Source organism: Glycine soja, chromosome 8, assembly GCF_004193775.1.
Source record: "Glycine soja cultivar W05 chromosome 8, ASM419377v2, whole genome shotgun sequence".
NCBI lineage: Eukaryota > Viridiplantae > Streptophyta > Magnoliopsida > Fabales > Fabaceae > Glycine > Glycine soja.
In genome coordinates, this window is record NC_041009.1 from 33964687 (window position 1) to 34036775 (window position 72089).

General features: G+C 38.7%; 2 non-coding genes across 2 annotated transcripts; one reads left to right on the plus strand and one right to left on the minus strand.

Annotated features, from left to right (window-relative positions):
- Positions 1–3711: 3711 nt before the first annotated feature.
- Positions 3712–3818, minus strand: LOC114424859. The gene has a single exon (XR_003669149.1). It is a non-coding gene; the product is annotated as a small nucleolar RNA R71 (small nucleolar RNA).
- A 25674-nt stretch (positions 3819–29492) lies between these two features.
- On the plus strand, positions 29493–29599 carry LOC114424797. The gene has a single exon (XR_003669097.1). It is a non-coding gene; the product is annotated as a small nucleolar RNA R71 (small nucleolar RNA).
- The last annotated feature ends 42490 nt before the right edge of the window (positions 29600–72089 follow it).

Below are 72089 nucleotides of genomic sequence, written 5' to 3' on the forward strand. Positions count from 1 at the left end.
GAGGTAAAAAAAAATAATATAATAATCAAAAATATCTTTTAGTAAAATAAATCAAAAAAATCAATCGGACGTTTTTCTTTGGGATTTCTCTTTCTTAATCGAATCAACTAATAACCAAAGTGAAACTAAGGCTAAAATCAATTCATAAACCAAACTTTTTGTCATCGTCTAAAAAAGCCATTTTCAAAGGTCCAATGCCTTTAAATGGTCTTTTCCGCTTTTATTGGTTAAGGGTAGATTTCTAAAAAAGCCTAAAATCAATATGTAACTTTGTTACCTCTTTTAAAAAATAAAGAAATCATTAATGGTCCAATGCCTTAATGTTTTTCTCACTTTTCAAAAGAATCGAAAGGTTGTCTAATGGTCCAATGCCTTAAATGACCTTTCATTCAACAAAAACATATCTTGCAAAAAAGGATAAAAAATAACGTAACCAAAACGCTTTGTTAACAAAAGAACTACGTAGGTCTAATTTTCTCATTGCAATTGAGGAATACGTAAGAGCAAAAGGAAACGCCCTTGTCGACCACAAAAAGATACAAATATAAAAAGGCATAAAAAAGACACAAGAACGTAAAAAGGGAAAAGAATGTAAATTGAAGTCATATTTGCACATTTGATTAAAGGCTGCCGTCCCTTATGACGGACGTGTGGGGTGCTAATACCTTCCCCGTATGTAAAAACAACTCCCGAACCTTTCACTTGAAGTTCGTAGATCACGTCTTTTCCAGTTTTCAAACGTTTTCCTCAAATAAACATTGGTGGCGACTCCGCGCGTATTTCTTTCTTGGAACACGCTCTCGCTAGTCACGCGTCGCCCTCCCGCCAAAGGGTAGGTTGCGACAACAATAATAGTAGACACATTACCAGTGTTTTACTATGAAAAATGGTGGGGTACGCACCTTCAAGCTTTGCGGATTTGGTCTTCGCTGGGGAAAGGATCGAAGCAGGTTTGAAAAAAGGCAAATTTAATCATCCTGCTTGGACGAATGAGAAAACTGGGGCAAATGAAGAGGGTGAGAATGAAGGAGAAACCCATGATGTGATTGCCGTTCCTACATGGAAACTTCCTACCAGCCAAACAATGTCATTACTCAGCCAATATCAGCCCTTCTCATTACCCACCACCCAGTCATCCACAAAGGCCATCCCTAAATCAACCACAAAACCCACCTACCACAAAACCAATTGATGTGCCATCATTTTCTTCTATTTTCTAAAACCTTTTTGCACCATTTTAATTATTGATTGGTCTTAATTGTCAATTAATCAGGCAGTTTTATTATTTAGGCTCATTTAGCTAATTTGATGTTTTTAATCTAATTTCAGGAATTAATGAAACATTGGGCTTAATCTGGATTTTGGTTATGGACTTGAAGAGGGAAAATAAAGCAGCGCTTACCTTAGTTAATTTCTAATTAGGAAATTATGCAATTTTATTTTATGTTGTTCAGTGTTTATTTCGTTTTGGGCCAGAGTATTGTAATAGGGCCCAGTGACTTTGAGTGACTCTTTTTAAATAGCAGCCTTGGGATTCGTGCAAGGCTATTCTATTATGCTATTTTATTATTCAGAGCTTTTGTTTTAGGTTTTTCACGTTCTTCTGTTCTAAGGCTACTGTTTTCGTTCTTAATGCAATTTTCCGTTTTCTGCTTCTAATTACAATTTCGTTATTGCTTCTTCTTGTACTTTCATTTACATTTCTATTTCATTTACATTTCTGTTTCATTTACATTTCTGTTCATTTACGTTTCTGTTCATTTACGTTTCTGCTTCATGTTTCATTTGCGTTTTCTGTTTGAATCTATGGAAGGCTAGTTTTTTTGGTGTTGTTTCCTTTTGAGGATGAAGCCCAACTCTCTTTGAGGTTTCATTTGTAATGTGGTTTCCTGGCAGTTTTCCCTTCACCAGTTATCCCAAATTCGTGAACATTAATCAGTGCACGCTTCGTGTTCGATTAATTGCCTCTGAGCCTAACTTGCGTTCATGCTTAATGAACGAAGGGGTAACTGGTGTATGTGGTGCCTAATCACGTATTGACAACCCTAAGTTGATTTTCGCTTAGTAAATTGAAATAGGGTTGGATTAAGTGGTTGACTGTTAGGGACGAATTCTCCATAACCCAGGATAAGAGAATGACTTCTGAATCAGAGGAAACAACCCGTTTTTAATATTAGTAGTCTCATATTCCAGTTTACTTGTTCTGCTCTTTAATCATGAAACAAACAACCCCCCCAATCATTTCTGTTACTGCGCAAGTATATTATGAACATTTGGTTTGTCATTGCTCATTGGGAAACGACCTAGGATCACTTGCTAGTTACTGCATTTTCATGTTTATTTGATTCGGGTACGGCCTCGATCAAATTTGGCACCGTTGCCGGGGAGCAGTGTCCAAAGGTTCATAATAGCTAGCTAGTGTTTTGTTTTTAATCCTTTCGTGTTTTATGTTTAATTGTTAGTATTATGTTAGTATGTGTGTTAGTGTTGTTTAGTGTCCTGGTTTTTTGTTTAGTGTGTGTTCTGTTTTAGTTTTCCCATTAAGTGTTTCCCCTGTTTCAGTCTTGGGTGTTTTGCTGTGAATAGTGTTTTGCGACGGACTTAGCGACCACTTTTGTGGTAACTTATTTTAACCTATATTTTGTGGGAAAAATAGCTAGAGCCTTTAGTTTGGTCAGATTTGAAAGTTCGAAAAAAGTAGCAAATTTTGTGTTTGTCGAAACTTCAAACGGCCATAACTTTTGCTCTGGTTATCAGAATCGCAATTATTATATATGTATTTGGGGTAGAAAAAACTTTCCTATGCCGTGGCAGCCCGCCATAAGCCGGCTGAGGTCTCCATCGTCCAAAAATAGTGATTCTGTCAAAAGATTTTTATTTTTATTTTTCAAGTTTTATTCACTTATTTTTCTTAACCTACCATTTTTAGCTTCCATAGTTAGACTTTGAATTTTTGCCTGAAATTTTTTTGTGCTCTCTTCTCATCATTTGATAAGGTTGCTCACAAAATTTCAAGTCATTTGGATATCATTTGAGGGTAGCTGTAGTTCAAACCTGCACCTTTATTTACATGACAAGGCAATTAGTTGTGCATGCTGAATGTAGTGTATGACTAGAGGCAATCCATCAGACTTACAACCCTTTGACCCTGAGATAGATAGGAAATTTCATAGATTAGTTAGGCATCATTTTATACCTTTTGATCATCCTGAGCATTCCATTACTGGTGAATCTGTGCATTCTGTTATTGGTGATTTTGAACATCCTGATTTGGAGCATTATAATTTTGAGCATTCTGATTCTGAGCATTCTGATTTTGCACATTTTGAGAACATGGCACAACCTCCACCCCGTAAGAGGAATCTAAGGGAAATGGCTGCACCTAATTTCACCTACGAAAGCTTGTTCATCCAATACCCTGATGAGGATGTCCCATATGTTCTTAAAAATGGACTAATTCCTTTGCTTCCAAAGTTTCATGGCCTTGCAGGTGAAGACCCGCACAAACATTTGAAGGAATTTCATATTTTCTGCTCCACCATGAAACCCCCAGATGTCTAAGAGGATCACATATTTCTGAAGGCTTTTCCTCAATCATTAGAGGGAGTGGCAAAGGACTGGCTGTATTACCTTGCTCCAAGGTCCATCACGAGCTGGGATGACCTTAAGAGAGTATTCATAGAAAATTTTTTCCCTGCTTCCAGGACCACAACCATCAGGAAAGATATCTCAAGTATTAGACAACTCAGTGGAGAGAGCCTGTATGAGTACTGGGAGCGATTTAAAAAACTATGTGCCAGTTGCCCTCACCATCAGATTTCGAAGCAGCTTCTTCTTCAATATTTTTATGAAGGACTCAGTAATATGGAGAGAAGTATGATAGATGCTGCCAGTGGTGGAGCCCTTGGAGACATGACTCCTGCTGAAGCCAGAAATTTAATTGAGAAGATGGCTTCCAACTCCCAGCAGTTTAGCACCAGAAATGATGCCATAGTCATTAGAGGAGTGCATGAGGTAGCTACAAACTCAACTGCATCATCTGAGACTAAGAAGCTTGAAGGAAAACTGGATGCATTGGTTAACTTGGTAACCTAGCTGGCCTTGAATCAGAAATTTGTACCTATCGCAAGGGTTTGTGGTTTGTGCTCCTCTGCTGACCACCATACAGACCTTTTCCCTTTCATGCAACAACCTGGAGCAATTGAGCAGCCTGAAGCTTATGCTTTAAATATTTACAATTGACCTCCTCAACCTCAGCAGCAAAATCAACCACAACAGAACAATTATGACCTCTCCAGCAACAGATACAACCCTGGATGGAGGAATCACCCTAATCTCAGATGGTCCAGCCCTCAGCAACAACAATAGTAGCCTGCTCCTTCCTTCCAAAATGCTGCTGGCCCAAGCAGACAATACATTCCTCCACCAATCCAACAACAGCAACAACCCCAGAAACAACCAATAGTTGAGGCCCCTACACAACCTTCCCTCGAAGAACTTGTGAGGCAAATGACTATGCAAAACATGCAGTTTCAACAAGAGACCAGAGCTTCCATTCAGAGCTTGACTAATCAGATGGGACAATTAGCTACACAATTGAATCAACAACAGTCCCAGAATAACAAGCTACCTTCTCAATCTGTCCAAAATCCCAAAAATGTCAGTGCCATTTCATTGTGGTTGGGAAAGCAGTGTCAAGGACCTCAACCCGTAGCACCTTCCTCATCTGCAAATGAACCTGCCAAACTTCACTTTACTCCAGAAAAAGGTGATGACAAAAATTTACCTAACAATTGCTGTGCAGGTGAATCTTCTTCCACAGGTAATTCTGATTTGCAGAAGCAACACATTCCCCTTCTTCCATTCCCTCCAAGAGCAGTTTCCAACAAAAAAATGGAAGAGGCAGAGAAATAGATCTTGGAAACGTTTAGAAAAGTAGAGGTAAACATACCTCTGTTGGATGCAATAAAGCAAATTCCAAGATATGCTAAATTCTTGAAGGAGCTGTGCACTAATAAGCGGAAGCTTAAAGGAAGTGAACGGATTAGCATGGGCAGAAATGTCTATGCATTGATTGGTAAATCTGTTCCTCAAATTCCTGAAAAATGCAAAGATCCAGGTACATTCAGCATACCTTGTATTATAGGGAATAGTAAGTTTGACAATGCCATGCTAGATTTAGGAGCTTTTGTTAGTGTTATGCCTCTGTCTATTTTTAATTCTCCATCTCTAGGTCCCTTGCAGTCAACTGATGTGGTAATTCATTTAGCTAATATAAGTGTTGCCTACCCTGTTGGTTTCATAGAAGATGTCTTAGTTAGAGTTGGTGAACTGAGTTTCCCTGTTGATTTTTATATTTTGAATATGGAAGATGGATTTTCTCAAGGATCAGTTCCCATCATTCTAGGTAGACCCTTTATGAAAACTGCTAGAACTAAGATAGATGTTTATGTAGGCACACTATCCATGGAGTTTGGTGATATAACTGTTCATTTTAATATTTTGGATGCTATGAAATACCCATCTGAAGATCTTTCTGTATTTCGTGCTGAAATAATTGACCATGTTGTTGATGAATACATGACTGATCTTTATTCTAATCTGCATGCCTCTCACTCTTCATGCATTGAGTCTGAAATTGTACTTGATCATATGTCTGAATTTGATGCTGAGAGTGAATCTGAGAGTGATATTGATTGCATGTCTGGTGGTGGTGTTTTACCTCTCGAGATTGATTTTATAGAGTCAGATAGGACTAACCATGTTTCAGGAAGTACACATACCTCTGACTTTCTTTATGAGGTAAAGGCTGAGAAACCATCTCCTTCTACCACTGTCTAGCCAACCACACCAGAATTGAAGCCTCTGCCATCAAATTTAAAATACGCTTACTTGGATGATAGCAAGAGTTTTCCAGTGATTATATCTGCCTCCCTTGCTGATGAGCAAGAGGAGAAGTTGTTGTCAGTTCTCAAGAAGAATAAGAAGGCTATAGGCTGGACCCTGGCAGACATTCCTGGTATTAGCCCATCCACATGTATGCATCGAATAAATTTAGAGGATGGAGCTAAACCAGTAAGACAGCCACAGAGAAGACTCAACCCGGTGATTCTTGATGTAGTGAAGAAGGAGATAACCAAGCTTTTGCAAGTTGGAATCATTTATCCTATCTCCGACAGCCAATGGGTGAGTCCCGTCCAGGTAGTCCCGAAGAAGACCGGCCTCACTATGATAAAAAATGAGAAGGAGGAGCTGATTCCTACTCGGGTGCAGAACAGTTGGAGAGTCTGCATTGACTATAGGAGACTGAACCAGGTTACCAAAAAGGACCATTTTCCCCTGCCATTCATTGACCAGATGCTTGAACGCCTGGCAGGTAAATCCCACTACTGTTTCCTTGATGGTTTTTCTGGTTATATGCAAATTACTATTGCTCTTGAGGATCAGGAAAAGACCACATTCACCTGCCCCTTCGACACTTTTGCCTATAGGAGGATGCCTTTCGACCACCTTCCAGCGGTGCATGATTAGTATTTTTAGTGATTTTTTAGAAAATTGCATAGAGGTGTTTATGGATGATTTCACTGTATATGGATCCTCTTTTGATTGTTGTTTGAATAGTTTGGAAAAAGTTTTGAATAGATGCATTGAAACCAACCTTGTTCTAAATTTTGAAAAATGTCATTTTATGGTTAAGCAAGGTATAGTTTTAGTCCACATTATTTCCAATAGGGTATTGAAGTAGATCCTGCAAAAATTTCTGTTATTTCACAATTGCCTTACTCCTCTTGTGTGCGAGAGGTGCGATCTTTTCTTGGTCATGCAGGATTCTACAGGCGCTTTATAAGGGATTTTAGCAAAGTAGCCCTTCCACTGTCCAACTTGTTGCAAAAGGAGGTGGAGTTTGACTTTAATGACAGATGCAAAGAGGCTTTTGATTGCCTCAAAAGAGCGTTGACTACCACCCCCATCATCCAGGCACCCGATTGGACAACCCCTTTTGAGCTTATGTGTGATGCATCAAATTATGCATTGGGGGCTGTCCTTGCTTAGAAAATTGATAAATTGCCCAGGGTGATATATTATGCTTCTAGAACTTTAGATGCTACCCAAGCGAATTATACTACTACTGAGAAAGAACTTCTAGCCATAGTTTTTGCTCTTGAAAACTTTCGATCTTATTTGCTTAGTACCCGCATTATTGTTTACACTGACCATGCAGCTCTAAAGTACTTGTTGAAGAAGGCTGATTCTAAGCCTAGGTTGATCCGATGGATGCTCTGGCTCCAAGAGTTTGACTTGGAGATCCGTGATAGGAGCGGAGCACAAAATCTAGTTGCTGATCATTTGAGTCGGATCAAACGTGTATCAGATGCGGATTCACCCATTCGGGATAATTTCCCAGATGATCATTTGTATATACTGTATAGTATTTCTGACTCTCTTTCTACTCCCAGGTTTGCTAACATTGTCAATTATTTAGTTGCCTCTGTTTTTCCTCCCTTAGCATCTAAGGCCCAAAGAGATAAAATTAAAAGTGATGCTAAGCATTTTATTTGGGATGACCCCTACTTGTGGAAATTGTGCAGTGATCAGGTAATTAGACGATGCATTCCAGATCATGAGACTGACTCAGTCCTGCATTTCTTTCATTCTTCCGCCCCGGGAGGTCATCTGGGTGTTCAAAGGACAGCTCACAAAGTGCTTGATTGTGGTTTTTATTGGCCCACCATCTTTAAAGGTGTGTGGAAGATCTGGAGCACTTGTGAACAGTGTCAGAGAGCAGGAAATACACTTACATGGCGACAACAAATGCCTCAGCAACCTATGCTATTATGTGAGGTGTTTGAAGTCTGGGGTATAGATTTCATGGGCCCTTTTCTTGTCTCTTTTGGTTATGTTTACATTCTCCTTGCAGTTGACTATGTTTCAAAATGGGTGGAAGCCAAGCCCACTAGAACTAATGATGCTAAAGTTGTTGCAGACTTTGTTAGCTCTAATCTGTTTTGCAGGTTTAGAGTACCTAAAGCAATTGTTAGTGATCAAGGAACCCATTTTTGCAACAGGACAATGCATGCCCTGCTTAAAAAGTATGGGGTGGTACACAGGGTATCCACACCATACCACCCCCAGACCAATGGACAGGCAGAAATTTCTAATCGGGAAATCAAGAGAATTTTAGAGAAGATTGTGCAGCCAAGCAGGAAAGATTGGAGTACCAGGCTTGATGATGCTCTCTGGGCACATCGGACTGCCTACAAAGCACCCATAGGAATGTCTCCTTATCGGGTTGTCTTTGGAAAGGCATGTCATCTTCCAGTGGAAATTGAGCACAAAGCTTACTGGGCAGTGAAGACTTGAAACTTCTCTATGGATCAAGCTGGTGAGGAAAGAAAGTTGCAACTGAGTGAGTTAGATGAAATCCGCCTAGAAGCCTACGAGAATGCCAAGTTCTACAAAGAAAAGACCAAGAAGTTCCATGATAGCATCATAGTTAAGAAGGACTTCATGGTTGGGCAAAAAGTGTTATTGTATAATTCTAGGCTTAGACTCATGAGTGGTAAGTTGAGGTCTAAGTGGATTGGTCCTTTTGTTGTTACTAATGTTTTTCCTTATGGTACAGTTGAGATCAAAAGCGACTTCACAAACAAGAGCTTCAAGGTCAACGGACATCGACTTAAGCCATTCCTCACGAACCCTTCTTTAGTGGACGTAGTGGTGGAAGAGACTTCCTTACTCCACCCTACTCTTCCTCCACCATGACTTAGGGAGTTTTTCTTTTCCTATCTCCTTCTTTGCTTTTATTACACTTGTCCGATTCTATTTGATGATTTAATTGTTTTTAATCTTTTAATTGTGCTACATTGAGGACAATGTGTTGTTTAAGTATGGGGGGGGGGGGGGGAGTGTTCTTTGGTTTTGCTAGTTTTGTTGGTTTTGTTAATTTGTTAGTTGTGTTAATTTGTTAATGTTGTTAGTTTCTTCGGATTTTTAGTTTAATATTTTGGGTAAATGTTGTGTGCATGTATGACTTTGCATGTTTTTCTTTGAATTATAGGATATGTTCAAGAAATGGGTAATTGTTTTGAAAATAAAAGTTCTTGACATTTTGTGACTTGAAATCCTTGATTCTCCTCTACATGTCATGATAGTTTTGAAAGCTCAATTTGAAAGTGATGAGTTTACCTTTGTGAGAATTTGAGCCATCCATCATCATAATCATTTGGTGTGTTTTGCCCCATTGATTGCTTGCACAATAGCCTTGGCTTGATTCTTGTTGATGCTTCCTAATTCACATGCATATTTGGAAATGATTGAGGCAATTTTGTTCTTATAAGCTTCTAGCCAAATGGACTTACCTTGAATTAATTCTTTTGATAGCCCTTTTGAGCCTTGTTTCCCTTTCCTTGTTTTGAAGCTCACTACAAGCCTTAAATGAAAAAAACCATGATATCACCATATCCTTAAGGAATTTTGGAGCTTTGGAATTGTTTTGGGAATAAGTGTGGCGGGTTTTTGTTTCATTGGATAACTTGTTTTGGGCCATACTTGATGTACATTGTATATTGGTTAAATGTTGGACATGCTGAATGAAATGTTGTTTCTCAAAGGCTATAAATAAAAAAAATTCGAAAAAAGAAAAAGAAAAACAATAAAGTTGAGTGAATAAGATCTTAAATGGCACAAGAATGATGAAACTCTTGGTTCTACTCTTTATGTTTAAATTTTATCTTTACTTCTTTTTATTTTCTTATTTTTTCTTAATATGCACTTATTCCCCATTGCTCCTCTATTCCTTTGGGATTTAGCCACTTATTCCATATTTTTCCATACCTTGTCCTTGGCCCCGTTACAACCTTAAAAGACCTTTTGATCCTCATGTGCTTGTGTTTATGGGTTGATTGTCAATTTTAGAATCTTGCCAAGTTTATGTGGTGTTTGCTTTCATGGGTGCTTTGAGGGTAAATAGTAGCCTAGACACTTCAGAGATAGAGTGTATATCTTGTGAGGCTTTATCACTTTTCATTCTTGAGCTAATTAACTATTTTGCCATGATTGGGTTGCTTGGATGATTTTCATGAATGTCTTGACTTTTTGGATCTCCTTATGTTAGATGTTACCCATTCCTTTCATTCCTTGATGTTCATTGAGAAATATGTGAATGTTTTTGTTTGTCTCTCTTTGATATCCTTGGATTTTGTTCTTTGTTTCATTTTGCCCAGGAGTGCAAAAGGCTAAGTATGGGGGGTTTTGATGTGCCATCATTTTCTTCTATTTTCTAAACCCTTTTTGCACCATTTTAATTACTGATTGGTCTTAATTGTCAATTAATCAAGCAGTTTTATTATCTGGGCTCATTTAGCTAATTTGATGTTTTTAATCTAATTTCAGGAATTAATGAAACATTGGGCTTAATCCGGATTTTGGTTATGGACTTGAAGAGGGCAAATAAAGCAGCGCTTACCTTAGTTAATTTCTAATTAGGAAATTTCGCAATTTTATTTTATGTTGTTCAGTGTTTATTTCGTTTTGGGCCAGAGTATTGTAATAGGGCCCAGTGACTTTGAGTGACTCTTTTTAAATAGTAGCCTTGGGATTCGTGCAAGGCTATTCTGTTATGCTATTTTATTATTCAGAGCTTTTGTTTTAGGTTTTTCACGTTCCTCTGTTCTAAGGCTACTGTTTTCGTTCTTAATGCAATTTTCCGTTTTTTGCTTCTAATTACAATTTTGTTCTTGCTTCTTCTTCTACTTTCATTTACGTTTCTATTTCATTTACATTTCTGTTCATTTACTTTTCTGTTCATTTACATTTCTGCTTCATGTTTCATTTGCATTTTCTGTTTGAATCTATGGAAGGCTAGTTTTTCTGGTGTTGTTTCCTTTTGAGGACGAAGCCCAACTCTCTTTGAGGTTTCGTTTGTAATGTGGTTTCCTGGCAGTTTTCCCTTCACCAGTTATCCCAAATTCGTGAACATTAATCAGTGCACGCTTCGTGTTCGATTAATTGCCTCTGAGCCTAACTTGCGTTCATGCTTAATGGACGAAGGGGTAACTGGTGTATGTGGTGCCTAATCACGTATTGACAACCCTAAGTTGATTTTCGCTTAGTAAATTGAAATAGGGTTGGATTAAGTGGTTGACTGTTAGGGACGAATTCTCCATAACCCAGGATAAGAGAATGGCTTCTGAATCAGAGGAAACAACCCGTTTTTAATATTAGTAGTCTCATATTCCAGTTTACTTGTTCTGCTCTTTAATCACGAAACAAACAAACCCCCCCCCAATCGTTTCTGTTACTGTGCAAGTATATTATGAACATTTGGTTTGTCATTGCTCGTTGGGAAACGACCTAGGATCACTTGCTAGTTACTGCATTTTCATGTTTATTTGATTCGGGTATGGCCTCGATCACCAATGCTAAACACCACCTTTAGCACGAACCAAAACACCAACAAAGGAAGGAATTTTGCAGCAAAAAGCCTATAGAATTCACCCCAATTCTGGTGTCCTATGCTAACTTGCTCCCTTATCTACTTGGTAAATGGTAGCCATGTTGGATCGAGTGGCCTCAGAAAAATTAAGCAGGGGAGGTTGAATTAATTATTCCTAAACCTTTACAAATTAAAAAATTACTCTTTTATGGCTTTTACTAAATTGTTAAGAGAATGAGGAGTAGAAGAGAAACTTAAGAAAAAGTAAAAGTGGAAATTAAATGCACAGCGGAAAGTAAAAGAGTAGGGAAGAAGGAAACAAATACACAAGAGTTTTTACACTGGTTCGGCAACAACCCGTGCCTACCTCCAGTCCCCAAGCGACCTGCGGTCCTTGAGATTTCTTTCAACCTTGTAAAAATCCTTTTACAAGCAAAGATCCTCAAGGGATGTACCTTCCCTTGTTCTCTTTGAAACCCTAGTGGATGTACCCTCCACTAGAACTGATCCACAAGAGATGTACCCTCTCTTGTTCTCAGTCAAACCCAAGTAGATGTACCCTCTACTTCTACCACAAAGGATGTACTCTCCAATGTGTTGAAACAAAGATCTCAGGCTGTTAAATCTTTGATACTTTGTGAATGGGGATACAAAAGAATTCTCAGGCGGTTAAACCTTTGAACCCTTTTGTATTAGGGAATGGGAAGAATCAAAAGAATTCTCAGACTGTGTCGTGTTGAATTCTTTGACATGGGAGAAGGGAGACACAACAAAATTCAGGCGGTTAGTCATTTGTTCTTTTGGAAAAGGGAGAAGAGAGACACAAAAAGAATTCAGACGGTTAGTCCTTGGCGAATTCTTTTTGGCAAAGGGAGAAGAGAATGAAAAGGATGAATAGCACAAGTTTTCAAGGTTTGGAAAACCATAAAACTTCAAAAAGCTTTTGGTACAAAGAAGAAGAACAAGTTCAAAGAGATTTAAAGAGATTCAAGGCTTGTAAAGGATTGTATAAGATTGATTGAAAATGCAAAACAAAGCCTTGCTTTTATAGACTCTTCATGTCTGGTCAAGAAGGCCATTCATAAGAGTTATAACTTTTAGAAAAACTTAAAACCCATTTGAAAAAGTCAAAACCTTTTTGAAGAGTTGCATCTTTAGATTTTTCAAAAACAAACACTGGTAATCGATTACCAAATTAGTGTAATTGATTACACAAGGCTTTTAAGTGAAAGGATGTGACTCTTCACATTTGAATTTGAATTTCAACGTTCAAGGACACTGGTAATCGATTACCAAAACATTGTAATCGATTACAGCCTTTTGAAAATATTTGGAATGTTGTAAATTCAGTTTGAAAACTTTTTCAAACTCATTTTGCTACTGGTAATCGATTACAACAATATGGTAATCGATTACCAGAGAGTAAAAATTCTTTGGTAAAGGTTTTGTCAAAAACTCATGTGCTATTCAAAGTTTTGGAAAAAAAAACTTTTTAATACTTATCTTGATTGAGTCTTTTCTTCATTCTTGAATCTTGAGTCTTGAATCTTGATCTTGATTCTTGAGATCTTGAATCTTGAATCTTGATTCTTGATTGTAGGCTTTCTTCTTGAGTCTTGAATTCTTCTTGATTCTTGAACTCTTGACTTGTTCTTGATTCACTTGAGATGTTCTTTGATTCACATGAGTTGTTCTTTGATCTTTTGAGCTTTTTGTTTATCACCTTTGTCATCATCTTTTGTTGTCATCATTGTTATCATCAAAACACCTTTGAATCACTTTTGATTCATCATGAAGCTTTGCTTCCACAATCTCCCCCTTTTTGATGATAACAACTTTTGAAATCAAGAAACACACACACATTTTTTCCTAGTCGATCACTCTTATAAATGCTCCCCCTTTGTTTTTGAATTTATGCTTATCTTAAAATTAAATTGATTACTCATGTGAGTTCTTGATTTATCCCTATTTCTCTCCCCCTTTGGCATCAACAAAAAGCCAAAGTGCGTATCAAACTTAAAGATGCAAATATATCTTAAACATTCATACAACATTCATAAAAAATATGAACCACATCATGAAGTAAAAACCATGAAGCAACAATCATAAATAGATTAACTTATAAAATCCACATAGTCAAATAACATACTTGTTCAACCAACCCATGCAAATAAGGAAATAATAAATTGTTCAAATACCATAGTAATATAGCCAAAATACAAGGCTGAAAATCAAAGTAGTAATAATATTAAAATATAATTCTAAGATGATGGAGGCGGCGGTGGTGGAAGATCGAAGCTTGACCGGATGTAAGATACATCTTCTTCAACCTTTGTCATCCTTGACTCCATTTCATTGAAGTGCATATCCACTTGCAATTCTAAAGTATCAAACCTCTCACCAACAAAGGTTTGAAGACCATCAAACCTTTCCAAAATCTTCGAAAGAAGAGATGAATCTGCTCCCTCATGTCCTTCTTCACCAATATTTCTAGCACCCTTCTTTACCCATGAGCCATCATGCTCCTTAATATAACCAAAGGATGCTATGACTGAAGCGCCTATAAGGAATGATCTCTTGATTGGAACATAAGGTTCAAAATCAAGAGGGATGTAGAAATGTTGAAGGAAGAGGGTAACAAGGTGAGGATAAGGAAATGGGGCATTCAATCGCAATGCCTTATGCATTCGATATCTAACAAGATGTGCCCAATCAATTTGTAAACCTTTATGAAAGGCCCACATGACAATGAGATCTTCTTCATAAACCTAGGCAAGGTTTGAAGATCTAGGAAGAAAAATGCAAACTATAAGGTAATGGAGGATGCGGCTTTCAAAAGCCAATGAACCGGCAAGAAGTCTTCCGGTCATATCCGCTTGGTTGGTGCAAACCAACCGGCGGGCATCATGCACAGAGAAATCGAATTTCCATTCATTAATCAGTGCACCCTCAAAAGGCACACCTTCACTAGGCAATTTGGTTAAATCATAAAATAGGGATTGGTCAATGACCATCTTGATCCCATAAACTTCAGAGTTTAGAGTACCTTCATGGATTTCTAAATTAGAATAAAAAGCTTTGACTAATTCAGAATAGACATGTAATTTCAGAGATATAAATGGAATAAGATTGGAGTTTTCAAATGCTTGGAAGCATTCAAAATTCTCATTAGAGAAGAACTCCATACCTATGAATTTTGGGTCTACAATGGAATGAGAGGAAAAGAGGTTTGTGTACCGTGTACGCTGTTCCTCTGATGAAAATAATGATCCAGAGGGAATGGAGGGAGGAATTGGGGCTTCCTGTGACCCAGAATACCGCTGACTCTGACTCGAGGTTCCTTTCCGCTTTTTTGATGGTTCTGCCATTTGAGGAGTGTTTTTGGGATTTCAATTGGTTCAAATGAAATAGATTGAAAAAAGATGAAGTTTGGGTTTTGTGGGGAGTGATTTGGGCAAGAATTGAGTGAGATATGGCTAGAAGAAAAATTGGGGGCGAGGGTTTTCAAGAGAGAGAAAGGTTGCAGGTTTCAGAATTTGAAATTTGAATATATAGGTGCATGGACGCGTCGTAATCGATTACACAAATATGGTAATCGATTACCAGAGAGCAACTTTGCCAGAAATAACTGCTTGTAATCGATTACACTATTATGGTAATCGATTACCAGTGATTATTTTAGCCAGAAGACAAAAACAGAAGGCTTTCTAGGAGAGAAGAAGTTTTGAAAACTATATTTGAAAATACTATATTTGAAAATACTTTATGAATAATTTTCAATCATGTAATTTACATATCATTGTCATGCAAAAAAAATATTTAAAAAAACATGAAGATAATCAATAAAAACAATCAAAACACAAGCAAGAAGAATATTGATTTTACTTAACTATATGAATGAATATATCATGCAAATAGGATAAAATCAATCAAGCAAATATACTGATTATTTCAAACAATCAAAAGACAAACAAATAAAGAATTGTTAGTCATCATAGTCAAATTGTTTGAATAAAAATTTCAACTTTAAGAGAAATTTTAATAAGATAATGGTTTTGATATTACCTTTTTCAGAATTGAAGTGTCTAGATCTTCAAAGATGAGGATCATGCTTTTTCTCCTTTTTTTATCCTTGAGAGACGTTCTCGTCACTTTCATAATCTTTAGTTAGAAGATTAATATCCTTTTCTGAACCATCGGATGAATCATTGTCATCCCATGCAATGTATGCTTTCTTAGTTCTTCTTTCGTCAAATCTTTTCTTTTCACTTTTCTCCGACCATTCTTCATTTGGCGGACAGTTGGCCTTGATGTGACCAATTTGGTTGCATTTGTAACACCTAAGGACTTGAGAATCCTCTTGTGATTTTCTTCCATTATTGAAATTCTAACGCCTATCAATTCTTCTTTTCTTGATGTATTTCTGAAATTTCTTAACAAAGAAGGAAAAATCTTCATCATCTGAATCTTCTTCTTCGTTTTCTTCTTGTATTGAAGATGAGGCTTTAAGGGGCTATGCTTCTCTTCTTTTTGTCATTTTCTTCATTCTGATTGAGGTGTTGAAGTTCCATCTCGTGTTCCTGCAATTTACCAAATAAAGTGGCAAGAGACATGGAAGAGAGATCTTTGCTTTCAAAAATAGCAGTTACCTTGGGCTGCCATTCACTACTTAAACATCTTAAGACTTTATTAATTAAATCCTCATTAGGAAAAACTTTTCCTAATGATGCAAGATGATTTACAATATGTGTAAACCTTTTTTGTAAACTCTGAATGTTTTCATTTGGATTCATCCTAAATAACTCATATTCATGGATAAGGGTATTTATTCTAGACCTTTTTACATCTGTGGTTCCTTCATGGGTTAACTGGAGAGTATCCCACATATCCTTGGCATTAGTACAATTTGACACTCTAAAGTACTCATCTATCCCTAGGGCTGAAGTGATGATATTTTTGGCTTTGAGATCATACTGGATTTTTCTCCTATCTTCTTCTGTCCACTGATCTCTAGGTTTTTGGGTTGAAGTACTTGTGCTTACATCTACTATAGTGGGTATATGTGGTCCTAATTCTATTGCTTCCCATATATTTAGATTTATGGCTTCAATGAATATTTGCATGCGGGTTTTCCAATAATGGTAACCCTCACCATTGAAAATGGGTGGTCTGTGAATAGAATTTCCTTCAGGAAACAAGGGATTTGAGGAGGCCATCCTACAAGAAACCTGCTCTGATACCACTTGTTGGATCGAGTGGCCTCAGAATAATTAAGAAGGGGGGGGGGTTGAATTAATTATTCCTAAACCTTTACTAATTAAAAAACTACTCTTTTATGGCTTTTACTAAATTGTTAAGAGAATGAGGAGTAGAAGAGAAACTTAACAAAAAGTAAAAACGGAAATTAAATGCACAGCGGAAAGTAAAAGAGTAGGGAAGAAGGAAAAAAACACACAAGAGTTTTTATACTGGTTCGACAACAACCCGTGCCTACCTCCAGTCCCCAAGCGACCTGCGGTCCTTGAGATTTCTTTCAACCTTGTAAAAATCCTTTTACAAGCAAAGATCCACAAGGGATGTACCCTCCCTTGTTCTCTTTGAAACCCTAGTGGATGTACCCTCCACTAGAACTGATCCACAAGAGATGTACCCTCTCTTGTTCTCAGTCAAACCCAAGTAGATGTACCCTCTACTTCTACCACAAAGGATGTACTCTCCAATGTGTTGAAACAAAGATCTCAGGCTGTTAAATCTTTGATACTTTGTGAATGGGGATACAAAAGAATTCTCAGGCGGTTAAACCTTTGAACCCTTTTGTATTAGGGAATGGGAAGAATCAAAAGAATTCTCAGACTGTGTCGTGTTGAATTCTTTGACATGGGAGAAGGGAGACACAACAAAATTCAGGCGGTTAGTCATTTGTTCTTTTGGAAAAGGGAGAAGAGAGACACAAAAAGAATTCAGACGGTTAGTCCTTGGCGAATTCTTTTTGGCAAAGGGAGAAGAGAATGAAAAGGATGAATAGCACAAGTTTTCAAGGTTTGGAAAACCATAAAACTTCAGAAAGCTTTTGGTACAAAGAAGAAGAAAAAGTTCAAAGAGATTTAAAGAGATTCAAGGCTTGTAAAGGATTGTATAAGATTGATTGAAAATGCAAAACAAAGCCTTGCTTTTATAGACTCTTCATGTCTGGTCAAGAAGGCCATTCAGAAGAGTTATAACTTTTAGAAAAACTTAAAACCCATTTGAAAAAGTCAAAACCTTTTTGAAGAGTTGCATCTTTAGATTTTTCAGAAACAAACACTGGTAATCGATTACCAAATTAGTGTAATTGATTACACAAGGCTTTTAAGTGAAAGGATGTGACTCTTCACATTTGAATTTGAATTTCAACGTTCAAGGACACTGGTAATCGATTACCAAAACATTGTAATCGATTACAGCCTTTTGAAAATATTTGGAACGTTGTAAATTCAGTTTGAAAACGTTTTCAAACTCATTTTGCTACTGGTAATTGATTACAACAATATGGTAATCAATTACCAGAGAGTAAAAACTCTTTGGTAAAGGTTTTGTCAAAAACTCATGTGCTATTCAAAGTTTGGAAAAAAAAAACTTTTTAATACTTATCTTGATTGAGTCTTTTCTTCATTCTTGAATCTTGAGTCTTGAATCTTGATCTTGATTCTTGAGATCTTGAATCTTGAATCTTGATTCTTGATTGTAGATTTTCTTCTTGAGTCTTGAATTCTTCTTGATTCTTAAACTCTTGACATGTTCTTGATTCACTTGAGTTGTTCTTTGATTCACTTGAGTTGTTCTTTGATCTTTTGAGCTTTTTGTTTATCACCTTTGTCATCATCTTTTGTTGTCATCATTGTTATCATCAAAACACCTTTGAATCACTTTTGATTCATCATGAAGCTTTGCTTCCACAAGCCATAACCCCAACCAAGATTCCTCAACCTCCATTTCTCTGAGGATACGACTCAAACGCAACATGTTCATATCATGGAGGAGTTTTGGGACATTCCATTGAGCATCGTATGACCTCGAAGCATAAGGTGCAAAGTCTAATTGATGCGGCCTGGCTGAAATTTGAGGAGAATCGCGTGTAAGTCCTGACATTGAAAAGAGATGCCACACATGGGGAAATTTGAAGGTTGTTGTTAGATGTCTCTAATGACTCATCAGGATTTTCAAGTTTATGCCATTATTGTAAACCACAGTTACAATGCTAAATAAAATGGATAAATTTGACATCTTTGTCCCTCATCCTCTCATAATTACATCTTTGCTTCCACTGGAATGTGGGTGCAAGCCATTGGTTTGTTTGCTCAAGCGACCTGTGCTTCTGAGTTTGGACTCCCAAAACCGTTCAATCAGAAATTACTCGCGCTGCACATTTGGTGAGGATGCCATAAACAACGAGTAAAGCAGAAAAGTTCAAGAAAGGAAAAGGAAAAAAGTAGTTGATTGACTGTGTTTTCAAGTAAAATATAGACGTTCATGTGACCTCATTTTATCATTCCAGAAAGTTTGTCTTTTTTTAGAGAGAAGTGAGTTATCAAGAATAGGAGTCATTTGACTTAACCCGTCAACTGAAAAAAAAAATCCTTCAACTATTTCTCATCCTTGAAAAACTCTTTTTGCGAGAATCAAACCGCCTCTTTCATTCTTCCTTGCTACAGGTCATGACGAAAGACAATGATTGGTACCTCAAAGCCCTACACTGGGGCAATGAAAGGCACCATGCAAAAACCTCAAGCAAACCTAGGGGCAGATTAGAAGTTCTCACCCAATAGGTTCCCTGCTACATGGTCATGACGAAAGACAACGATTGGTACCTCAAAGCCTTACACTGGGGCAATGAGGGGCACCGTGCATGAGCCTCAAGCGAACCTAGGGGCAGATTAGAAGTTCTCACCCAATGGGTTCCCTGCTACAAGGTCATGACGAAAGACAACGATTGGTACCTCAAAGCCCTACGCTAGGGCAATGAGGGGCACCGTGCATGAGCTTCAAGCGAACCTAGGGGCAGATCAAAATTTCTCACCCGTCGATGTTTTTAAACAAGAAAAAAGGGGGGACAAATCCTGGAATTTCAATGGATTGATTAAACATCAAAGGACTCCATTGTCGTCACTCCAAAATGGTCAAGTGGCTAAATCAAACAGAACATACACTCTGAAGGAGTTCCCGGAGAGATTTGCAAAAGATAGGATAAGGTTGCATGAATTATCACCACTTTCAAAAGGACAGTCAATCTGTGTTTTCCAAAAAAAATTAAATCAAAATCAAAATCATAAAATAGGGAAAGAATGTCATGAACACTGTACAACTTTCCATTCCATTGCATTGTTTCATATGAAGTCCGCATTTACCAAATTTCGCGACAAAGGTTGCATGCATCTGCATCCCTAAAAATCATGTTAACTGCATAGATTTCCTACATCTAATGTCATATCTTTTGAATTAAGGATGACCGGCCCTCCCAATGAGTAAATCTAATACTTTATCATAAGGGTGGACCCTTAGGCACTAGAATCTATTGCCTTTAGAGGACTACACGTCCTCGCCTTCAGAGGGCTACACGTCCTCGCCTTTAGAGGACTGCACGCCCTCACCTTTAGAGGACTACACGACCTCACCTTCAGAGGACTACATGTCCTTGCCTTCAGAGGGCTACACCCCCTCGCCTTCAGAGGACTACATGTCCTCGCCTTTAGAGGGCTACACGCCTTTGCCTTCAGAGGGCTACACGCCCTTGCCTTTAAAGGGCTACACATCCTCGCCTTCAGAAGATTTCACGTCCTCACCTTCAGAGGGCTACACTCCCTTGCCTTTGTAGGGCTACACGCCCTCACCTTCAGAGGGCTACACGCCCTCGCCTTTAGAGGGCTACACACCCTCACCTTCAGAGGACTACACGTCCGCGCCTTTAGAGGACTACACGTCCTCGCATTTAGAGGACTACACATCCTCGCCATCAGAGGGTTGCATGCCCTCGCCTTCAGAGGACTACACGTCCTCACCTTCAGAGCACTACACATCCTCGCCATCAGAGGGCTACATGCCCTCGCCTTTAGAGGACTGCACGTCCTCACCTTCAGAGGACTACATGTCCTCACCTTCAAAGGGCTACACGCCCTCGCTTTTAGAGCGCTACACCCCCTCGCCGTCAAAGGACTACACGTCCTCACTGTCAGAGGACTACACGTCCTCGCCTTCAGAGGACTTCATGTCCTCGCCGTCAGAGGGCTACACGCCCACACCTTCAGAGGGCTACACGCCCTCACCTTCAGAGGGCTACACGCCATCACCTTTAGAGGGCTACACGCCCTCACCTTCAGAGGACTACACGTCCTCACCATCAGAGGACTATACGTCCTCACCTTCATAAGGCTGCACACCCTCGCCTTTGTAGGGCTACACGTCCTCACCTTCAGAGGGCTGCACACGCTCACCTTCATAGGGCTACACACCCTCACCTTCAGAGGACTACACGTCCTCGCCTTTAGAGGACTACGCGTGCTCACCTTCAGAGGACTACACGTCCCCGCCTTTAGAGGACTACACGCCCTCGCCAAGAGAGGGTTGCACGCCCTCTGCTTCAGAGGGCTGCACGCCCTCGGCTTCAGAGGACTACACGTCCTCACCTTTAGAGGGTTGCACGCCCTCGCCTTTAGAGGACTACACGTCGTTACCTTTAGAGGGCTGCACGCCCTCGCATTCAGAGGGTTGCACGTCCTCGCCTTCAATGGTTGATACGTCCTCGACTTCAGAGGGCTACACGCGTTCGCCTTTAGAGAGCTACTTGTCCTTACTTTCAGTGGGCTCCACATCCGCACCTGAAGAGAATTTAAGGTCTTCTGCCTTTAATGCTTAACCGAGACTTGCGCTCCCGGTTAAGCGGCCAGTAGTTTCCTCTTATCAGTTCCTGTGCCACCCCCTGATATTGGAGGGCGACCAACTGTGTGAGCACAACAATGGAGGGAGGCTATCGCGTAGCTACTATGCATACCGGGGCAAGATTTCACCCGTGCCGCTGCAAAGAGATGAGTGTGGATCGTGCACTAGCATGACCACTATTACACATATATTGATGACATTGCTAGTTAGCAACATTTTGCCCAGCGACCACAATGCCGATCTCCCCCTGCGGAAGTATCAGTTGGTCTATGCCGTCATGACAGAGGTAAGTTTGCACGTGGCTCAATTGATTTCTGATGCCATCCACTATTTGCAGGGATCGCGCCCACAAGACACCCAGTGGACCCGAAGAAGTCCAACAGGGCCCTAGGGTTTCCAGCTTTGGTTACGGGCCTCTGTCAGTCCTATAGGGTGCCCGTCCCCTTCAGCAAGGTCATGCCATCGTGACATAGGTAAGTATGTGATCGAGGCCATACCCGAATCAAATAAACATGAAAATGCAATAACTAGGAAGTGATCCTAGGTCGTTTCCCAACGAGCAGTGACAAACCAAATGTTCATAATATACTTGCAGTAACAGTAACGATTGGGGGGGGGGGGTTTGGTTGTTTTGTGATTAAAGAGCAGAACAAGTAAACTGGAATACGAAACTACTAATATTAAAAACGGGTTGTTTCCTCTGATTCAGAAGCCATTTTCTTATCCTGGGTTATGGAGAATTTGTCCCTAACAGTCAACCACTTAATCCAACCCTATTTCAATTTACTAAGCGAAAATCAACTTAGGGTTTTCAATACGTGATTAGGCACCACATACACCAGTTAGCCCTTTGTCCATTAAGCATGAACGCAAGTTAGGCTCAGAGGAAATTAATCGAACACGAAGCGTGCACTGATTAATATTCACGAGTTTGGGATAACTGGTGAAGGGAAAACTGCCAGGAAACCACATTACAAGCGAAACCTCAAAGAGAATTGGGCTTCGTCCTCAAAAGGAAACAACACTAGAAAATCTAGCCTTCCATGGATTCAAACAGAAAACGCAAATGAAACATGAAGCAGTAACGTAAATGAACAAAAACGTAAGTGAACAGAAACGTAAATGAACAGAAATGTAAATGAGACAGAAACGTAAATGAGAGTAGAAGAAGAAGCAAGAATGAAATTGTAATTAGAAGCAGAAAACGTAAAATTGCATTACGTGAACAGTAGCATCAAAGCAGAAAACGTAAAACCCTAAAACAAAAGCTCTGAATAATGAATAGCCTAACAGAATAGCTTGACACGAATCCCAAGGCTGCTATTTAAAAAGAGTCACTCAAAGTCACTGGCGCTATTATAATACTCTGGCCCAAAACGAAATAAACACTGAACAACATAAAATAAAATTGCAAAATTTCCTAATTAGAAATTAACTAAGGTAAGCGCTGCTTTATTTGCCCTCTTCAAGTCTATAACCAAAATCCGGATTAAGCCCAATGTTTCATTAATTCCTGAAATTAGATTAAAAACATCAAATTAGCTAAATGAGCCCAAATAATAAAACTGCCTGATTAATTGACAATTAAGACAAATCAGTAATAAAAATGGTGCAAAAAGGGTTTAGAAAATAGAAGAAAATGATGGCACATCAAAACCCCCCATACTTAGCCTTTTGCACTCCTGGGCAAAATGAAACAAAGAACAAAATCCAAGAATATCAAAGAGAGACAAACAAAAACATTCACATATTTCTCAATGAACATCAAGGAATGAAAGGAATGGGTAACATCTAACCTAAGGAGATCCAAAAAGTCAAGACATTCATGAAAATCATCCAAGCAACCCAATCATGGCAAAATAGTTAATAAGCTCAAGATTGAAAAGTGATAAAGCCTCACAAGATATACACTCTATCTCTCAAGTGTCTAGGCTACTATTTACCCTCAAAGCACCCATGAAAGCAAACACCACATAAACTTGGCAAGATTCTAAAATTGACAATCAACCCACTAACACAAGCACATGAGGATCAAAAGGCCTTTTAAGGTTGTAATGGGGCCAAGGACAAGGTATGGAGAAATATGGAATAAGTGGCTAAATCCCAAAGGAATAGAGGAGCAATGGGGATTAAGTGCATATTAAGAAAAAATAAGAAAATAAAAAGAAGTAAAGATAAAAATTAAACATAGAGAGTAGAACCAAGAGTTTCATCATTCTTGTGCCATTTAAGATCTTATTCACTCAACTTTAATGTTTTTTTCTTTTTTTCGAATTTTTTTTTTCGATTTTTTTTTTTTACTCTATAGCCTTTGAGAAACAACATTTCATTCAGCATGTCCAACATTTAACCAATATACAATGTACATTAAGTGTGGCCCAAAATACATCATGAAGCATAGCCAACAAAACAAGTTATCCAATGAAACAAAAACCCCCCACACTTATTCCCAAAACAATTCCAAAGCTCCAAAATTCCTTAAGGATATGGTGATATCATGGTTTTTCATTTAAGGCTTGTAGTGAGCTTCAAAACAAGGAAAGGGAAACAAGGCTCAAAAGGGCTATCAAAGGAATTAATTCAAAGTAAGTCCATTTGGCTAGAAGCTTATAAGAACAAAATTGCATCAATCATTTCCAAATATGCATGTGAATTAGGAAGCATCAACAAGAATCAAGCCAAGGCTATTATGCAAGCAATCAATGGGGCAAAACACACCAAATGATTATGGTGATGGATGGCTCAAATTCTCACAAAGGTAAACTCATCACTTTCAAATTGAGCTTTCAAAACTATAATGACATGTAGAGGAGAATCAAGGATTTCAAGTCACAAAATGTCAAGAACTTTTATTTTCAAAACAATTACCCATTTCTTGAACATATCCTATAATTCAAAGAAAAACATGCAAAGTCGTACATGCACACAAAATTAACCCAAAATATTAAACTAAAAATCCGACGAAACTAACAACATTAACAAATTAACACGACTAACAAATTAACAAAACCAACAAAACTAGCAAAACCAAAGAACACCCCCCCCCCCCCCCCCATACTTAAACAACACATTGTCCTCAATGTAGCACAATTAAAAGATTAAAAATAATTAAATCATCAAAGAGAATCGGACAAGTGTAATAAAAGCAAAGAAGGAGATAGGAAAAGAAAAACTCCCTAAGTCATGGTGGAGGAAGAGTAGGGTGGAGTAAGGAAGTCTCTTCCACCACTACGTCCACTAAAGAAGGGTTCGTGAGGAATGGCTTAAGTCGATGTCCGTTGACCTTGAAGCTCTTGTTTGTGGAGTCGCTTTTGATCTCAACTGTACCGTAAGGAAAAACATTAGTAACAACAAAAGGACCAATCCACTTAGACCTCAACTTACCACTCATGAGTCCAAGCCTAGAATTATACAATAACACTTTTTGCCCAACCATGAAGTCCTTTTTAACTATCATGCTATCATGGAACTTCTTGGTCTTTTCTTTGTAGAACTTGGCATTCTTGTAGGCTTCTAGGCGGATTTCATCTAACTCACTCAGTTGCAACTTTCTTTCCTCACCAGCTTGATCCATAGAGAAGTTGCAAGTCTTCACTGCCCAGTAAGCTTTGTGCACAATTTCCACTGGAAGATGACATGCCTTTCCAAAGACAACCCGATAAGAAGACATTCCTATGGGTGCTTTGTAGGCAGTCCGATGTGCCCAGAGAGCATCATCAAGCCTGGTACTCCAATCTTTCCTGCTTGGCTGCACAATCTTCTCTAAAATTCTCTTGATTTCCCGGTTAGAAATTTCTGCCTGTCCATTGGTCTGGGGGTGGTATGGTGTGGATACCCTGTGTACCACCCCGTACTTTTTAAGCAGGGCATGCATTGTCCTGTTGCAAAAATGGGTTCCTTGATCACTAGCAATTGCTTTAGGTACTCCAAACCTGCAAAATAGATTAGACCTGACAATGTTTGCAACAACTTTAGCATCATTAGTTCTAGTGGGCTTGGCTTCCACCCATTTTGAAACATAGTCAACTGCAAGGAGAATGTAAACATAACCAAAAGAGACAGGAAAAGGGCCCATGAAATCTATACCCCAAACATCAAACACCTCACATAATAGCATTGGTTGCTGAGGCATTTGTTGTCGCCATGTAAGTGTATTTCCTGCTCTCTGACACTGCTCACAAGTGCTGCAGATCTTCCACGCATCTTTAAAGATGGTGGGCCAATAAAAACCACAATCAAGCACTTTGCGACCTGTCCTTTGAACACCCAGATGACCTCCCGGTGCGGAAGAATGACAAAATTGCAGGACTGAGTCAGTCTCATTATCTGGAATGCATCGTCTAATTACCTGATCACTACACAATTTCCACAAGTAGGGATCATCCCAAATAAAATGCTTAGCATCACTTTTAATTTTATCTCTTTGGGCCTTAGATGCTAAGGGAGGAAAAACAGAGGCAACTAAATAATTGACAATGTTAGCAAACCCGGGAGTAGAAAGAGAGTCAGAAATACTATACAGTATATACAAATGATCATCTGGGAAATCATCCTGAATGGGTGAATCCGCATCTGATACACGTTTGATCCGACTCAAATGATCAGCAACTAGATTTTGTGCTCCGCTCCTATCACGGATCTCCAAGTCAAACTCTTGGAGCCAGAGCATCCATCGGATCAACCTAGGCTTAGAATCAGCCTTCTTCAACAAGTACTTTAGAGCTGTATGGTCAGTGTAAACAATAATGCGGGTACTAAGCAAATAAGATCGAAATTTTTCAAGAGCAAAAACTATGGCTAGAAGTTCTTTCTCAGTAGTAGTATAATTCGCTTGGGTAGCATCTAAAGTCCTAGAAGCATAATATATCACCCTGGGCAATTTATCAATTTTCTGAGCAAGGACAGCCCCCAATGCATAATTTGATGCATCACACATAAGCTCAAAAGGGGTTGTCCAATCGGGTGCCTGGATGATGGGGGTGGTAGTCAGCGCTCTTTTGAGGCAATCAAAGGCCTCTTTGCATCTGTCATTAAAGTCAAACTCCACCTCCTTTTACAACATGATGGACAGTGGAAGGGCTACTTTGCTAAAATCCCATATAAAGCGCCTGTAGAATCCTGCATGACCAAGAAAAGATCGCACCTCTCGCACACAAGAGGGGTAAGGCAGTTGTGAAATAACAAAAATTTTTGCAGGATCTACTTCAATACCCTTATTTGAAATAATGTGGCCTAAAACTATACCTTGCTCAACCATAAAATGACATTTTTCAAAATTTAGAACAAGGTTAGTTTCAATGCATCTATTCAAAACTTTTTCCAAACTATTCAAACAACCATCAAAAGAGGATCCATAGACAGTGAAATCATCCATAAAAACCTCTATGCAATTTTCTAAAAAATCGCTGAAAATACTAATCATGCACCGCTGGAAGGTACCAGGGGCATTGCACAGGCCGAAAGGCATCCTCCTATAAGCAAAAGTGTCGAAGGGGCAGGTGAATGTGGTCTTTTCCTGATCCTCAGAAGCAATAGTAATTTGCATATAAGCAGAAAAACCATCAAGGAAACAGTAGTGGGATTTACCTGCCAGGCATTCAAGCATCTGGTCAATGAATGGCAGGGGAAAATGGTCCTTTTTGGCAACCTGGTTCAGTCTCCTATAGTCAATGCAGACTCTCCAACTGTTCTGCACCCGAGTAGGAATCAGCTCCTCCTTCTCATTTTTGATCACTGTGAGGCCGGTCTTCTTCGGGACTACCTGGACGGGACTCACCCATTGGCTGTCGGAGATAGGATAAATGATTCCAACTTGCAAAAGCTTGGTTATCTCCTTCATCACTACATCAAGAATCACTGGGTTGAGTCTTCTTTGTGGCTGTCTTACTGGTTTAACTCCATCCTCTAAATTTATTCGATGCATACATGTGGATGGGCTAATACCAGGAATGTCCGCCAGGGTCCAGCCTATAGCCTTCTTATGCTTCTTGAGAATTGACAACAACTTCTCCTCTTGCTCAACAGCAAGGGAGGCGGATATAATCACTGGAAAACTCTTGCTATCATCCAAGTAAGCGTATTTTAAATTTGATGGCAGAGGCTTCAATTCTGGTGTGGTCGGCTGGACAGTGGTAGAAGGAGATGGTTTCTCAACCTTTACCTCATAAAGAAAGTCAGAGGTATGTGTACTTCCTGAAACATGGTTAGTCCTATCTGACTTTATAAAATCAATCTTGAGAGGTAAAACACCACCACCAGACATGCAATCAATGTCACTCTCAGATTCACTCTCAGCATCAAATTCAGACATATGATCAAGTACAATTTTAGACTCAATGCATGAAGAGTGAGAGGCATGCAGATTAGAATAAAGATCAGTCATGTATTCATCAACAACATGGTCAATTATTTCAGCACGAAATACAAAAAGATCTTTAGATGGGTATTTCATAGCATCCAGAATATTAAAATGAACAATTATATCACCAAACTCCATGGACAGTGTGCCTGCATAAACATCTATCTTAGTTCTCGCAGTTTTCATAAAGGGTCTGCCTAGAATGATGGGAACTGATCCTTGAGAAAATCCATCTTCCATATTCAAGATATAAAAATCAACAGGGAAAATCAGTTCACCAACTCTAACTAAGACATCTTCTATGAAATCAACAGGATAGGCAACACTTCTATTAGCTAAATGAATTACCACATCAGTTGACTGCAAGGGACCTAAAGATAGAGAATTAAAAATAGACAGAGGCATAACACTAACAGAGGCTCCTAAATCTAGCATGGCATTGTCAAACTTACTATTCCCTATAATACAAGGTATGCTGAATCTACCTGGATCTTTGCATTTTTCAGGAATTTGAGGAACAGATTTACCAATCAATGCGGAGACATTTCTGCCCATGCTAATTCGTTCACTTCCTTTAAGCTTCCTCTTATTAGTGCACAGCTCCTTCAAGAATTTAGCATATCTTGGAATTTGCTTTATTGCATCCAACAGAGGTATGTTTACCTCTACTTTTCTAAAAGTTTCCAAGATCTCTTTCTCTGCCTCTTCCATTTTTTGTTGGAAACTGCTCTCGGAGGGAATGGAAGAGGGAGAATGTGCTGCTTCTACAAATCAGAATTACCTGTGGAAGAAGATTCACCTGCACAGAAATTGTTAGGTAAATTTTTGTCATCACCTTTTTCTGGAGTAGAGTGAAGTTTGGCAGGTTCATTTGCAGATGAGGAAGGTGCTACAGGTTGAGATCCTTGACACTGCTTTCCCGACCTCAATGAAATGGCACTGACATTTTTGGGATTTTGGACAGCTTGAGAAGGTAGCTTGTCATAATTCTGGGACTGTTGTTGATTCAATTGTGTAGCTAATTGTCCCATCTGATTAGTCAAGCTCTGAATGGAAGCTCTGGTCTCTTGTTGAAACTGCATGTTTTGCATAGTCATTTGCCTCACAAGTTCTTCGAGGGAAGGTTGTGGAGGGGCCTCAACTGTTGGTTGTTTCTGGGGTTGTTGTTGTTGTTGGATTGGTGGAGGAATGTATGGTCTGCTTGGGCCAGCAGCATTTTGGAAGGAAGGAGCAGGCTGCTGTTGTTGTTGCTGAGGGCTGGACCATCTGATATTAGGGTGATTCCTCTATCCAGGGTTGTATCTGTTGCTGGAGAGGTCATAATTGTTCTACTGTGGTTGATTTTGCTATTGAGGTTGAGGAGGTCTATTGTAAATATTTGCAGCATAAGCTTCAGGCTGCTCAATTGCTCCAGGTTGCTGCATGGAAGGGCAAAGGTCTGTATGGTGGCCAGCAGAGGAGCACAAACCACAAACCCTTGCGACAGGTACAGATTTCTGATTCAAGGCCAGCTGGGTTACCAAGTTAACCAATGCATCCAGTTTTCCCTCAAGCTTCTTAGTCTCAGATGATGCAGCTGAGTTAGTAGCTACCTCATGCACTCCTCTAATGACTATAGCATCATTTCTGGCGCTAAACTGCTGGGAGTTGGAAGCCATCTTCTCAATTAAATTCCTGGCTTCAGCAGGAGTCATGTCTCCAAGGGCTCCACCACTGGCAGCATCTATCATACTTCTGTCCATATTACTGAGTCCTTCATAAAAATATTGGAGAAGAAGCTGCTCTGAAATCTGATGGTGGGGGCAACTGGCACATAGTTTTTTAAATCTCTCCCAGTACTCATACAGGCTCTCTCCACTGAGTTGTCTAATACCTAAGATATCCTTCCTGATGGTTGTGGTCCTGGAAGCAAGGAAAATTTTTTCTAAGAATACTCTTTTAAGGTCATCCCAGCTCGTGATGGACCTTGGAGCAAGGTAATACAGCTAGTCCTTTGCCACTCCCTCTAATGAATGAGGAAAAGCCTTCAGAAATATGTGATCCTCTTGGACATCTGGGGGTTTCATGGTGGACCAGACAATGTGAAATTCTTTCAAATGTTTGTGCAGGTCTTCACCTGCAAGGCCATGAAACTTTGGAAGCAAATTAATCAGTCGAGTTTTAAGAACATATGGGACATCCTCATCAGGGTATTGGATGCACAAGCTTTCATAGGTGAAATCAGGTGCAGCCATTTCCCTTAGAGTCCTTTCACGGGGTGGAGGTTGCGCCATGTTCTCAGAATGTGCAAAATCAGAATGCTCAGAATCAGAATGCTCAAAATTATAATGCTCAAGATCAGGATGTTCAAAATCACCAATAACAGAATGCACAGATTCACCAGTAATGGAATGCTCAGAATGATCAAAAGGTATAAAATGATGCCTAACTAATTTGTGAAATGTCCTATCAATCTCAGGATCAAAGGGTTGTAAGTCAGATGGATTGCCTCTAGTCATACACTACATTCAGCATGCACACGACTAGTTGTCTTGTCATGTAAATAAAGGTGTAGGTTTGAACTACAGCTACCCTCAACTGATATCCAAATGACTTGAAATTTTGTGAGCAACCTTATAAAATGATGAGAAGATAGAACAAAAAATTTCAGACAAAAATTCAAAGTCTAACTATGAAAGCTAAAAATGGTAGGTTAAGAAAAATAAGTGAATAAAACTTGAAAAATAAAAAACCTATGACAGAATCGCTTTTTTTGGACGATGGAGACCTCAGCCGGCCTACAGCGGGCTGCCATGGCATAGGAAATTTTTTTCTACCCCAAATGCATATATAATAATTGCGATTCTGATAACCGGAGCAAAAGTTATGGCCATTTGAAGTTTTGACAAACACAAAATTTGCTAGTTTTTTGGAACTTTCAAATCTGACCAAACTAAAGGCTCTAGCTATTTTTCCCACAAAATATGGATTAAAAGAAGTTACCACAAAAAATTCAGCCAAAAATAACAACCCTAGCTACTAAAACAAAAAATCACAAATAATTCAGCATGGGTGGTCGCTAAAATCCGTCGCTAAGGGATTTCTACTACTACTATGGTTTGCCGCAAGCAGAAATGGTCACTAAGTCCATCGCAAAACACTATTCATAGAAAAACACCCAAAACTGAAACAGGGGAAGCGCTCAATGGGAAAACTGAAACAGAACACACATTAAACAAAATACCAGGACACTAAACAACACTAACACACATACTAACACAATACTAACAATTAAACATAAAACACGAAAGGGTTAAACACACAACACTAGCTAGCTATTATGAACCTTTGGACACTGCTCCCCGACAACGGCGCCAAATTTGATCGAGACCGTACCCGAATCAAATAAACATGAAAATGCAATAACTAGGAAGTGATCCTAGGTCGTTTCCCAACGAGCAGTGACAAACCAAATGTTCATAATATACTTGCAGTAACAGTAACAATTGGGGGGGTTTGGTTGTTTTGTGATTAAAGAGCAGAACAAGTAAACTGGAATACGAAACTACTAATATTAAAAACGGGTTGTTTCCTCTGATTCAGAAGCCATTTTCTTATCTTGGGTTATGGAGAATTTCTCCCTAACAATCAACCACTTAATCCAACCCTATTTCAATTTACTAAGCGAAAATCAACTTAGGGTTTTCAATACGTGATTAGGCACCACATACACCAGTTAGCCCTTCGTCCATTAAGCATGAACGCAAGTTAGGCTCAGAGGCAGTTAATCGAACATGAAGCGTGCACTGATTAATATTCACGAATTTGGGATAACTGGTGAAGGGAAAACTGCCAGGAAACCACATTACAAGCGAAACGTCAAAGAGAATTGGGCTTTGTCCTCAAAAGGAAACAACACCAGAAAATCTAGCCTTCCATGGATTCAAACAGAAAACGCAAATGAAACATGAAGCAGTAACGTAAATGAACAAAAACGTAAGTGAACAGAAACGTAAATGAACAGAAATGTAAATGAGACAGAAACGTAAATGAGAGTAGAAGAAGAAGCAAGAATGAAATTGTAATTAGAAGCAGAAAACGTAAAATTGCATTACGTGAATAGTAGCATCAAAGCAGAAAACGTAAAACCCTAAAACAAAAGCTCTAAATAATGAATAGCCTAACATAATAGCCTAGCACGAATCCCAAGGTTTCCATTTAAAAAGAGTCACTCAAAGTCACTGGGCCCTATTACAATACTCTGGCCCAAAACGAAATAAACACTGAACAACATAAAATAAAATTGCGAAATTTCCTAATTAGAAATTAACTAAGGTAAGCGCTGCTTTATTTGCCCTCTTCAAGTCCATAACCAAAATCCGGATTAAGCCCAATGTTTCATTAATTCCTGAAATTAGATTAAAAACATCAAATTAGCTAAATGAGCCCAAATAATAAAACTGCCTGATTAATTGACAATTAAGACCAATCAGTAATTAAAATGGTGCAAAAAGGGTTTAGAAAATAGAAGAAAATGATGGCACATCAGTATGCACATCACTCAACTGATTTCTGATGCCATCTATTGTTTGCAGGGATTGTGCTCGCAAGACACCCAATTGGACCCGAAGAAGTCCAATAGGGTTCTGGGGTTTCTAGCTCTGATTACGAGCCTTTGTCAGTTCTACGGAGTGCCCGTCACCCCTAGCAGGGTCATTAGGCCCTTATTAACTGGGCTTTCATCGAGAAGTACTGCTCCCCCAGGCAGGCGCAGGGCGAGGCATCACAGTAGTGGGCAACAGGCGCACTGCCACCACCTCTAGAGTTCACCTCAGCACATCCACCAAAAGGTTAGAGCATTGCCTACAACACATGGCCGACAAGCAGGCAACCAAGTCCAAAGCCAAAGGTAAGCAAAAGTACTAGGTCCGTGACCGACAAGTCATCGCGCGTCCAGCTCCAGACGTTAAAGAAGCGCTACTAGGAGGCAACCTAGTACCTTTTAAATTTTTGCTTGTTATTTGATCACCTTTTGTTTCTCAAGTCATAGTAGGACACACCTAGTTGCTCATGATCCTAGGAATTTAAATAAAACAAGCACATGCTCAGAAGGTAGTCATACCTCACAAAATATATGTATGTGTGTTTAGGTAGTGAAAATACCTTAAATATGCATGTATGTAGCAAAAAATATGTATGTGTGTTTAGGTAGTGAAAATACCTTAGATATGCATGTATGTAGCAAAAAATACCTCACAATATATATATATATATATATATATATATATATATATATATATATATATATATATATATATATATATATATATATATATCTGTGTGTGTGTGTGTGTGTGTGTGTGTATGTGTCTAGGTAGCAAGATACCTTGGATACACTTGTACATAGCAAAAATACCTCACAAAAATATACATAGGTAACAAAATACCTCAAACAATAAAAAAGAAACAAAAACAAACAATAACAAAAAATATATCTTTTGGCTGAAAAGCCAGCACGCTTTTAAAAAGAAATAACTTCCAGCTTTTCTTTTGAAAAAGATTCACCGATCAAAACAAAGGGTTTTTTTTTAAAAAATGTGTATACACCTGAAGGGTGAATGCTGTGAAAATTTTCCCGAACACCCAAAATGGACTCGTATGAATGCATGAATTGATAAAGGGGCATATTTTGGAAACACTGGGTTGACTTAAATAGGGAAAAATGAATCTTGAGCCCTAGTGTCACATGACCATAAAAACTTGATGCTTGAGTGTCCACATGGGTGCATGCATGACCAGTTTTGCGTAAAATTTCCTAATCATCATTGTTGCATGTGTGTCATGGAAATAACGTGGGACATCTCCTTTATCCCTGAACTGTTGGCGAAACCAACACTCTGACATATATCATGTCCAACCGTTCTACAAGCCTTGAGCCAAAATCCCAACTCTCCATAAATCGTGACCCAGGGTGAGAGTGCCCATCCTTGCCCTTAGAAGAAAACAAAACGAAAAAAAAAAGTTCCCGATCAAGGATCGAAAGAAAGCAAAAGAAGGAAATTCCCAATCAATGATCGGAAGAAAACAAAAACAAAAGAGAAAAAGAAAATTCCCGATCAAAGATCGGAAGAAAACAAAAGAAATATGCAGAAAGGTCTTTGGACCAGACAATATCTGAATAATACAAAATTGTCACCACCAAATAAGGAAAGAAAGGAAGCCATGACTTGAAGTGGTTCTCTCCCTTTGATCGCAAACCAAAATCATGTGCGCTGGTGACTTTCTCGCACCGCACTAAACAAAAACAAAAAAAGGAAAAGGCCAAAACACTCAGAGCCAAATTCCTCACCGAAACACCATTCCCAAAAAAATCCTATTGATCCATGGTCACGCATGTAATCTTTGATTTGATAGGAAATGATTTTCAAAATCAAGTCATGACATATCTATGGTTCGGAATTAGGATGAAACACTTACCTGTGTGAGATTGATACACTTTGAGTGATTTTCTTCTATTTTGGTTGGACCTAGTGTTTCCTCTAAATGGTCGTTTAGAAATGAAATGCTAACATCCAAAATCTCATTTATGGTTGTGAGAAAATTTCATCAGCATACCCTCCTTCCCCAATAGACACATTGTTTATCATCAAAAAATCATATGTTGCTCTGATCAGTTGGAGGTTTTGTTTCTTTACTAAAGCATGTTCGCATTTTAGTGAAAAGCCCTGCTTTTGTCGACCACCCTACCTTTTTCTACCATGGCCCAAGATCCCGATGGCATACGGAGACACCCGACGGTAACCCGCACACACCCTTTGCTATACAGCGATCCGAGAGTCTAGTAGCATGCAGAGACGCCTTACGGTTATCCGCACCTTTCCAATGTGGTCATCTGCACCCTTTCCGGAGATGTCAGCATCTTCCGGTAGAGACTATTTCAGTCTCACACTTCTCTCAAGAGCTACGTAAGTCTGAGTTCCTCATCACAAATTGAGGATACGTAGGAGTAAGAGCCTCGCTTTTGTCGGCCGCCCCACAATTTCTGTCACACTGACCCTGAAGTCAAGTGACGTGTGGAGATACACAAGTAATTCCTCCGCACCATCAATTTCTGAAAATACTAACTCGTGAAGTTAGGGGGCAGGCAGAATACCCAAGTGGTTATCCGTATAAACATTCTTTCACTATCCATTAGACCCAGAGCACGATAGCATTCAGAGACTAACGTCGTCTTCTGCACCCTTTGTTAATCGCGGCCAACAAGCCGGTTTACACGCGGAGATTTACGTCCTCCTACGCGCTTTCTGTCACACTGACCCTGAAATCAGGTGACGTGTGGAGATACACAAGTAATTTCTCCGCACCATCAATTTCTGCCAATACTAACCCCTGAAGTTAGGGGACAGCTGGAAATACGTAAGTGGTTATCCGTATAAACATTCTTTCGCTATCCATCAGACCCAGAGCACGATAGCATGCAGAGACTAACATCGTCTTCTGCACCCTTTGTCAATCGCAGCCAACGAGCCCGTTGACACGCGGAGATTTACATCGTCTTCTGCGTTTTCTGTCACACTGACCTTGAAGTCAGGTGACGTGCGGAGATGCACAAGTAATTTCACCGCATAGTCAATTTCTGTCAATACTAACCCGTGAAGTTAGGGGGCAGGCTGAAATACCCAAGTGGTTATCTGTATTAACATTCATTCGTTATCCATCAGACTCAAAGCACAATAGCGCGCAAAGACTAACATCGTCTTCTGCACCCATTGTCAATCGCGGCCAACGAGCCCATTGACACGCAAAGATTTACGTCATCTTCCGCACTTTCTGTCACACTAACCCTGAAGTCAGGTGACGTGCAGAGATACACAAGTAATTTCTCCGCACCATCAATTTCTGTAAATACTAACCCATGAAGTTAGGGGGCAGGCGGAAATACCCAAGTGGTTATCCGTATACACATACTTTCGCTATCCATCAGACCCAGAGCACGATAGCATGCAGAGACTAACGTCGTCTTCTGCACCTTTTGTCAATTGTGGCCAACGAGCCCATTGACACGCGGAGATTTATGTCGTCTTCCATGCTTTCTGTCACACTGACCCTGAAGTTAGGTGACGTGCGGAGATACACAACTAATTTCTCCGCACAGTCAATTTCTGTAAATACTAACCCATGAAGTTAGGGGGCAGGCGGAAATACCCAAGTGGTTATCCGTATAAACATTCTTTTGCTATCCATTAGACTCAAAGCACGATAGCATGCAGAGACTAACATCGTCTTCTGCACCTTTTGTCGTCCTGACCCATGAAGACAGGTGACATGCGGGGTTACCTTATGGTTACCTGCACCTTTCGTCAACGAGGGGGCAATCGAGCCCATTGACGCGCAGAGACTAACTTCGTCTTCTGCACCTTTTGCCATGTAGGGACAGCGAGTCAGGTGGCAGGCGGAGATACCTTATGGTCATTTGCACCTTTTGTCAGCCGAGGAGATACCTGATGGGGATATTGACTGGCCGAATGATGTTCTGCTGGAACGAAATTAGTGTCTTATCTTTACTTCGCTTTTATCTCCAATAAAAGATAAGTAAAAAGGGGCAACTGTCATACCCTAATCTCGTCCGGGGACCATTGTTTAATGGCCTGCAACCTTTGCTTGACCGCTTTGAGGTACTTAACACCCATCATTAGGCAATCCATGAAGTTCCGCAACATGCCGGAAGTCGAAAGGAAGCATTGTTGCGCAATCCGTAAAGTTCTGCAACATCCCAGAAGTCAAAAAGGGATTATTGTGCAATCCATAAGGTTTCGCGACATTACGGAAAGAAAATAAGTGTCGTTACGTAATCCATAAAGTTCCGTAACATTTCGGAAAAGGAATCAACAAAAAAGGCAAAAGGGGGTGTATTTAGTAAAATGGGGGTACAAATAGAAATTTCCAAATCTGGACCCTTCTAGATAATTCTGGGCATTTCCTTGCTTAAGGTGGAAGCAACCTAGCTCGCCTGGGTGAACTGGGCGACAAGCAGCTCCCCCGTTTTTTTAAAAAATGGCTTTCGAGACTTCCGTAATGCTTCCGTAAAGTTCCCACAACCTTAAATAAGCATACTTCACTTAATATGGGTGAGAAGGAAGAGAAAAAAAGAAGAAAGTCAAGTCCTATATGCTTTCGTAAGGCTTTCGTAACTTTTATGTAAATTACGAAAGAAGGGAGGTGAACTTATCAAGATGGAGGGTGCAAATAGAAATTTTTAAATTTTGAATTTGGGCCTTCCAGAATAGTTTTGTAGCATGGTTGCTTAAAGAGGAAGCAGCCTAGATCGCCTGCGCGAGCTGGGCGGCAACCTCCTCCCCCCTTTTCCTATAAATAGGCGAAGGGAGGTTGTTCCAAATATCCCTAACCCCCTTGGCTATGCATTTCAGTTGTTTAGGGTGAAAAAAATTGTTTTCGTGAAGAAAATCGAAACCAAGGTGCTTCCATAATGCTTTCTAGATGTTTTTGTAAGCAAATCTGTAAAGGTTTTCCGTCGTTCTTCACCGTTCTTCATCCGTTCTTCGTTCTTCGTTCTTCAATGGGTAAGTTTTCGAATCCGAGACTTTCAATTCATTTCTTGTTTTGTTGGCTTTCATCTTTATTTCGTTCACTTTTGGTTTTCTTTTCTTCCATTTTTAACGTACTTTAACCGTTTATTTAAGCCGTTTTCTCACCTAATAAATGATAAAATGAATTTCAACTGATCATGTGTTGTAATATCGTTTAATCACTGTTCAAACAAAATCTAACCAATCGTTCACACTGTAACCTCGGTGAAACCAAAAAAGGAAAAATAATAATAAAATAATCAAAATATCTTGAAAATAATAATAAAATAATCAAAATATCTTTGAATAAAATAATCAAAAAAATCAATCGGACGTTTTTCTTTGGAAGTTTCCTTGAATGAATTGACTAATAACCAAAGTGAAACTAAGGCTAAAATCAACTCCCAAATCAAGCTTTGTCCGTAAAAGTCTCTTAAAACTGTTTAAGGTCCAATGCCTTAAACGGTCCTCTTTGCTTTTATCGGTTAACTACCGTTCAAAAGCATAAAATCAACATGTAACTTTACCGCAAAAACAAGAACTACGTAGGTCTGATTTCCTCTTCGCAATTGAGGATATGTAGGAGCAAAAGTCCCGCTTTTGTCGACCACCCCAAGAGATCGTTAATGGTCTAACGCCTTAACGTTTCTCTCCTTTCCAAAAATCAAAAGATCGTTTAATGGTCCAATGCCTTAAACGACTTTTGTTCGGTCAAAATATATCTTGCAAAAAAAGATAAAAACTTAACCGATGTTCAGTTCTCAAAGAACTACGTAGGTCTGATTTCCTTATCACAATTGAGGAATACGTAGGAGCAAGGGAAACACCCTTTTCGACCACAGAAAGATAAAAAAATACAAAAGGCATAAAAAGACATAAAAACGTAAAAGGGAAAATAAAACAAATTGAAGTCATATTTGCACACTTGATTAAAGGTTGTCGTCCCATGTGACGGACGTGTGGGGTGCTAATACCTTCTCCGTGCGTAAATACAACTCTCGAACCTTTCACACTTAAAATTTGTAGACCACACCTTTCTGGTTTTTCCGACATTTTCCTCGAATAAGTGTTGGTGGCGACTCCGCACATTTTCCTCCCATGGGAGACGCACCCGTGAGCCCTCGCGTCGCCTTCCTCCCATGGCAATTGAGCAGTTTGACATTTAATCAATCAACTGAAATATTGATCCTAGGGTTTGTCCCTTTCTTTTTTTTGTTTAAAATGTTCTATTATTCTACACAGCAAGGAAACATAAGGCTTTGGGTTGTCACACTTTGGTATGTGACCAAGTGGAACTTTCCTGAGTTAAGGTCATAAAGTGATGCCAAGGGTCTGTCGATCCCGCTGAAACTTTATGACATGGGCAGATCACAAAAGAATTTATATAACGAAGCTACCCTTGGATTCGAAAGGAATCCCAAAGAGTTTGCATGAGAGACTAACATCAGATGTACCCTACTATCACAATTGTCTTTGGGCATCTTCCACGAGCTCTTGGTCAAATGAGTTTTCTTCTCAAATGTGCAACTGCGAACCTCAGGGTTTATATATATATATATATATATATATATATATATATATATATATATATATATATATATATATATATATATATATATATATATATATACACATGTCTTTTTTCAATAATCACAAGCGTGTGCGGGTTCCATTCCAGAATCCAAACTTAAAAGCAAAATTAGTCATTTCTCAATCCACATGGGCTTTATTGGGCTTATAACGTGGTCAAGGGTAAGAAGGTTATTAAAGAAAAGATCAGAGAGGCCCAAAGAGTGTTTAAGGGTTATATTGAGTAAGAACCTCGAGAGCATTGCTTGTACTTTTATTCATTTCCACTTTTGGGTTGGGCTCTACTCCTTTTGTCTTATACATTAATCCTTATTGCTGCCTTCCTTGTAAAATTTGGAGTTCTTTTGTCTCTCTTTTTCTTCACTAGCCTTTGGCGGATTTTATTTTCTTTTTCTTTTCATTTTTGCCCAACTTCATGCATGTGTAGTTTGCATTACTCTTCTCGTTGGTTTAGCGGTGGCTCCTACTCGAGGTTTCTATTTTGTTTTTGTTGTTTTTTGTGTTGTTTTCAGAAAACAAATATGCTTTGGCTAGGAGGGGGTAGCAAGGGATAAATTAGTGTTTGGGATGTTGAAACACGACCATGTGTCATTTCAAATCTTGACTTAGATCCTTTTGCAATTTTGATTTTGGGACCAATCCCCTGATAAACAAGCTCCTAATTGTTTTTTTTTCTTTTTTATTTTTTTATTAATCCTAACTTTTGCCTAGGCCACCTTTTCAGGTTTTTGACCTACCAAGTGAGAACTTCTGATCTACCCCTAGGTTCGCTTGAGGCTCATGCATGATGCCTCTCATTTCCCAAGTGTAGGGCTCTGAGGTATCTATTGTTGTCTTTTGTCATGACCTTGTAGCAATAAATGAAACTGTGCAGGTTCTCGAAAATGAATTTTCAAGGAAGAGAAATATTTAAAAGATTTTCAATTGACAGATTAAGTCAAATGACTCTTCTTCTTGATAACTCACTTTTCTCTCAAAAAGAAAACTTTTAAGAATGATAAAATAAGGTCACATGAATGTTTGTACTTCTTATTTTTTATATGGAACACAGAGTCAATCAAACATTTTTTTTGAACTTTTTACTTTACTCGTCGTTTATGGCACCCTCACCAAACATGGAGAATGAGTAATTTTTTATTGAACAAACTTGGAGATCAACTCAGGAGCGCAGATCACTTGAGCAAACAAACCAATGAATTACATTCACATTCTAGTGAAAGTTAAATAAGCAAAGATGTAATTGTGAGAGAATGAGAGACAAGGACATCAAATTTATCCATATTATTAGCATTGTGACCGTTGTTTACAGTAATGGCATAAACCTGAAAATCCTAATGAGTCATTGAAGACATCTAACAACAACCTTCAAATTTCTTTAAGCATCCTATAGAGTATTGCTTGATGACATCAGAACTCAAGCAATTTTCCTCCTCGAATCTCAGCCAACTTGCATCAATAAAACTTTGCACCTTATGTTTCAAGGTCATACAATGCTCAATGGAATGTCCCAAAACTCCCTCATGATAAGCACATGTCACATTGGGGTTGTATCCTTTGGGAAATGGAGGTTGAGAAATCTTTGTTGGGCTTATAACTGCCATTGCATTATCGAGCTGATAGGGGAGTAAGTCAACATTTGGCATTGGAATTGGGGTGAATTCTACAGGCTTCTTTTTTGGAAAATTCCTTCCTTGGTTGGTGTTTTGATTGGTATTAGGGGTGGTGTTTGGTCTTGGATGTGCATCGGGTGGATTTTGTGGCCGATTTGGGGATGGCCTTTGTGGATGATTGGGCGTTCTTGGCTGGTAGGGTGGTGGGTAATGAGAAGGACTGATATTGGCCGAGTATTGATATTGTTGGGCTAATGGGAAATTTGGCCATGTAGGAATGGCATCCACAACAGGGGTTTCTCCATCCTTCTTATTCTCTCCATTTTCCCCATTCTTCCTATTCATCAAAGCAAGATAATCAAATTTGCCTCTTCTCAGACCCACTTTGATCCTTTCACCGACAAAAACTAAATCGGTGAAGTTGGAAGGCATGTAACCCACCATCTTCTCGTAGTAGAACACCGGTAATGTGTTTACTATCAGGTGATTCTTGAGGCAAGTAGTCCCCTTGTACTTAACAAAATCCAGCACCTTGAACTTTGGAGGGATAATGACGTCAGACACTAGGCACAGTTCTGCCATGTCAGTGTAGAAGCAAGCTTCATGATGAATCAAGATTGATTCAAAGAGTTTTGATGATAACAAAGATGATGACAAAAAGCTCAAAAGTCAAGAACACTTATGATAACAAAGATGATGATCTCAAGAATCAAAGAATGAGTTCAAGATTGAATCAAGTACACTTCAAGGATCAAGAACAAAGTTGAATTCAAGAATCAAGAATCAAGATTCAAGATTCAAGAATCAAGAGAAGACTCAATTCAGATAAGTATTAAAAAGTTTTTTCAAAAACTGAGTAGCACATGAATTTTTTCTCAAAACCTTTTACCAAAAAGTTTTACTCTCTGGTAATCGATTACTAGATTATTGTAATCGATTACTTAGTAGCAAAATGGTTTTCAAAAAGAATTTACAACATTCCAATTAATTTCAAAATGTTGTAATCGATTACAAGTATTTGGTAATCGAATACCAGTGTGTTTGAACATTGAAATTCAAATTTAATTGTGAAGAGTCACATCCTTTCACAAAAAAGCTTTGTGTAATCGATTATACTAATTTGGTAATCGATTACCAGTGATAGTTTTTGAACAAAATCAAAAGATGTAACTCTTCCAATAGTTTTCAAGTATTTTTGAAAGTTATATCTTTTCCAAATGGTTTTTAAGGTTTTTCTAAAGGTTATAACTCTTCTAATAGTTTTCTTGACTAGACTTGAAGAGTCTATAAAAGCAAGGCTTTGATTTGCAAACAACAACTTTTCTAACAATTCTTTTGACAATAACTTTTGCCAATTTGATTTCTGAATCTCTTTGAACTTCTTCTTCTTCCTTTTTGCCAAAAATCCTTCCAAAGTTTTCTGGTTTTCCAAACCTTGAAAATTGTGCTATTCATCTTTTTCATTCTCTTCTCCCTTTTTCAAAAAGAATTCTCCAAGGACTAACCGCCTGAATTCTTTTTGTGTCTCTCTTCTCCCTTTTCCAAAAGAACAAAGGACTAACCGCCTGAATTCTTTTGTGTTTGCCTTTTCCCTTGTCAAAAAATTCAATAAGACACAGTCTGAGAATTCTTTTGATTCTTCCCTTTCTCATATACAAAAGATTTCAAAGGACTAACCGCCTGAGAATTCTTTTGTATCCCCATTCACAAATATTCAAAGGTTTAACCGCCTGAGAACTTTGTCTTAACACATTGGAGGGTACATCCTTTGTGGTACAAGTAGAGGGTACATCTACTTGGGTTGTTGAATGAGAACAAGAGAGGGTACATCTCGTGTGGATCAGTTCTAGCGGAGGGTACATGCACTAGGTTGTTCAAAGAGAACAAGGGAGGGTAGATCCCTTGTGGATCTTTGCTTGTAAAGGAATTTTACAAGGTTGAAAAGAAATCTCAAGGATCACAGGTCGCTTGGGGACTGGATGTAGGCACGGGTTGTTACCGAACCAGTATAAAAACTCTTGTGCGTTTATCTCCTTCTTCCCTACTCTTTTAATTTCCGCTGTGCACTTTAATTCCCGCTTTTACTTTTGGTTAAGTTTCATATTTGTTCTTTATTTTCTTAACAACATAGTAAAAGCCTAAGAAAAGTAATTTTTTAATTAGTAAAGGTTTAGGAATAATTAATTCAAGCACCCCTTCTTAATTATTCTGAGGCCACTTGATCCAACAAGTGGTATTAGAGCAGGTATCTTGTAGAAAGTCTAACCACTTCAAGATTAATGGCCTCTTCAAATCCTGTTTCCTGAGGGAAATTGCATTCATAGACCACCCATTTTCAGTGGTGAAGGTTACCATCATTGGAAAACCCGTATGCAAATATTTATTGAAGCCATAGATTTAAACATTTGGGAAGCAATAGAAATAGGACCTCACATACCCACAATAGTAGATGCAAATACTAGCACCACAACACTAAAACCTAGAGACCAATGGACAGAAGAAGATAGGAGAAGAATTCAGTATGGTCTTAAAGCCAAAAATATTATTACTTCAGCCCTAGGGATAGATGAGTGCTTTAGAGTATCAAATTGTACAAATGCCAAGGAGATGTGGGACACTCTCCAACTAACACATGAAGGAACCACTGATGTAAAAAGATCTAGAGTCAATACCCTTACCCATGAATATGAATTATTTAGGATGAACCCTAATGAAAACATCCATAGCATGCAGAAAAGATTTACACATATAGTAAACCACCTTGCCTCTTTAGGAAAAATCTTTCCTAATGAAGATTTAATTAACAAAGTTTTAAGATGTTTAAGTAGGGAATGGCAGCCCAAGAAGAAACTGACAAAAAGAAGAGAAGTATAGCCTTTAAAGCCTCATCATCAATACAAGAAGAAAATGAAGAAGAAGATTCAGATGATGAAGAAGACTTTTCATTCTTTGTAAAGAAGTTTCAGAAATTTATCAAGAAAAGAAGAATTGACAGGCGTCAAAACTTCAACAATGGAAGAAAATCACAAGAAGATTCTCAAGTCCTTAGATGTTAAAAATGCAACCAAATTTTTCACATCAAAGTCAAATTTTCCTTCAAATGAAGAATGGCCTGAGAAAAGTGATAAGAAAAGGTATAATGAAAGAAGGACCAAGAAAGGCTACATTGCATGGGATGACAATGATTCATCCGATGGTTCAGAAAAGGAGATTAATCTTTTAACCAAGGATTATGAAAGTGATGAGAACATCTCTCAAGAATGATAAACAAAGAGAAAAAGTATGATCCTCATCTTCGAAGATCTAGACACCTTAATCATGAAAAAGGTAATATCAAAACCATTCTCTTATTATTTTTTAAAGTTAAAATTTTTCTTCAATCAATTTGATTACAATGACTAAAAATTTTTCATTTGTTTGTTTTGATTGATTGAAATTATGAGTATGTGTTCTTGATTGAGTTTATCTTCTTTACATAAAATCTTCATTCAATGGTTTTGATAATATCTTTAATCATTATTCTTCAATACGTGTGTTTGATTGCTTTGATATAATTGAATATCTACATGTTTTAATGTTTTTTTTTTGCATGATATGATATGTGAATTACATAATAAAGAATCATTCATAAAGTATTTTTAATATTTTTTCTTTTTAAAATATTTTGATAATCATTCAAAATTCCTTCTCTCCTAAAAATCTATCAGCTTTTATTTTCTGGCTAAAATAACCTCTGGTAATCGATTACCATAATAGTGTAATCGATTACAAGCAGTTATTTCTAGCAATGATGCTTTCTGGTAATCGATTACAACGCGTCCCTGCTCCTATATATTCAAATTTCAAATTCTGAAATCTGCAATCCTTCTCTTTCTCGAAAACCCTCACCCCCAAATCTTTCTTCATCCATATCTCACTCATTTCTTGTCCAAATCACTCCCCACAAAGCCCAAACTTCATCTTTTTTCATTCTCTTTCATTTGAACCGATTAAAAATTTGAAAAATCTCTTCAAATGGCGGAACCATCAAAGAAGTGAAAGGGCACTTCGAGTCAGAGTCAACGACATTCCGAGTCACAAGAAACGCCGATTCATTCCTCTATTCCCTCTGGATCATTGTTTTCATCCAAGGAACAACAGATACGGTACACAAATCTCTTTTCGTCTCGTTCCAAAGTTCATTGACATGGATTTCTTTTCAAATGAGAGTTTTGAATGCTTTCAAGCATTTGAAAACTCCAATCTTATACCATTCATGTCTCTAAAATTGCCTGTTTATTCTGATTTAGTCAAAGCCTTCTATTCAAACCTAGAAATTCAAGAAGGCACTTTAATTTATGAAGTTCATGGGATTAAGATGGTCATTGACCAATCCCTATTCTATGATTTAACCAAATTGCCAAGTGAAGGTGTACCATTTGAAGGTACACTGATTGATGATTGGAAGTTTGATTTTTCTGTGCATGATGCCCACCGGTTGGTTTGCACCAACCAAGCGGAAATGACCGGAAGGCTTCTTGCCAGATCATTGGCTTTTGAAAGCTGCATCCTTCATTATCTAATTATTCGCATCTTGCTTCCAAGATCTTTAAACCTTGCACAGGTTTCTAAACAAAATCTTATTGTTATGTGGGCTTTTCATAAAGGCCTACAAATTGATTGGGCACATCTTGTTAGATATCGCATGCATAAGGCATTGTGATTAAATGCTCCATTACCATATCCACACCTAGTCACCCTCTTCCTTCAACACTTTAACATCCCTCTTGATTCTGAACCCTATGTTCCAATCAAGAGATCCTTTCTAATAGGTGCTTCAGTCATTGCATCCTTTGGTTATCAAAAAGAGCATGATGGCTCTTGGGTGAAAAAGGGTGCTCGACATGTTGGTGAAGAAGGACATGATGGAGAAGATTCATCTCTTCTTTCAAAGATTTTGGATAGGTTCGATGGTCTTCAAACCTTTGTTGGTGAAAGGTTTGATACATTGGAGTTACAAGTGGACATGAGCTTTAATGAGATGGAGTCAAGAATCACCAAGGTCAAAGAAGATGTCTCTTATATTCGTTCAAGCTTTGATCTACCACCACTGCCGTCACCATTGTCTTAGTTTCTTTCTTATTTTAATATTATTAGTACTTTGATTTCCAGCCGTGTATTTGGCTATATTATTATGACATTTGAACAATTTAGTATTTCTTTATTTGCATGGTATGTTTGAACAATTATGTGACTATGTGATTTTTCTATATATTTGATCTATTCATGTTTCTTGCTTCATGATTGGTTATATTTTTCCATGATTGTTGTGTGAATGATTAGTTGTACTTGTATGTTTCATACTTGTTATGCACTTTGGCTTTTTGTTGATGCCAAAGGGGGAGAGAAATAGGGATTAAATCAAGAACTCGCATAAGTAATTAACTTAAGAGAAATAGGGATTAAATCAAGAACTCACATAAGTAATTAACTTAATTTTAGGTAATGCTTAAACTCAAAAACAAAGGGGGAGAATGGAAATTTATGTAAGTTATCGACTAGGAAAAAGTGTGTGTGTATGTGTGTGTTTCTTGATTTCAAAGTTGTCATCATCAAAAAGGGGGAGATTGTAGAAGCAAGCTTCATGATGAATCAAGATTGATTCAAAGAGTTTTGATGATAACAAAGATGATGACAAAAAGCTCAAAAGTCAAGAACACTTATGATAACAAAGATGATGATCTCAAGAATCAAAGAATGAGTTCAAGATTGAATCATGTACACTTCAAGGATCAAGACGAAAGTTGAATTCAAGAATCAAGAATCAAGATTCAAGATTCAAGAATCAAGAGAAGACTCAATTCAGATAAGTATTAAAAAGATTTTTCAAAAAAACAAAGGACTAACTGCCTGAATTCTTTTGTGTCTCCCTTCTCCCTTGTCAAAGAATTCAATAAGACATAGTCTGAGAATTCTTTTGATTCTTCCCTTTCCCATATACAAAAGATTTCAAAGGACTAACCACCTGAGAAATCTTTTGTATCCCCATTCACAAAGATTCAAAGGTTTAACCGCCTGAGAACTTTGTCATAACACATTGGAGGGTACATCCTTCGTGGTACAAGTAGAGGGTACATCTACTTGGGTTGTTGACTGAGAACTAGAGAGGGTACATCTCTTGTGGATTAGTTCAAGTGGAGGGTACATCCACTAGGTTGTTCAAAAAGAACAAGGGAGGGTACATCCCTTGTGGATCTTTGCTTGTAAAGGAATTTTACAAGGTTGAAAAGAAATCTCAAGGACCGTAGGTCGCTTGGGGACTGGATGTAGGCACGGGTTGTTGCCAAACCAGTATAAAAACTCTTGTGTGTTTGTCTCCTTCTTCCCTACTCTTTTAATTTCCGCTATGCACTTTAATTCCCGCTTTTACTTTTGGTTAAGTTTCATTTTTGTTCTTTATTTTCTTAACAACATAGTAAAAGCCTAAGAAGAGTAATTTTGTAATTAGTAAAGGTTTAGGAATAATTAATTCAACCCCCCCTTCTTAATTATTCTGAGGCCACTTGATCCAACAGTCAGCAAAGGCATAATCTCCGCCTCCTTCAATAGCCCTCAGCCTTTCCTCTATATGATCAAATTTCTTTCTTTTCACCATAGCAGGAGGGACTCTTCCCACTGCAAAATGCAAGGGTTGTGGTTGTGGGCGATACTGAGGGCCCCCCTAAGTGGTTGGTAGGGGTACGCCACAAAACGACTACCCCTCAGTGGCATATCTGAGGTGAGGCTCGAAGTCGACTAGATTGTGGTCTTGGGGTGCTTCATGTGTCTCCCCTATGGGTTGAGAGATATGTGCATGATCAGATTGGGGTTGTTGGCTCTCAATGGGCATGGGTGCAGAGTTGTCGACATTCTCATCTGGAGTGTGTGCAACATTGGGTGACATATAGTTGGGAGGCAAGCCATATGGTGGGAAAGAATGCTTGTTCTGAACCTGCACAAAATGGGGGCCACCTACACTTCCCAATGATTCGCCTCCCTGACCTACCATATCCGAGGCTGGATGATTTACATGATTGAAGCCACGCGGGTGAGTCGGGTCCAATTCTGTGGCGGTACTTGCAACATAAACTGCATCTGCATTGACCTCCACCATCCTTCTCATACTCATCATGGCTTCCATCATTGTGGTCATTTGCTCTTTCATGGCTTCCATGTCAGACTTCATCTACTCTTGCACCTCCTGTATTTTACTCATCACTCTAGCTCTGGCACGTGTTCGGTAAGGGTGCCGTAAAGCGTGTTCTTTTCTTATGATTACAATGATTACAGTTCTGATTTGAAGGAAAGAATGCAATGAGCAATGCAACCAATGTGAAAATAAAAATAAGCATGGATGTATGTGAATGATACATTGTTTAAGTATTTCAAATTTTACACAGGACATTCAATAGAACATAGGGTTGAATCAATTCAGATTTTCATTAATAACAACATTGTTCATTACATCTTGTCAAAGTTAAAATGCAACTTGAAATAAAACATGGATATCAACAGTCCCTAGTTTTTGTAAATTATTTTAGCTAAACCATGTGTTGGCAGTAGCCAAAGAAGCCATGTAAACTCGATCCATCTTATGCCCCAACTTTTGTAAGCCGGTTACTTCCATACTTAACCTTGAGTTGATGAAAACCTTTTCTTAAAAGCATGTGCTTGGTTCGACCCCATAATCCAAGGAATAGAAATTTTGATTGTCAATACTTCGACAACATCATAGAGATGGATGATTAGGGCATACTTATGCTATGCATGACAAATGTAATTATGAGATCAACATGATACGCCTAAAGAACCGTCCTTTCCTAGTTAACAATGCATTAGGTACCATGTTCACATGATTTTCAACCATTTTTTCAAGAGAAATGAGTGTATAATCCTGATATGGTCTGTTTATAGCTATCATCATGGTACCCAACACATGTAACTAAGAATGTGGTGTAAACTTTCATGCTTCATTGTGACTTTCTTTTTGTTTTTTTTTTTTGGAAAATGCATGGCAGGAGCAAATATGCGTCAGGGTCATGCATGAGTGAACATAACATGCAGACGATGAAAATAGAATGTATGCAATTGACATAACAAAAGCATGCTAAATGAAGATGTATGATAATGCAATGACTTATGCAAATGCAATGCTTGAACATGATAAATGCAGGAATGATGTGTCCATTATGATGCCATGAAGAGATTCTTGATGTGATCAAGGAACAAGCCAAAGTGAGTTTGCTTTGTGCCCCTAAATCAGGAACCTAATGGAAAGGATCCAACAGTCCACTTCTAGTGACAACTCCCAAGGGTGGTTTCATGTAACTTTACTGGCTTCTAAAGGTATCATCCTCTTAGGTAATACATTGTGGTGATAGGGACTATTAGTGACAATGCATCACTAAAAGAGGAAAACTTTAGATGAGGCTTCACTGTTATCAAGCGAGTCAGAGACCCAACATGACCACAGATCGACTTCCACTCCTTATGGCTCACATAGACCCGGGTATAGGACCTAATATCTCAATATGCATGCAAAGAGGTAAGTGCCATGTGTGCATAGAACAAAAATATTTCTAACTATGAATGTAATAGATAGATAGACACACACCAAACTCAATAAATATCAAAGGTTATATACAAACATGGACAAAACAAAAGATAAAAGGGAAAAGAGAACATAAATAAAGAAGAAGTCACAATACAACATTGCACACTGATCGAATGGCTTAACTCTCTAACGTCCCCAGTGGAGTCGCCATCTGTCGCAACCTACCCTGATACGGGAGTGTGGGTGGAAAGCCAAAGGAGCGTCTTCCAAAAAGGAAAACGTGTGGGAGTTTGCTCTATGCCCTTAATTTAGGAACTTAATGGAAAAGATCCAACAGTCCACTTCTAGTGATAACCCCCAAAGGTGGTTTCATGTAACTTTACTGGCTTCTAGAGATATCATTCTCTTAGGTAACAACATTGTGGCAGTAGGGACCTCCAGCAACAATGCGTCACCAAAAGTGGAAAACTCTAGATGAGGCTTCACTGTTATCAAGCAAGTCGAAGACCCAGCATGACCATAGATCAACCTCAACTCCCTATGGCTCACAAAGACTTGGGTTTAGGGCCTAATATCTCAACGTGTGTGCAAAGGTGTAGGTGCCATGTATGCATAGAACAAAAATATTTCTAACTATGAATGTAATAGATAGGCAGACACACACCAAACATAATAACATAGCAAAGGTTATATAAAAATATGGACAAAACAAAAGATAAAAGAGAAAAAAGAAACATAAATAAAGAAGAAGTCACAATAAAACATTACACACTGATCGAATGGCTTAACTCTCTAACGTCTCCAGTGGAATCGCCATCTGTCGCAACCTACCCAACGAAGGGAGTGCGGGCGGAAAGCCAAAGGAGCGTCTTCCAAAAAGGAAAACCCGTGGGAGTCGCTACCAACATTTATTCGAGGAAAACGTTAGAAGAACCAAAAAGAGGTCTACGAATTTTGAAAATAAGGGTTCGAGAGTTGTTTATGCATGGGGAAGGTATTAGCACCCCACGCGCCCATCACAAGGGATGAAAACCTTTAATCGAGTGTGCACAATGTAACTTCAGAATTATTTACTTTTCCCTTTTTATATATATTTTGTATTTTTTTGGGGTCGACAAGGGTGTTGCCCCTGCTCCTACGTATCCTCAGGTGCAATGAGAAATTCAGACCTACGTAGTTCTTTAAGTATGAATGTTTGTGTGTTAAATTGATTTTTATGTTTTTGAAAGATTCATTTTAATTGCAAACAAAAAGTCGTTTAAGGCGTTGGAGTCTAGACTATGAATTGTTAAGTGGAGTAGTGCAAGGACAATGAGGCGAGTTGCCATGATCTTAAGAACCTAATAGATGGAGAATCATTGGTTGATTGATAAGCTTAGAAGTATGGTTAGAAACTAGAAGTTGAATCAAGAAGTGTATGACCTATAGATTATGGCCGAGAAGAGGTTAATAAAATATAAGGGCTATATTGATAGGAGACTACTTGAAGTATGGTACTTAATGTGAGTGTAAGCTAGAGTCTTAGATTATGTGGACATACTTTTAGGTGGTAAGGAGGAGGTAAGAAGTTATTAAAAGAGTAATAGATTGATTTAAGGATAAACCAAGTAGAATGTACTATTAGAACACATTATGCTAGTGCGCTTGGATAGAGAATTTTAACCGATGAAAGTAATTTATTAGACAATTTAAATTTCTTTAGTCCAAAAAATTCATAATTTGGATGTTTTTTTATGAAGAATTTAAATTTTTGGAATTTTAAAACAAAATTTTAACAACTAAAAATGTGAAATTTTAATTTCCTTCTAAAAGGTGAGAAATTGAAATTCTCTTCTTGATAGAAAAACCTTCCAAAATGTTAACGTATTTCCTTTATAACCTTCATCTTCTCTTCCACCTGAAAGTTTCTGAAATCTCATTCTTGAACTCACGACTTTTCCCTCACGCCGATGATCCTCTTCTTCAAGAAACATCGTTTGAGCTCGTGGAGCATCGATTGAGTGCAGGCGTAGGGGGACATGCAGAATTGCACCCTCCAGTCAGGGGAGTAGCCGTCACTGCCTATCACGCGACAGAGATGCTTGCCGATGCGGAGGGCCTGGGCCATGCCTTGCACTGTTGACTAAATCTTGTGGTCGGGTGTGGTGGTGTACACTGCCGTGTCCTGGTTCCATTGCGACTCCCTATAAAAGAATTTCGATTGAAGTATTTGAAATTCTTAAAATTTAAAATTTCTCAAAATTTTAAATTCCCTTATCCAAACACACTTAAGTGAATTTCGGGATGAAATTCCTAGATGGATATGGGTTATATTCTTAAACCACAAAGATGAGTCTTTTGATATCTTCTTTAAATTTTGTAAACGTGTTCAAAATGAAAAAAAGAGAGTATGCATTACTTTAATCAAAAGTGATCATGGGGGTGAATTTGAAAATGAAAGGTTCCAACTGTTTTGTGAAGAAAATGGAATTCTTCACAATTTTTCAACACCAAGAACTCCTCAACAAAATGGAATAGTTGAAAGAAAGAACAAATCTCTCCAAGAGATGGCCAGAACCATGCTTAATGATAATTTAACCCTCGAATACTGCGTGTTACCTTCAAAACAAAATTTACATATGACCTATCTTGAAAAAGACTCCCTATGAATTGTGAAAGGGATGAAAACCCAACATATCATATTTTCATCCATTTGGATGCAGATGTTTTAATCTTGATACAAAGCATAACTTGGGAAAATTTGATTCCAAAAGTGACAATGGGATATTTCTTAGATACTCGAAAACTTCAAAGGCATTCAAAGTGTATAACTTAAGAACCTTAGTTGTTGAAGAGGCTATTCATATAACGTTTGACAAAATAAGCCCGATAAATATTTATTAGAGCCAGATTAGTCTTTTGTAGATTTACAACTAGATGATAGTTTTATAGCAACTAGCTCATCTAGATAGGAACTAGAGATAGTAGCATCCACTCAACAAGAAGTTCAAGCTGAAGTATGAGACCCTTTCGACACATCATGAGAAAAAATAATCCAGAAAGTCAAATAATAGGCGATCCAACAAATCATGTTCAAAGAAGATCATCCCTTAAAACACAAGGACACACTGCACTAATTTCTAAAATGGAACCCAAACATATTGACGATGCCATGCAAGATGAAAATCGAGTGAAAGCGATGCAAGAAGAGCTTGACTAGTTTCAAAAGAATGATGCCTGGAAGCTAGTTGAACTACCAAAAGGAAAGAAAGAAATTGGAGCAAAATAGGTCTTTTGCAACAAATTGGACAAAAATGGTAAGGTTGTGAGAAACAAAGCAAGGTTAGTTGCTAAAGGTTAGTCACAACAAGATGGTATAGACTACAAAGAAATTTTTGCATCTATTGCATATTTAGAGACAATACGCATCTTACTTTCATTTGCAGCTTATAGCAATATGGTTATACCAAATAGACATAAAAAGAGCATTTCTAAATGGCTTTATCCATGAGGAATTTTATGTTGAAAACCTCTTGGATTTGAAAGTGAAACCTTTCCTCAGCATGTTTTTAAAATCAATGAAGCCCTATTTGGAGTTAAACAAACTCCTAGAGCTTGGTATGAAAAACTAAGTTCATTTATCTTGAAAAAATGGCTTTGAGCAAGGAAAGGTTGACATAACACTCTTTCACAAAAACTATGATTCTCAGTTTTTTATGGTACAAGTGTATGTGGATGATATCATTTTTGGTGCTACTAATGAAATGCTTTGTGAAGATTTTTCTAAGTTAATGCAGACTGAATTCGAAATAAGCATGATAGGAGAGCTGAAATTCTTTCTAGGATTGCAAATAAAACAAACACCCCAAGCCATCTACATTCATCCAACCAAGTATGTGAAAGAATTACTAAAGAAATTCAACATGAGTGATGCAAAAGAGATGATGAACTTCTATGCACAACATACCTTGGACTAAACGATGAATCAACAAAAGTGGACGAGACTCAGTACAGAGCAATGATTGGTTCATTGCTCTATCTCACTGCATCTAGGCCTGATATCATGTTCAGTGTTTGTCTATTTGCAAGATTTCAAAAGGAACCAAGGGAAGTTCTTCTACCTACAATTAAACATATATTCAAATATATAATTGGAACTCCTACCCTTGGTCTTATGTTCAAAAGAAAAGAAAGTTTCAGCCTCACAAGTTATTTCAATGTAGACCATGTTGGTGATAAAGTCAAAAGAAAAAGCACAAGTGAAAGCTGTCACTTTATAGGTGGCAACCTAGTTACTTGGATATGTAAGAAGCAATGCTCAACTGCATTGTCCACTACTGAAGCATAATACGTGTCAGCAACAAGCTATTGCACTCAACTTTTTTGGATAAAGAATCAACTTGAAGACTATAGTGTCTATAAGAGTAAAACTCCCATCTTTTGTGATAATTGAGCTTCTATAAGTCTTTTGAAAATTCCATCATTACATTCCAGAGCAAAGCATATAGAAATTAAACATCATTTTATTAGAGATCATGTTAAAATGTGATACTGAATTTACAGTTTGTACTCACTGATGATTAGCTTGCTGATAATTTTACAAAAACATTAACTTAAGAAAGGTTGATTTTGTTAAGAAGTCAACTTGGAATGATCTTTTTTAATGATTGACTTAATCTCTATATGTCGTCCACTGTTGCATCCAAAGATATATTGTCCACTAGACTTTAACACACACTCATAACGTTCAATATATAGATGACACATCATACATTTTATTTTTATGTATGAAACACAACATTTTCATAGCGAAACATTGTAACACTTTATGTTGATTAAATTTTGGAAAGCGGGGATAACAATTGTTTTTGAAAAAGCCAAAAAGCCCTCTACAAAATATTATTACGTCGAAACTCTTCGCATTACACTCTCTACAAACATTTCAACTTCTTATCTAATAATTCAAACCCTCGCTTTCATCTCTCTACTATGGCCTCTGCAAACACCTCTACTACTGAGAAAATCCCAACCATGGAAATCTCCATCATTCATAGAGACAATGAGTCATCCATTCATGTAGAACACGTTTCGAAATTCAATAACTCAAAAAAGTAGGTCTAAAGCTCAATGAGACTTTGTTCTGTGGTGCTAGACACTTCTTCAACAAACCATAAACCATATACCCTAAATTGATGATAACCTTTTGGAGACATGTTGAGTTTGTCAACAAGAAAATTATTGCTTCCAAAGTTTTTGGAGTGAAGGTAGTATTGTCCTGCGACACTATTCCTAAGGAAACAAGATGTCTATGTGAAGGTAATACTTACCAGGAGGGTTGGGAGAAGAAATTTGACTCCCATGTCACCAGATCTCTATAGGGAGAATGTTGATAAGGCTAGTGATTGTATACAACCTGATGTGTGAGAAAGCGAAGATATGGGCCAACATTTTGAACAAGAGTGTTCTCCGTAAAACAGGTTCCAAAACAACCCTGTTTGATCTCCATATTTGATGGAAAACCCCTCGTTTGACCTTTCACACATCATATGGATCAACATGTTGAAGAAACTAAAGGGCTTAGGTAGTTTGGATGGCATCTACTATGCAACCCCTATCAACAAGCTCCTGTGGGATCAAGGAGTATACCATGTATTGAACAAGATGGATGAGGACTCTAAGCACACCCTGCTAGCGAATGGCTCTATGGTTGCTAAACAAGAAAATCTTAGTAAGACTAACCTAAAAGCTATGAAGGATGCTTTAGAACAAAGCTTGTAGATGGCTCCAGAAGTGGACATGGACGTCATCAACAAGAGGAAAGACAAAAGGCTAGCTAAGGCCATTGTTGATGAAGACCTAGGTCTAAATAGCTTTGGTATTTCACGAAAAATTTAGATGATCATGGCTGAGCAACAAAAGACAAAGAAGACTAGAAAAAAATCACAAAAGGATGAAGTACAATGGGAGCTTCTTACCAAGGAGCATAAAACTAAAAGAAGACATGAGTATGCTACATCCGTTCCTATATGTCCATCGACTTTGACCTCAGTTCCACAAAGGTTGAAAGACCTAAGTGAGACCGATGATGATGATGAATGTTTGGTTTGAGTAGCCTTGCAAAAGGGGAAAGCAACTGCTCCAAATGCCCTTGCACCACAAAAGGCAAACAAAGCTTAACTAGTCTCTGAACCACGAGCGTCTGTCATTCCCTCTGCTATTCCAAGTGCATAAAGACAAGGGCAACCAAGGCAACCCAAAAATTGGTGATAAGAATAGGCATTTTCCTTAACTGGAAACAAGGAATATCCAGCCTTTTCCTCATCAGATAGTAAGTCCACGAATGATACTTTTATCATACCCCTCTACAAGTATGCACCGTTTGCTTAACCACATCCACCTCCATCTCCGTTGCATCTGAACAGATTTAGAAGGGTTGCTACAAGGGAAACATTAATTGATTCTCAGAGGTTTGCATTGGCATTTTTTAAGATTAATCTTCCATTTGAGACCCCCTTCTTTAAATTGTTATTCTCTAAACTTGTGGCTAGGGAAACAATATCTATCCAGGCACCCATTTGGATGCAATATGTCTATTTTCATACTCTGTTTGAGTCCTTTAAGGCTCTATCATCAGATTCCATACTTCATCTTCCACCTCCACAATAGACTCGTCTAGTGCAACCAAACATTGTCAAGATGCCTCTATACTGGCTCGCACTTGGAACTCAACAATGAGTTTGACCATCTATCGAAGTGACCCAGCCTCAAGCATGGCACAATATGTCAAATTTAAAGGACAAAAAGAAATCTCAAAGCCACATCTCTCAAGATCTGTTCACAGAACAATAAAGGGATCCTTCGCAAGAAGTGGAACCTCCAAGATAGAGTTTTAGAAGAAGGTGCACCTGTGAACGACCATTACCAAATTATTGCTAGTGCATCCTGCTAATATCAATCTCTCATAAGAAGATCACTTATCCTTGGGAAAATTGCATGAACAAATGTACTTGAGATCAAGCCACAACATACCCTCCTGGTCTGTACATCTCAAAGGCCATTAATATCAAGATGGTTGTTGATAGAGTGTGTTTGCATCTAATAGTTTGGGATGTTGCAAAGAAAAAGGGATTTAAGCTGTATGAAAAAGAAGATGATGCAATCCTCCCTAGGAAAGGTCCACTTTTCTTTGTAAATATTAGAATAGCTTTTCCATCTGTAGAGCCTTGTATTTTGGCCATTTAGGTTTGTAGGGTACCCTAGTAGTATAGGGTTTTAGCCTTGTATTTCAGGGCATTTTGAGTAGTCTTTGTAGTAGGGACTTTTTTGTATTTTCATGTATTTTGGCATGGGGGTGAGCTTAGCTATTGGAGGGGTGTATGTAGCTAAGATTCATCAGGGCTTGGGCCTCCCCAAGCCAAATGAATTTCAGCTACCTCCTTACCCAAGAAGCCAAGCCCATTTTGGCATGGGAGTAAGCTTAGCTATTGGAGGGGTGTGAGTAGCTAAGATTCATCTGGACTTGGGCCTTCCTAAGCTAGATGAATTTTGGCCATCCTTTCTTCCTCCTGGACCAAGCCCAACTTGTCTTCATTCCTTCCCAAGGAAGAAGTGCACGTCCCCCCTCTAGCATCTCAAGGAAGCTTTCTTCCTTGCTTCCCAGAGAAGCTACCTTCCTTGCTTCTCAAGGAAGCTTCCCATGTGCTAGCATCACACCTTCCATGCTTGTGGCATCTAAAGGGAATATGCTAAGATGCCTTTGGCATATTCTTGGAATATTTCTTTCAGATTCACATGAAATGAAGTGAATTTCATTTAGTTAGTGACCAAGGCTATAAGTAGAAACATGTGTAACACTTGTCACAACTTTGATGAATGAGAAACTTGTGAGACACACTTCAAAGTTTAGCTTCTCTCCTTATGCTCCTTCAATTTCCATGCCACTCTCTCTCTCTCTCTCATTCTCTTCCTCCATTGAAGCTTCCTCTCTAAGCTTCTAATCCAAGGCACTCTCTTGGTGGTGAAGCTTCTCCTTCCATGGCTTATTCTCTAGTGGATGGAACCTCCTCTCACCTCTTCGCCTTTATCTTCCGCTGCAACTCCATGGCTGAAAATCACCATTGAAGGACCTTATTGAAGCTCAAAGATCTAGCCTCCATAGAAGCTTCTCAAGCAATTTTCCATCAAAAGAGGTGCCTACAAGGAAAATGAAGGTGGAGATTGTAACTTCCCCAACAACTAGAGCTCGTTCTTTAATGGAAAGCAGTTTAGTCACACTTCGGACACTGATGATGCTAGGATCTTCGAGTGTCAAATCGTGTGTGTCGCAACCTACCCTTCGGCCAGAGGGCGAGGCAAGATTCAAGGGTGCGTCTTCTAAAAAAGAAAATGCGCGGGAGTCACCACCAACATTTATTTGAGGAAAACATTAGAAAAACCAAAAAGGGGTTTGCAAATTTTAAGAATAAGGTTTCGGAAGTTGTTTACGCGCGAGGAAGGTATTAGCACCCCACGCGTCTGTCACATGGGACGACAGCCTTTAATCGAATGTGCAAAATCATGACTTCAATATTTATTTATTTTCTCTTTTTTATGTTTTTACTTTTTGGGGTCGATAAGAGCATTGCCCTTGCTCCTACATATCCTCAAGTGCGATGAGGAACTCAGACCTACGTAGTTCTTTACAAGCAAAAAAAATTTGTGTGTCGAGTTGATTTTAAACTTTTGAAAGGTACATTTTAACCAACAAAAATAAAAGAGACCGTTAAGGCATTGGACCGTGAACAGATTCAAGCGACTTTTGTGGATAAAAACTCAATTCATGTTGATTTCATCTTTGTTTCACTTATTTACTCTCAATCTCATTAAAAGACGATTTATGATGTAAATGATCGGTCAAAACTCACTTTACAAGAAGAAAAGAGACTACTGATGGTAGAAGAATGAGATGAAGATGTACAAAGCAATAAAGTGGCCCCTAAGGGTGCATAGATTGATTCCAAATCCTTAAAATAAATACTAACTGGATGATGAACGAAGAACACTGAACGAAGAACGATGTAGAAGTCGATTACGGTCGCAATTCGGTATCGCCTCGGCCTAATTTTTCTCTTATTTCTTCTTTTTCTCTTCAAATTTCACTGAAACCTTTCAATGTTTGAAAGCTGAACCCTTTCTTCAGCCCCCTTCATGCCTATTTATAGGAAATGAGGGGGTTTGGTGGATTTGCAGCTCACCTAGGCAAGTTATTGCTTCAACATGAATTAACCTTGCTTGCCTAGGTGAGCTAGTTACTTCACCCTAAAGCTATTTGGGGGCCCAGGCAGGCTCTCTTAGGCGAGCCAGGGGTCAGAAAAAAACTAAAAAGGACCCTTTTGCCCTCATTTTTGGGTATTTTCTGCATTCTTTACCGAAACATTGAATAATCTTTTGTCTTGCGTGGCAACTGGTATCGAACAGCTCAATTCGGCTAGCGAGAATCAAAACATTAGCGAATGATAGTCCCCAGACGAAATTAGGGTTTGACAGTTGCCCCTTTTTACTTATCTTTTATTGAAAATGAAAAGCTAAGTAAAGACAAGGACACTAATTTCATCCCAGTGATCTTGCTATCCGACCGGCAACTGGCAAAAACCAAAGCGTGAAACCTGTCAAAAGAATAAATGTATGAAGTATCAAGAGCACCAAACGAAAGACTTTGAAGTCTTGAAATGTAAAAAAGATGTTGAAGTATTGACAAAAGACATTGAAGTCTTGAAATGTAAAGAATACGTTGAAGCCTTGACAAAAGACATTGAAGTCTTTGAAATGTAAAGGGCAGAAGACATTGAAGTCTCTGCAAGACAAAAGACTTTGATATGATAGTCTTTGAAATGTAAAGGGAAAAAGACATTTGAAGTCTCCACAAGACAAAAGACTTTGATAGTCTTTGAAATGAAAAGGGTAGAAGACATTTGAAGTCTTTGCAAGACAAAAGACTTTGATAGTCTTTAAAATGTAAAGGTAGAAGACATTGAAGTCTCTGTAAGACAAAAGACTTTGATAGTCTTTGAAATGTAAAGGCAGAAGACATTGAAGCCTCTACAAGACAAAAGACTTTGATAGTATTTGAAAAGTAAAGGCAGAAGACATTGAAGTCTCTGCAAGACAAAAGACTTTGATAGTCTTTGAAATGTAAAGGCAGAAGACATTGAAGTCATTGCAAGACAAAAGAATTTGATAGTCTTTGAAATCTTTCACTAAAACATGAACACACTTAGCAAAGAAACAAACCCCCAAACCGATCAGAACCAAAAATGAGATTTAAGACATTAACATTTCATTTCTAAAAGAACATTTGAAGAAACACTGGGTCCAACCGAATAGAGGAAAACACTCAACGTGTATAAAGTCTCACACAAGCAAGTGTTTCATCTTAATTCCAAACCATAGATATGTCATAAATTGACTTTGCAAGTCATTTCCCATCAAATCAAAGATAATATGCATAATTATCATGGATCAATGGGTCTTTATAAGGTCAGATTTTGGTAGGAAATTTGGCTTTGCTTGTTCTGGCTTTTCCCCTTTTTGTTTCGCTTTCTCTTTTGTTTGGTGTGGAATAGGAGGGCAGACACAAAGATTTGGTTTGTAACTAAAGTAGGTGATCACTTTACACATCCCCCATGTCTTAACCATGTTACTATTGCTCTTCTCTTTTATTTTTTTTCTTTCCGACAATTCTGCACATTGTTCAAACATTTTCTGGTCCAAAGAACTTGTTTTTCTTTTCTATTTTCCTTTGATCTTCTTCTATCTTTGATTGATTGATTCTTTCTCTCTCTCTTTTTTTTCCTTGATTTTTTCTTTTGCTTTCTTTCTTTATTGTCTTTGTTCTGTGTTTTTCTTTTGCTTTTCTTTTTTTTTTTCATTTTAATGAACACCTCTAACCCAAGATAATAGAAGCTTCACTTGGAAGACCCTCATACTCTCTCATCATAAGGTAAGGTTGGAAATTTTCATCCTAGGTCAAGGTTATGGAAAAAATTCGATGTTTGGCTCAAAAGGCCTACAAATGGTGGGACATAATGTATGTCGGGATATCTGTTGGGCCAATGGCTTAGAAAGAAGGGAATGCCCAAATCATTTCCATGAAATGCATATTATGATAATTAGAAATTCATGAAAAATTAATCATAGCAAACATCCATGTGGACACTCAAATATAAGGCTTTTTGGCCACACAAACACTAAGGCTTAGGGTTCGTTTCCACATTCAGGCCAAACCAGTGTTTCAACGATTGCTCTTTTTATCAAGTTATACAAACATCCGAGTCCATTTTTGCATTTGGGAAAGTCTTTCGTTGTTTTCACCCTCTAGGTGCATATTTCTTTTTTCTTTTTTAAAAAAAAAACCTTTCGTGTTTTGATCCGTGAACTTTCCGAGGAAAACTGGTGATCACTTCTTTTTTTAAAAAAAGCATGTTAGTTATAGTTTGTTGTTTTGTTTTTCTTTTTTTTAGAAAAACGTTTGTAACCTAGGCAAAGTTATCACCCGAGATTACACTTATCAAAGGGACAAAGGGCACGTGAAAGAAAAGAAACCATACACAAATCCCTTTTTTTTGTTTAGTTTATTATTGTTTCAAACAAACCATCACAATGAAATAACATGCCAACATATTGGAAGCGATAAAATAAAAAGGAGTTCCATCACAATGAAATAACATGTCAACATACTGAAATTGATAAAATAAAAACAAGTTCCATCACAATGAAATAACAAAAAAACCACTGAAAATGAAAAAAATAAAATAAAGATGAGTTCATAATTTTAAGCGATCCTGGTCAAGCGGCTCAGCCTCTTCAAAGGAAGACGTCCATCACATCGACCATGTCATCATCTTACTGAGCTCCATCTTCATCTCTTGGGGCCCATGTGGGTCCTGCCCCTACCTAAAAACTAGGTCTATCTCCAGGCCATGCAACTGTGGCCTGGAATTGCTCGGGAGTAGGCCACGAGTAAGGACTGGGATCTTGGCACTGCTGATGTAGGGTATACTAGTAAAAGCTATCATTCAACTGCACCTGGCCCTTATGATTGGCCGCCTGCTGGTCAGCCACATGCTACATATAGAGTTGCATCCTCTTCATGTGAGCAGAGATGGACTCTAGGGATGGTGGTTGTTGTAGAAGTGGCGGTGGTGTATCTGCTTCTGGTTGCTGCTGATAGTCCTACCCCTGCTGTTGTGCCTGCCTTGGCATGCAATACTTTTCTATGAAGGACCTGTTAATGGGAGACCAGATGAGCTTTGTGGGCGTAGTCGACACCCCATAGAACTGGCAGAGACCCGTGATCAAGGCCGGAAATCCCAGTGCTCTGCTGGACTTTACTGGGTCCACTAGGTGTCTTGGAGGTGCGATCCCTGCAAATTGGTAAATGGTGTCCGAGATTAGCTAGGCCAAATGAATACTAACTTGGGTCAAGATGGCATAGACCGGCTAGCATTTTGGTAGGGGAAGAATAGAATTATGATCACTGGGGAGGATGTCACTGACAAGCAGTGTCATCCAGATATGTGTCAAGGTGGTCATGCTAGTGCACATGATCTGCACCCGTCTTCCTGTCACACTTCGTGCAAAGTCCTATCCTGGAATGCACAACAGTTGGCCTATGGCCTCTTCATCAAATCCCAAAGCCTGGCTCCTCCTCTCACTGAACTCGCAATGTTGCCCCCCTCTTCCAGGACCAACGTGTAGAAGCAAAGCTTCATGATGAATCAAGAGTGATTCAAAGATGTTTTGATGATAACAAAGATGATAACAAAAGATGATGAAAAAGGTGATGACAAAAAGCTCAAAGGAATGAGTTCAAGATATTCAAGATAGAATCAAGAACACTTCAAGATTCAAGAGGAAAGTTGATTTCAAGAATCAAGAATCAAGATTCAAGAGATCAAGATTTCAAGAATCAAGATTCAAGAGATCAAGATTCAAGAATCAAGAGAAGGCTTAATCAAGATAAGTATGAAAAGGTTTTCTCAAAAATTGAGTAGCACATGGATTTTTCTCAAAACATGTTTACCAAAGAGTTTTTACTCTCTGGTAATCGATTACCAGATTGTTGTAATCGATTACCAGTAGCAAAATGGATTTGAAAAAGTTTTCAAATAAATTTACAACGTTCCAATTGATTTCAAAAAGTTGTAATCGATTACAATGTTTTGGTAATCGATTACCAGTGCTTTTGAACATTGAAATTCAAATTCAAATGTGAAGAGTCACATCCTTTCACATAAAAGCTTTGTGTAATCGATTACTAGTGATTGTTTTTGAATAAAATCAAAAGATCTAACTCTTCAAATAGTTTTTTGATTTTTTCAAATTGGTTTTTAACTTTTTCTAAAAGTCATAACTCTTCTAATGGTTGTCTTGACCAGGCATGAAGAGTCTATAAAAGCAAGACTTTGTTTTGCATTTCAATAATCTTGAATACTTTTCCAATCAATCTATTACAATTCTTTACAAGTCTTGAATCTCTTTGAACTTCTTCTTCTTCTTTGTACCAAAAACTTTCTGAAGTTTTTCTGGTTTTATAAACCTTGAAAACTTGTGCTATTCATCTTTTCATTCCCTTCTCCCTTTGCCAAAAAGAATTCGCCAAGGACTAACCGCCTGAATTCTTTTTGTGTCTCTCTTCTCCCTTTTCCAAAAGAACAAAGGAATAACCGCCTGAATTCTTTTGTGCCTCCCTTCTCCCTTGTCAAAGAATTCAAAACAACACAGTATGAGAATTCTTTTGATTCTTCCTTTTCCCTTATACAAAAGTTTTCAAAGGACTAACCGCCTGAGAATTCTTTTGTATCCCCATTCACAAAGTATCAAAGGTTTCACCGCCTGAGATCTTTGTCTTAACACATTGGAGGGCACATCCTTTGTGGTACAAGTAGAGAGTACATCTACTTGGGTTGTTGACTGAGAACAAGAGAGGGTACATCTCTTGTGGATCAGTTCTAGTGGAGGGTACATCCACTAGGTTCAAAGAGAACAAGGGAGGGTACATCCCTTGTGGATCTTTGCTTGTAAAAGGATTTTTACAAGGTTGAAAGAAATCTCAAGGACTGCAAGTCGCTTGGGGACTGGATGTAGGCACGGGTTGTTGCCGAACCAATATAAAAACTCTTGTGTGTTTGTCTTCTTCTTCCCTACTCTTTTACTTTCCGCTATGCATTTTAATTTCCACTTTTACTTTCTGTTAAGTTTCTCTTCTACTCCTCATTCTCTTAACAATTTAGTAAAAGCCTTAGAAGAGTAATTTTTAATTAGTAAAGGTTTAGGAATAATTAATTCAACCCCCCTTCTTAATTATTCTAAGGCCACTCGATCCAACACAACGGATACCCCAAGAACTGATTAATGGTATCTTCATCAAAAGGGACCCATTGGCCCCACACCCAGGAGCGCTTATCCCTGACTCCCTCCTCTATGTGCCATGCATTAGCATAGAATTCCATGACTATTTCTGGGTCATATTTAGCCATGGGCTGTGTCAGTTAAGTACATTGCCTCCTGACAACTTCCTCCTGGAACACAGTGTATTCTCCCTCTCTCAGTTGGACCCGTCTCTCCTTGAGGAAAGACCAACTCTTGATTGCTTCAAAGCGGCGTTGGTGTTCCTCACTTTGGAACCGGTGTCTGTCAAATTCTATGTCCGCTTGTGGAGCCGCATTAGATCCTTCTCCCACGGCGTCCTTCCATGCCCTCTTAGAGAGAAGCTTCTTTGGAGCCATTTCCTGCAAAGACACATCCATAAAAAGTTAGTTTGCATGAAACGCACAACCATTATTTCATTTATCTTAAGCAAGCAAAAGCCAACCAATTTTGGGCGGTGTGTGTTTCTTTTGCTAATTCCAAGTGTTATCGTGCTACTAATTAAAACAAATCACACACCGGTGCATATTATTATTTAAAAAAAAACATTCTACAACTACTTAGATGCAAAGTGCCTATCATAGTGTAGCAAGCTCAACCAATAATTAGGTTAATTCCACTCAATCACTTTCACATATTTATGTAATTCATGTATTTTGCATTCAAAACAAGGTCTAGATTTCTAGGCCTAGCTCATGCTCTTGGCATTTTGATCTAACGGCCTAAGTTGCTCACACATTCCAAAAGATGGATGTATATGCATAAACTCATTTCACACTTAAATTCCACAATACATGAAATGGTCATTGAGGCATTTTATCAAACGGTTGGTGGGCACATGTTTAAGCATGTAAAATTGAGGAATGGAGAACAATATGACATCCTAATCTACAATAGGATCAAGGATAGGCCTAGGGCCATCCATTGTAGCCCTTAATCAAGTATTCAAGTCATGGATTCACAAACAATTTATCTCACAAACATTGCAAAGATCATAACAAATAAAGCACCAAGATACCACAAGGAAAAGGTAAAATTGAATGGAGATGGTACTTACTTGTGTGAGTTGAAAGGAATGCGAAAAAATGAAACCAAAAGTGCACAAAGGAAGTTTGGGGGCTATTGCCAATGGTGGCTCTCGTAAGCTCTTGGTGGAGGTTTTGATTTTGGGGAAGAATGGGGTGAAAATGGCTTCACCCCTACCCTTTTATGTTTTCACGATAGTCATGCTCGCCTAGGCAAGCTGGCCACTCGCCCATGCGAGCAAATTTAATTTTTTTGTTTTTGCAAAGTTGTGTTATTCATTGTTATATTTTCTCTCTTAAAATCCTATAATTGCATATAAACATAGGCAAATTCAAGATATACTTCAAGAAAATGAACAAGTATGAAACAGGAAATTAAATAGCAAAGTTAGAGATACTCAGTTGCCTCCTAGGAGCGCTTCTTTAATGTCTTTAGCCAGACGCAGGGTGATGATCGATTGATCATGGGCCTAGCACCTGTCCGTACTTTCCCCTAAGCTTGGACAAAGAAAGTGTCATCATGCAAAAAATGTGAAACAATACTACAAGATGTTTGTATTACCTTTCACTTGCCCTTAGTGCTTACCCAAATTAGTGTGTTGTTGACCATCACTCAAAATTACTCTTTATTCATCTTCTGATTTGCAGGATCCCGGATGACAAGATGCAAATGCATGCATGTCTATGATCGAACGTTAAATGTAACAATTAAACAGGTGTTATCGTGTTCAATTTTATTTAAACACTTATGGCACCCCGTTTTCAGAGGCCTCATTCTGGTATTCCTTGTCTTTGATGTATCATTTGATATCGAAGTACCAAGGCTTACCATCCTTCTTTTCTTCTATTAAACAGCAATGTGTAGGCTTGCCACGACATCTGAATTCGATGTACGACAAATCTTTGTGCGGGCTTAGCTGGAACATGGATGCTAGTGTGGCAAGGGTGTTGGCCATATGATTTTCCTCTTTAGGAATGTGATGAAAAGATATGTCATCAAAGAATTCTATCAACTTCCTGATGTAAGCCTGGTAAGGCACTTGTTTATGGTCTCTGGTCTCCCATTCACCCTTCAGTTGGTGAATTACCAAGGCCGAGTCCCCGTATACCTTGAGCAACTTGACCTTGAAGTCGATTGCCGCTTAGATCCCAAGGGCACACGCCTCATACTCAACTATGTTGTTTGTGCAGTTGAAACCCAATCTAGCCGTGAAAGGTATATATTTTTTGTTTGGGGAAACCAATACTGCCCCAACTCCATGGCCTAGTGCATTAGATGCGCTGTCAAACCACACGATCCATTTGTCCCCGTCTTCATCCTCTACTTCCTCCCCAAACAAGGTCATGATGTCCTCATCAGGGAATTCTGGATGCATAGGCTGATAGTCATTGATGGGTTGTTCAGCTAGGTAATCTGCCAAGGCACTCCCCTTTATCGCCTTCTGAGTGACACAAACAATATCAAACTCCAACAATAGAACCTGCCACCGAGCGATCCGTCCAATGAAAATGGGCTTTTCAAAGATGTACTTGACTGGATCCATTTAGGATACCAACCAAGTGGTGTAATTCAACACGTACTGCCTTAAACGGTGAGCCACCTACACCAAGGCACAACACGTCCTTTCTAGCAAAGAATAGTTCATCACAAATGTCGTGAACTTCTTGCTCAAGTAATAGACAACTTGTTCCCTTTTTTCCGGACTCGTCATGTTGTCCCAACACACACCCCATTGACTTATCTAACACAGTCATATACAGGATAAGGGGTCTTATGGGGACCTGTGGAACGAGCACATGAGGATTCATGAGGCACCGCTTAATCCTTTCGAATGCCATTTGACAATCATTGTCCCATTGGACGGATTGATTCTTACGCAATAACTTGAAAAGAGGCTCGCAATTGGCGGTCAGCTGTGATATGAACCTTGCTATGTAGTTCAATCGTCCCAGGAAACCTCGGACCTGCTACTTGGTGCGTGGCTCGGGCATTTCGAGGATGGCCTTTACCTTGTCTGGGTCTACCTCTATTCCTTTCTGACTCACGACAAAACCGAGCAACTTTTCATATTTGACCCCAAAAGTACAGTTTGCGGGATTCAACCTTAATCAGTATTTATGCAGCTACTTGAACAACTTTCGCAAGTTGACAAGGTGTTCCTCCTTGGTCTGTGATTTAGCGATCATGTCATCCACGTATACTTCGATCTCTTTATGCATCATGTCGTGGAATAACGCCACCATAGCCCGCTGGTAAGTTGCCCCAACGTTCTTGAGCCCAAAGGACATCACCTTGTAGCAGAAAGTTCCCTATAAGGTGACGAAGGTTGTCTTTTCCATATCCTCTGGTTCCATCTTTATTTGATTATAGCCTGAGAACTCATCCATGAAATAAAATAGGGCAAAATTGGTCATGTTATCTACAAGGATATCAATGTGCGGCAAAGGAGAGTTATCCTTTGGACTGTCTCGGGTTAGATCCCGATAGTCCACGCACATTCACACCTTTCCATCCTTTTTAGGGACTGGCACGATGTTGGCAACCCATTATGAGTACCGAGCAACGGCCAAGAAGCCAACGTCAAATTGCTTTTTCACTTCTTTTATTTTTAGGGACATCTCAGGCTTCATCCTCCTCAGCTTTTGATTTACTGGGGAACACTCGGGATTTAGAGATAGTTTGTGTTGTAAGATGTCGGAACTCAAACTAGGCATATCTTGGTAGGACCAAGCAAAGATGTCTTGGTAGTCTTGCAACAGAGCCACCAATTCATCTCGAACGTTTGTGGACATGCCAATGCCGACCATGACTTCCTTTCTTTCTTCGCCAACACATAAGTTCACAACTTTTGTTTCCTCTTGGTGTGGCTTCACTTCAATTTCTTCTTGCTCGACCATTCTTTTCAACTCTGGAGGAAGCCCCCAATCCTTATCTTTTCCTTTCTCGACTTGAAAATAAACATCCAGGTCCTCAGTATCACTTCTTTCACAGGACTTATTGTTGGATTTGTGTCAAATCATTTAATCGCAACAAAAAAAAATATGCAAAAGAATGAAAATAGACAAAAGTACAAGATGGAACTCATCAAATGAAAAAGGGTTGTGTATTTATAATTTGTGGGATATGCCCAAACATTAAGCAGCCATGGAAATTTCAGGTTGTTTGACGACTTGCCAGTTCCCCAATTCAAACTCTGGACAACACGACCGCACCCAATTTGGTTGGTCTTGAGGGGTTTCTTCGTTTATCATGGCAACCCGTCCCTCGCACATCCACCCTGTGCTGACGAAGCTTTCATCGATGTGAAAAAAGGGGACTCTTTCCACTTGTAGCCCTTGCGGATGAGCCAAGCTTCTCTCCCTCTTTTCTAAGGCGATTCTCCTCTTGTCGGCACGCGTAGGCTTGTAACCCAATCCGAACCTTCCGCGATTCTTCGTGAACTCCACCAAACTTGCTATGCCATTCCCGTTTCAGCCTAAACCCATTATGGGCTCTTATCCGTGCCCCAACATAACCCGAGCCACCATTAAAGCGGCACCAGATGAGCACGGCTGCACCAGGAAAGACTCCACGTAAGCATTGCTCACAACTTCCAGTGCCTGGAAGGAAGTTTCCAATGGCTCCTCTGTACCCTCAACATAAGGAGTAGAAGAAGGACAACTTAGGAGTATGTCTTCTTCTCTCGAAACTATAATCAGTTTTCCCTCCACCACAAATTTTAACTTCTGGTGTAGTGTTGACGGGACTACCCCAACCGAATGAATCCAAGGCCGGCCTAATAAGCAACTATAGGTAGGATTTTTGTCCATTACTTAGAAGGTAATTTGGCACACGTGGGGCCTGATTTGAATCGGGAGATCAATCTCTCCCCTTACATCCCGGCCACTGCCATCGAAAGCCCGCACTACCATGGAGTTCGGTCTCAGGTGCGATGCGTTAAACAACAGCTTGTTCAAGGTATCCTTGGGCATGACATTGAGGGAAGAGCCATTGTTGATGAGCACTTTGGCCACTATGTGGTCCAAACATTTGACAAAAACATGCAAGGCTCTGTTGTGTCCCCTGCCCTCGACGGGTATCTCTTCGTATGCAAAAGTGAGGTTGTTGTTGGCCGTGATATTATTGACTATACCCCTAAAATCCTCCACGGATATGTCTTGAGCAACATGGGCCTCATTCAAAATCTTGACCAACAACGCCTGATGAGGCTCGGAGTTCATAAGCAGTCCCAACAGAGAAATCCTAGTTGGGGTTTTCTTTAATTTTTCAATCACCTTGAACTCACTCTATTGGATGATCCTTAGGAACTCGGTCACCTCCTCAGTGGATATTCCCTTCTTGCTAAAGTCGTTCCCTTCCTCGGCAATCTTTCCAACCAAGACCTCGTCATTTGGGGTCAAGCCCGCCTTATCGCTCTCGCCCACATCCGCCTTTGCTTTCCCTTTTAGGTCTTTGGACCGCACCAGTAGTTTGGGCGCCACGAAGATCCGCCTACTTCGTGTCATGCCATTCGTACTAGATATGTTTGTGACTTTAGTGGAGGACAAATCATCCATAACATGTACGAAGGATGCATCCTTCCTTCCATCGGGTCCTTGTGCGGCATACTTCCATGGCACCGCCTTATCACTCTTGTAAGGGAAGGGCGGAGGCTTCTTAACTGTAACGGGCTAGAAACCTCGGGGCTTCTGAGTGGTGACATCCCTAGTGAAGTGGATCACCAAAGGCTTAGGCTTACTCGGGTTTTTATCATCTGACTGCATGCATACATCCCCCTCACCTTTTCTCACATTGCAGACTTTAATTTGGCCCTTATCCATCATCCCTTGTAGCAACTCTTCCGCCATTGAGCATGTCTCCACATCGTGTGATGCCCCTGGATGCATTAAACAAGAATCACCCTTGTCACCATCAAGGTGAATAATACCAGCTTCGCACAGTGCTTCCAAAATGAAACTTCTAGAGGTTAACACGTCTCCCATTTGCTTCAGCCCTCGAGGCTCCCACTTTTTCATTGCATTAACCCACGAAGCTCTGATACCACTTGTTAGACAAGTGGCCTCAGATATCTTAAGAAGGGGGGTTGAATTAAGATATCAAAGACTATTTCCTCAATTGAAATTTTAACTTTCCTTTTTAAAATTTTCAATGTACCCTTATTATGAATTACTAAAAAGACAATTTAAAATAAACATTTTAATGCAAAAGACAAATAACAATAACTAAAAGAAGTTTAAAGGAAGAGAAAGTGCAAACTCAGTTTATGCTAGTTCGGCCATGCCCTATCCCTACGTCCAGTCCCCAAGCAACCCATTTGAGATTTCCACTATCTTGTAAAATTCCTTTTACAATGTCTGAACCACACAAGGACAACCCTTCCTTTGTGTACAGATAACCTTACAACAAGAGACCCTCGGTCCCTTAACTAGTTCTCTTTGAATTAGAAAAGGAAGAAGAAGAATTCTCTCTTTTAAGAGAAAGATAATACAATGAAGATCACTCAATAATTCCTTATTGAATTTGCAAGTGTTTTGGCCAAGGAATTTTTTTTAGAGGATAAGACAATTTGATTTTTGAGAGGATAAGATTTTTTTTGTTCAGTAAAAACTCTGATGAAATTCATGTCCCAAGTCACCTATATATAGGCCATTGATGGCCATTCAAAATCATTTGAAAAGATGTGACTGTTGGGAGTTATTTTTGAAAATTCCTCACTGGTAGTCGATTACCAAAATGGTGTAATCGATTACACAGTTGTTTTCTGAAGAGTTTTGACTCTTCACATTTGAAATTTGAATTTTAACTCTAGTAATCAATTACATACACTCTGTAATTTATTATAGGCTTTGAAATTTAAATTCAAATTTCTAAAGGCTGTTTTAAAACGTTCAAAACTTCTGGTAATCAATTACATGCCTTGTGTAATCGATTATAAGCTTTCAAAAATATTTAAAAACATTTTAAAAACATTTCAGAAAGCATTTTGGCCATTGGTAATCGATTACAACCTTTGGTAATCGATTACTAGAGAGTAAATACCACTTTCATGAGTTCTTAAACACTTTTGAAAAAAAAATCCTTTGGCCATAACTTGTGCATCATCAATTTAGAAACTCTTTGTAAGACTCTAGAGACTAGATTCATCATTTATCTTGGATTTCTTGGAGTCTTGTCTTGGATCAAACATGAGAAGCGCGTTTATTTGGCATCATCAAAACTTCATGACATATTTGCTTCTACAAAGGATTGGTCCCTAAAGCTATATGAAGCTTTGTAGGCATACAGAACAACATACAAAGCCCTCACAGGACTTACACTTTTCCAGTTGGTCTATGGAAAATCTTGTCACCTACTTGTTGAGTTGGAACATAAAGCTTTTTGGGCATCAAAATTTATGAACTTCAACTCAAATACGACTAGTGAACATAGGAAGCTCCAACTCCATGAATTGGAGCAACTGAGGGTTCAAGCTTATGAGAATTCCAATCTTTATAAGCAAAAAGTAAAAATCTATCATGACAAAAAGCTATCAAAAAGGAATTTTCAGCCTGGTCAACAAGTATTGTTATTTAATTCTTGATTAAGATTATTTCTAGGTAAGCTAAAATCCAAGTGGTATGGACCATTCATCATCAAAGAAGTTATGCCACATGGAGCAGTGATATTGGAGGACCCAACCACCAAAAGGACATGGATCGTGAATGGAAGCAAAATCAAACACTACCTAGGTGGAGATTTCGAGAGGATAATCATTGTTGTCCAGCTACAAGAGGCTTGAACCACAACAAAGACGTCCAACTATAAAGACGTTAAAGAAGTGCTCCTGGGAGGCAACCTAGTATTTCTAAACCCTACTTTTTAAATCTTCTTGTCGTCTGATTTCATACTTGTGTTATTTAAATATTTGTTTGTTTGAACTATTTCTAAATTGAAATTCTGATACAGAGGTCAGATGTCGTACCAGATGTCACGACATCACGTTTCAGAACATGCAGAATGTATATTTGACTGTATGAACAGATTAAACAAGTAAATAACACAAGAGAATTGTTAACCCAGTTCGGTGCAACCTCACCTACATCTGGGGGCTACCAAGCCAGGGAGGAAATCCACTAAAATAGTGTTAGTTCGAAGATCTAACAGCCACTGTTTACAACCTTCTCACCTAACCACTACCCGTGCAATCTCTACCTAAGAGCCACTCTTAGATATGAGAAACCCCTCTCACTCCCTCTCAATCACTCTCCCGTGTTTACAATTAATTCAAATACACACCAGAGATTGCTCTCTGAACAATAGAGATCAACTCCACACACTATAGAGATCAACTCTACACACTCAGGTCCAACACTTGATGTTAGAGTAACATCAAGGTGGCTCACAAAACACTCAAGTCCCAAAACTCACAAAATAACTCTTCAATCCCGGACTTGGTACAGAACTCGTGCAGCCTCCATGTTTTTATAGCAGTGTGTGGGTCTGGGCTGCAACAGCTTGTGCTGGATGAGATCTATCATTCTTCCTGAAAATCTGCACTTAAAGAACTAAAAGATAACGTTTGATCTTTTAGTTTTTATCTTTAATCTTTAATCCCTGAACGAACTCTTCTAGTTTGTAATTAGAACTTTAATTATCT